Source organism: Oncorhynchus mykiss, chromosome 10, assembly GCF_057628025.1.
Source record: "Oncorhynchus mykiss isolate SJ-2025 chromosome 10, ASM5762802v1, whole genome shotgun sequence".
Lineage (NCBI taxonomy): Eukaryota > Metazoa > Chordata > Actinopteri > Salmoniformes > Salmonidae > Oncorhynchus > Oncorhynchus mykiss.
The window spans coordinates 89,084,924-89,157,012 of NC_143031.1; the positions used below are offsets into that span (position 1 = coordinate 89,084,924).

At 47.4% G+C, this 72,089-nt stretch overlaps 3 protein-coding genes across 21 annotated transcripts in view; all 3 read left to right on the top strand.

The window, feature by feature from the left end:
* Positions 1-3,075: 3,075 nt before the first annotated feature.
* On the top strand, positions 3,076-18,631 carry LOC149980678 (uncharacterized). Its single transcript, XM_090188585.1, has 3 exons — positions 3,076-3,103; positions 16,261-16,310; positions 16,362-18,631. Exons 1-3 carry the CDS (start codon positions 3,076-3,078, stop codon positions 17,607-17,609), a joined length of 1,326 nt encoding a protein of 441 aa, XP_090044711.1. The 3' UTR covers positions 17,610-18,631.
* A 1,320-nt stretch (positions 18,632-19,951) lies between these two features.
* On the top strand, positions 19,952-32,139 carry uchl1 (ubiquitin carboxyl-terminal esterase L1 (ubiquitin thiolesterase)). 3 transcript variants are annotated; one of them, XM_090188463.1, is made up of 9 exons: positions 19,952-20,353; positions 20,491-20,502; positions 22,162-22,290; positions 23,059-23,200; positions 24,568-24,653; positions 28,788-28,835; positions 28,945-29,014; positions 29,437-29,495; positions 31,542-32,139. In XM_090188463.1, the coding sequence occupies exons 1-9, from the start codon at positions 20,321-20,323 to the stop codon at positions 31,623-31,625; spliced, it is 663 nt and encodes a 220-aa protein (XP_090044589.1). In that variant the 5' UTR covers positions 19,952-20,320; the 3' UTR covers positions 31,626-32,139. The 3 variants fall into 3 exon arrangements, 2 of the variants coding, with proteins under 2 accessions (XP_090044589.1, XP_090044590.1); XR_016484007.1 differs by having other exon boundaries at positions 20,118-20,353; positions 24,568-24,717; XM_090188464.1 differs by having other exon boundaries at positions 20,211-20,353; positions 20,491-20,593.
* A 2,417-nt stretch (positions 32,140-34,556) lies between these two features.
* LOC110514204 (LIM and calponin homology domains-containing protein 1) overlaps positions 34,557-72,089 on the top strand; it is an 81,201-nt gene continuing 43,668 nt past the window's right edge. For 4 of the 17 annotated variants that reach the window (XM_090188478.1, XM_090188479.1, XM_090188480.1 and 1 more), the window contains exons 1-12: positions 34,557-35,095; positions 46,588-46,658; positions 46,855-46,924; positions 48,243-48,349; positions 50,930-50,960; positions 51,525-51,635; positions 52,922-53,052; positions 53,386-53,456; positions 54,075-54,264; positions 68,609-68,647; positions 70,686-70,815; positions 71,864-72,024. In XM_090188478.1, coding sequence (XP_090044604.1) covers positions 34,997-35,095; positions 46,588-46,658; positions 46,855-46,924; positions 48,243-48,349; positions 50,930-50,960; positions 51,525-51,635; positions 52,922-53,052; positions 53,386-53,456; positions 54,075-54,264; positions 68,609-68,647; positions 70,686-70,815; positions 71,864-72,024 — 1,211 coding nt within the window. In that variant the 5' untranslated portion in view covers positions 34,557-34,996. Of the gene's footprint in view, positions 35,096-46,587; positions 46,659-46,854; positions 46,925-48,242; positions 48,350-50,929; positions 50,961-51,524; positions 51,636-52,921; positions 53,053-53,385; positions 53,457-54,074; positions 54,265-54,670; positions 54,923-55,380; positions 55,717-56,417; positions 56,682-56,922; positions 57,184-65,667; positions 66,607-67,584; positions 68,092-68,608; positions 68,648-70,685; positions 70,816-71,863; positions 72,025-72,089 lie in introns of those variants that run through there. The other 13 variants (XM_090188465.1, XM_090188467.1, XM_090188468.1 and 10 more) reach the window with 11 other exon arrangements.

Consider the following 72,089-nt stretch of genomic DNA (forward strand, 5'->3'; position numbering starts at 1 on the left):
AGGGACATACTGTATACTGTATGTACAGGGACATGCTGTATACTGTATATACAGGGACATACTGTATACTGTATATACAGGGACATGCTGTATACTGTATATACAGGGACATGCTGTATACTGTATATACAGGGAGATACTGTATACTGTATATACAGGGACATGCTGTATACTGTATATACAGGGAGATACTGTATACTGTATATACAGGGAGATACTGTATACTGTATATACAGGGACATGCTGTATACTGTATATACAGGGACATGCTGTATACTGTATATACAGGGACATGCTGTATACTGTATATACAGGGACATACTGTATACTGTATATACAGGGACATGCTGTATACTGTATATACAGGGACATGCTGTATACTGTATATACAGGGAGATGCTGTATACTGTATATACAGGGACATGCTGTATACTGTATATACAGGGACATGCTGTATACTGTATATACAGGGACATGCTGTATACTGTATATACAGGGACATGCTGTATACTGTATGTACAGGGACATGCTGTATACTGTATGTACAGGGACATGCTGTATACTGTATGTACAGGGACATGCTGTATACTGTATATACAGGGACATGCTGTATACTGTATGTACAGGGACATACTGTATACTGTATATACAGGGACATGCTGTATACTGTATATACAGGGACATACTGTATACTGTATATACAGGGACATGCTGTATACTGTATATACAGGGACATACTGTATACTGTATATACAGGGACATATGTATACTGTATGTACAGGGACATACTGTATACTGTATATACAGGGACATGCTGTATACTGTATATACAGGGACATACTGTATACTGTATATACAGGGACATACTGTATACTGTATATACAGGGACATGCTGTATACTGTATATACAGGGACATGCTGTATACTGTATATACAGGGACATGCTGTATACTGTATATACAGGGACATGCTGTATACTGTATATACAGGGACATGCTGTATACTGTATATACAGGGACATGCTGTATACTGTATATACAGGGACATGCTGTATACTGTATATACAGGGACATGCTGTATACTGTATATACAGGGACATGCTGTATACTGTATGTACAGGGACATGCTGTATACTGTATGTACAGGGACATGCTGTATACTGTATGTACAGGGACATGCTGTATACTGTATGTACAGGGACATGCTGTATACTGTATGTACAGGGACATGCTGTATACTGTATGTACAGGGACATGCTGTATACTGTATGTACAGGGACATACTGTATACTGTATGTACAGGGACATACTGTATACTGTATGTACAGGGACATGCTGTATACTGTATGTACAGGGACATACTGTATACTGTATGTACAGGGACATACTGTATACTGTATGTACAGGGACATACTGTATACTGTATGTACAGGGACATACTGTATACTGTATGTACAGGGACATACTGTATACTGTATATACAGGGACATACTGTATACTGTATATACAGGGACATACTGTATACTGTATATACAGGGACATACTGTATACTGTATATACAGGGACATACTGTATACTGTATATACAGGGACATACTGCATGTATACTGCAGCTAAGAAAGTAGTACTCAGTGTATGTTGTGTTGAAAGCTGTTAGTAGCCCATGTGCCTCACCCTAATCATTTGGTCCCTTCTCCCCTCATAATTTCACCTATTGTTCTGACTTGGTGGTGCACATGTTGCCTATAACCTGTTTTAGAGGAATGTAATGTAATCATTGAATATTGTAAGAGCTTTCATTGTCTGCTTACATGCCCCCTTCATTTATCCTACGGTTCTGACTTGGTGTACAGGGAGAACACTGTAAGAACGGCCCATGTTCTGAATTCTGTCACTGTACATTTCAAAAGTGCTGAGCAAATAGTTATATTGACTACGTCCGTCCTAGCTCGCTCATTAATGTCTTAATCTAAATGACTGATTGTCTCTTATCCGCTTGCCGTCCCCTTATGCCATAGTTTGTACATCTCAATTGTCAGTAGAAACCACATTTGTTTAAGCAAGTCAGTCATATCAGCTATGTTTTTTTAAAGGCAGTAAATGAGGCTGAATGAAGGGTTTGGCTGCCAGGCAAGGATCTGCTGATAGCCAGGTGTAGCAGTGGTAAGGTGTTGGGACTCTGCTGATAGCCAGGTGTAGCAGTGGTAAGGTGTTGGGACTCTGCTGATAGCCAGGTGTAGCAGTGGTAAGGTGTTGGGACTCTGCTGATAGCCAGATGTAGCAGTGGTAAGGTGTTGGGACTCTGCTGATAGCCAGGTGTAGCAGTGGTAAGGTGTTGGGACTCTGCTGATAGCCAGGTGTAGCAGTGGTAAGGTGTTGGGACTCTGCTGATAGCCAGGTGTAGCAGTGGTAAGGTGTTGGGACTCTGCTGATAGCCAGGTGTAACAGTGGTAAGGTGTTGGGACTCTGCTGATAGCCAGGTGTAACAGTGGTAAGGTGCTGGGACTCTGCTGATAGCCAGGTGTAGCAGTAGTAAGGTGTTGGGACTCTGCTGATAGCCAGGTGTAGCAGTAGTAAGGTGTTGGGACTCTGCTGATAGCCAGGTGTAGCAGTAGTAAGGTGTTGGGACTCTGCTGATAGCCAGGTGTAGCAGTGGTAAGGTGTTGGGACTCTGCTGATAGCCAGGTGTAGCAGTGGTAAGGTGTTGGGACTCTGCTGATAGCCAGGTGTAGCAGTGGTAAGGTGTTGGGACTCTGCTGATAGCCAGGTGTAGCAGTGGTAAGGTGTTGGGACCCTGCTGATAGCCAGGTGTAGCAGTGGTAAGGTGTTGGGACTCTGCTGATAGCCAGGTGTAGCAGTGGTAAGGTGTTGGGACTCTGCTGATAGCCAGGTGTAGCAGTGGTAAGGTGTTGGGACTCTGCTGATAGCCAGGTGTAGCAGTGGTAAGGTGTTGGGACTCCTGTTGGGACAGCTTTATGTTGGCTCTAACAGTTTGTGGGCACTGTTTGTCACCGTTATAGTGCAATTAATGTATTGTTTAGTGTTGTGTAGTGGCTTTGCTGGCATGCATCTAAAAAATGTTTGGCATGTTCATCCCACCAAGATGTACGTACTAAAATTGCCACTGCCCCCCCCCCCCTCTCTCTCTCTCTCACACTCTTCCTCTTCCTCTCTCTCTCACACTCTTCCTCATCCTCTCTCTCTCTCTCTCTCTCTCTCTCTCTCTCTCTCTCTCAATTCAATTCAATTCAATTCAAGGGCTTTATTGGCATGGGAAACATGTGTTAACATTGCCAAAGCTCTCTCTCTCTCTCTCTCTCTCTCTCTCTCTCTCTCTCTCTCCCCTCTCTCTCCCCTCTCTCTCTCTCTCCCCCTCCCTCCCTCCCTCCCTCTCTTTCTCTCTCTCCATCCCTCCCCCCCTCCATCCCTCCCTCTCTCTCTCTTTCTCAACACACCATAATACACTAGAGTCTCTGCTAAGAGCATTAGTCATATTGACACAGGGAGTAGAGGGAAGATACATAGTGTCAGGTTCCATCTCTGCTTTCTGCAACAGCTGAAAGTCGGAACATAATGTGGTTTTTCCAACGGCTCAGATCAACGGGGCAGTTTTGCCATAGATGAGTCAAAGAGTTTAATGAAACGCAGACTGTGGGGGAAAATTAACGCTGGATGGCCTTCAACACGTCTGATCTAACATAGTGCATCTCTGTCAAATCCATCATTATTTATATATCGTAACAGGCCCACTGGATGGCCTTCAACACGTCTGATCTAACATAGTGCATCTCTGTCAAATCCATCATTATTTATGTATCGTAACAGGCCCACTGGATGGCCTTCAACACGTCTGATCTAACATAGTGCATCTCTGTCAAATCCATCATTATTTATGTATCGTAACAGGCCCACTGGATGGCCTTCAACACGTCTGATCTAACATAGTGCATCTCTGTCAAATCCATCATTATTTATGTATCGTAACAGGCCCACTGGATGGCCTTCAACACGTCTGATCTAACATAGTACATCTCTGTCAAATCCATCATTATTTATATATCGTAACAGGCCCACTGGATGGCCTTCAACACGTCTGATCTAACATAGTGCATCTCTGTCAAATCCATCATTATTTATGTATCGTAACAGGCCCACTGGATGGCCTTCAACACGTCTGATCTAACATAGTGCATCTCTGTCAAATCCATCATTATTTATATATCGTAACAGGCCTTCAACACGTCTGATCTAACATAGTGCATCTCTGTCAAATCCATCATTATTTATTTTTATTTTTTATTTTTATTTCACCTTTATTTAACCAGGTAGGCTAGTTGAGAACAAGTTCTCATTTGCAACTGCGACCTGGCCAAGATAAGGCATAGCAGTGTGAACAGACAACACAGAGTTACACATGGAGTAAACAATTAACAAGTCAATAACACAGTAGAAAAAAAGGGGAGTCTATATATACATTGTGTGCAAAAGGCATGAGGTAGGCAAATAATTACAATTATGCAGATTAACACTGGAGTGATAAATGATCAGATGGTTATGTACAGGTAGAGATATTGGTGTGCAAAAGAGCAGAAAAATAAAAATAAATAAATAAAAACAGTATGGGGATGAGGTAGGTGAAAATGGGTGGGCTATTTACCAATAGACTATGTACAGCTGCAGCGATCGGTTAGCTGCTCAGATAGCAGATGTTTGAAGTTGGTGAGGGAGATAAAAGTCTCCAACTTCAGCGATTTTTGCAATTCGTTCCAGTCACAGGCAGCAGAGAACTGGAACGAAAGGCGGCCAAATGAGGTGTTGGCTTTAGGGATGATCAGTGAGATACACCTGCTGGAGCGCGTGCTACGGATGGGTGTTGCCATCGTAACCAGTGAACTGAGATAAGGCGGAGCTTTACCTAGCATGGACTTGTAGATGACCTGGAGCCAGTGGGTCTGGCGACGAATATGTAGCGAGGGCCAGCCGACTAGAGCATACAAGTCGCAGTGGTGGGTGGTATAAGGTGCTTTAGTGACAAAACGGATGGCACTGTGATAAACTGCATCCAGTTTGCTGAGTAGAGTGTTGGAAGCAATTTTGTAGATGACGTCGCCGAAGTCGAGGATCGGTAGGATAGTCAGTTTTACTAGGGTAAGTTTGGCGGCGTGAGTGAAGGAGGCTTTGTTGCGGAATAGAAAGCCGACTCTTGATTTGATTTTCGATTGGAGATGTTTGATATGGGTCTGGAAGGAGAGTTTAGAGTCTAGCCAGACACCTAGGTACTTATAGATGTCCACATATTCAAGGTCGGAACCATCCAGGGTGGTGATGCTGGTCAGGCGTGCGGGTGCAGGCAGCGAACGGTTGAAAAGCATGCATTTGGTTTTACTAGCGTTTAAGAGCAGTTGGAGGCCACGGAAGGAGTGCTGTATGGCATTGAAGCTCGTTTGGAGGTTAGATAGCACAGTGTCCAAGGACGGGCCGGAAGTATATAGAATGGTGTCGTCTGCGTAGAGGTGGATCAGGGAATCGCCCGCAGCATGAGAAACATCATTGATATATACAGAGAAAAGAGTCAGCCCGAGAATTGAACCCTGTGGCACCCCCATAGAGACTGCCAGAGGACCGGACAGCATGCCCTCCGATTTGACACACTGAACTCTGTCTGCAAAGTAATTGGTGAACCAGGCAAGGCAGTCATCCGAAAAACCGAGGCTACTGAGTCTGCCGATAAGAATACGGTGATTGACAGAGTCGAAAGCCTTGGCAAGGTCTATGAAGACGGCTGCACAGTACTGTCTTTTATCGATGGCGGTTATGATATCGTTTAGTACCTTGAGCGTGGCTGAGGTACACCCGTGACCGGCTCGGAAACCAGATTGCACAGCGGAGAAGGTACGGTGGGATTCAAGATGGTCATATATCGTAACAGGCCCACTGGATGGCCTTCAACACGTCTGATCTAACATAGTGCCTCTCTGTCAAATCCATCATTATTTATATATCGTAACAGGCCCACTGGATGGCCTTCAACACGTCTGATCTAACATAGTGCATCTCTGTCAAATCCATCATTATTTATGTATCGTAACAGGCCCACTGGATGGCCTTCAACACGTCTGATCTAACATAGTGCATCTCTGTCAAATCCATCATTATTTATGTATCGTAACAGGCCCACTGGATGGCCTTCAACACGTCTGATCTAACATAGTGCATCTCTGTCAAATCCATCATTATTTATATATCGTAACAGGCCCACTGGATGGCCTTCAACACGTCTGATCTAACATAGTGCATCTCTGTCAAATCCATCATTATTTATATATCGTAACAGGCCCACTGGATGGCCTTCAACACGTCTGATCTAACATAGTGCATCTCTGTCAAATCCATCATTATTTATGTATCGTAACAGGCCCACTGGATGGCCTTCAACACGTCTGATCTAACATAGTGCATCTCTGTCAAATCCATCATTATTTATATATCGTAACAGGCCCACTGGATGGCCTTCAACACGTCTGATCTAACATAGTGCATCTCTGTCAAATCCATCATTATTTATATATCGTAACAGGCCCACTGGATGGCCTTCAACACGTCTGATCTAACATAGTGCATCTCTGTCAAATCCATCATTATTTATGTATCGTAACAGGCCCACTGGATGGCCTTCAACACGTCTGATCTAACATAGTGCATCTCTGTCAAATCCATCATTATTTATGTATCGTAACAGGCCCACTGGATGGCCTTCAACACGTCTGATCTAACATAGTGCATCTCTGTCAAATCCATCATTATTTATATATCGTAACAGGCCCACTGGATGGCCTTCAACACGTCTGATCTAACATAGTGCATCTCTGTCAAATCCATCATTATTTATATATCGTAACAGGCCCACTGGATGGCCTTCAACACGTCTGATCTAACATAGTGCATCTCTGTCAAATCCATCATTATTTATGTATCGTAACAGGCCCACTGGATGGCCTTCAACACGTCTGATCTAACATAGTGCATCTCTGTCAAATCCATCATTATTTATATATCGTAACAGGCCCACTGGATGGCCTTCAACACGTCTGATCTAACATAGTGCATCTCTGTCAAATCCATCATTATTTATGTATCGTAACAGGCCCACTGGATGGCCTTCAACACGTCTGATCTAACATAGTGCATCTCTGTCAAATCCATCATTATTTATATATCGTAACAGGCCCACTGGATGGCCTTCAACACGTCTGATCTAACATAGTGCATCTCTGTCAAATCCATCATTATTTATATATCGTAACAGGCCCACTGTGTGGTTATGAAAGTCCCATTTTGATATATTTGGCTGTTTTCACTGCATAACATTTAGAAGCTGTCCCTTTTCAGGTTTAGTAGAAGTTGTCTGCTAAATGCTAACTTCTGGTAGCTCAGCTAGCATGCAGATATCGCTGGTGGCCTAGTCAAAGTTGTTTTGCAGTTGATTGGTGATGATGACACAAACGTGTGTTGGGGTTGACATCCATACAAGACTTATACTCTGATTTTTACCTCAACATAGTGTGAAATACACATGTAAACAGTAGCCTAAATGAAGGATAATTTAGCTGGGGGGTCAATAAAGAAATTGGGGATCTTTCCCCTGTGTGTTTCCATGGCGTTTCTATTGTTTTGGTCGAGTTCCGTTGACCTCTTGACCACATCTATTGTTTATTAAAAACTGGGTTGTTTGAGACCTGAATTCTGATTGGCTGAAAGCCGTGGTATATCAGACCGTATACCACAGGTATGACAAAACATATATTTTTACAGATATTTTTACTGGTAACCAGTTTATAATAACAATAAGGCACCTCGAGGGTTTGTGGGATATGACCCAAACAAAAAACACTGTAATGATTGCAGGTGATGATTGGTTGACGTAGAGCCTCCAACAATGCAGGTGATGATTGGTTGACGTAGAGCCTCCAACAATGCAGGTGATGATTGGTTGACGTAGAGCCTCCAACAATGCATGTGATGATTGGTTGACGATGAGAGCCTCCAACAATGCAGGTGTTGATTGGTTGACGATAGAGCCTCCAACAATGCAGGTGATGATTGGTTGACATAGAGCCTCCAACAATGCAGGTGATGATTGGTTGACGATAGAGCCTCCAACAATGCAGGTGATGATTGGTTGACGATAGAGCCTCCAACAATGCAGGTGATGATTGGTTGACGATAGAGCCTCCAACAATGCAGGTGATGGCTGCAGAATGAAGTTGGTGAAGAGATACATGCTCATCTCTCTATCAGGTCCGTTATAGTGTCTGTGACAACACGGGCAGCACCACTGAGGTGATCTCCGTTGTAGTGCATGTTCCTCTTCACGATTGGCTGATCTGTCCTGATGGCCCGGTTGGACAGGACTCCAACAGGGTCACCAGGAGAGATCAGCCAATGAAGTTGGAAGTCCCACCCAGTTGACTACCAGAGGAGGCTGGTGGAAGCAGCTATAGGAGGACGGGCTCATTGTAATGGATGGAATGTAAAGAAAATGGTGCGGCTTCAAACATCAAATATATGGAAACCAAATGTTTAGACTTTGATTAGAACCTGAAAAGATTTGGCATGGGTCCTCAGATCCTCAAAAAGTTCTACAGCTGCACCATCAAGAGCATCCTGACCGGTTGCATCACTGCCTGGTATGGCAACTGCTCGGCCTCCGACCGCAAGGCGCTGCAGATGGTAGTGCATAAGGTCCAGTATATCACTGGGGCCAAGCTTCCTTCCATCCAGGACCTTTATACCAGGCGGTGTCAGAGGAAGGCCCGAAAAATTGTCAAAGACTCCAGCCACCCTAGTCATAGACTCTTCTCCCTGCTACCGCACGGCAAGCAGTACCGGAGCACCAAGTCTAGGACCAAGAGGCTTCTAAATAGCTTCTACCCCCCCAAGCCATAAGACTCCTGAACATCTAGTCAAATGGCTACCCAGACTATTTGCATTGCCCCTCCCTCTTTTACACTGCTGCTACTCTCTGTTATTTTCTATGCATAGTCACCTTAATAACTCTACCTACAGTACATGTACATGTTACCTAAATTACCTTGTCTAACCGGTGCCCCTGCACATTGACTCTGTACCGGTACCCCCTGTATATAGCCTCCACATTGACTCTGTACCGGTACCCCCTGTATATAGCCTCCACATTGACTCTGTACCGGTACCCCCTGTATATAGTCTCCACATTGACTCTGTACCGGTACCCCCCTGTATATAGCCTCCACATTGACTCTGTACCAGTACCCCCTGTATATAGTCTCCACGTTGACTCTGTACCGTAATACCCTGTATATAGCCTCCACATTGACTCTGTACCGTAATACCCTGTATATAGCCTCCACATTGACTCTGTACCGTAATACCCTGTATATAGCCTCCACATTGACTCTGTACCGTAATACCCTGTATATAGCCTCCACATTGACTCTGTACCGGTACCCCCTGTATATAGCCTCCACATTGACTCTGTACCGTAATACCCTGTATATAGCCTCCACATTGACTCTGTACCGGTACCCCCTGTATATAGCCTCCACATTGACTCTGTACCGTAATACCCTGTATATAGTCTCCACATTGACTCTGTACCGGTACCCCCTGTATATAGCCTCCACATTGACTCTGTACCGGTACCCCCTGTATATAGCCTCCACATTGACTCTGTACCGTAATACCCTGTATATAGCCTCCACATTGACTCTGTACCGTAATACCCTGTATATAGCCTCCACATTGACTCTGTACCGTAATACCCTGTATATAGCCTCCACATTGACTCTGTACCGTAATACCCTGTATATAGCCTCCACATTGACTCTGTACCGTAATACCCTGTATATAGCCTCCACATTGACTCTGTACCGGTACCCCCTGTATATAGCCTCCACATTGACTCTGTACCGTAATACCCTGTATATAGCCTCCACATTGACTCTGTACCGGTACCCCCTGTATATAGCCTCCACATTGACTCTGTACCGTAATACCCTGTATATAGTCTCCACATTGACTCTGTACCGGTACCCCCTGTATATAGCCTCCACATTGACTCTGTACCGGTACCCCCTGTATATAGCCTCCACATTGACTCTGTACCGTAATACCCTGTATATAGCCTCCACATTGACTCTGTACCGTAATACCCTGTATATAGCCTCCACATTGACTCTGTACCGTAATACCCTGTATATAGCCTCCACATTGACTCTGTACCGTAATACCCTGTATATAGCCTCCACATTGACTCTGTACCGTAATACCCTGTATAGAGCCTCCACATTGACTCTGTACCGTAATACCCTGTATATAGCCTCCACATTGACTCTGTACCGTAATACCCTGTATATAGCCTCCACATTGACTCTGTACCGTAATACCCTGTATATAGCCTCCACATTGACTCTGTACCGTAATACCCTGTATATAGCCTCCACATTGACTCTGTACCGTAATACCCTGTATATAGCCTCCACATTGACTCTGTACCGTAATACCCTGTATATAGCCTCCACATTGACTCTGTACCGTAATACCCTGTATATAGCCTCCACATTGACTCTGTACCGTAATACCCTGTATATAGCCTCCACATTGACTCTGTACCGGTACCCCCTGTATATAGCCTCCACATTGACTCTGTACCGGTACCCCCTGTATATAGCCTCCACATTGACTCTGTACCGTAATACCCTGTATATAGCCTCCACATTGACTCTGTACCGGTACCCCCTGTATATAGCCTCCACATTGACTCTGTACCGTAATACCCTGTATATAGCCTCCACATTGACTCTGTACAGTAATACCCTGTATATAGCCTCCACATTGACTCTGTACTGGTACCCCCTGTATATAGCCTCCACATTGACTCTGTACCGTAATACCCTGTATATAGCCTCCACATTGACTCTGTACCGTAATACCCTGTATATAGCCTCCACATTGACTCTGTACCGTAATACCCTGTATATAGCCTCAACATTGACTCTGTACCGTAATACCCTGTATATAGTCTCCACATTGACTCTGTACCGTAATACCCTGTATAGAGCCTCAACATTGACTCTGTACCGTAATACCCTGTATATAGTCTCCACATTGACTCTGTACCGTAATACCCTGTATATAGCCTCCACATTGACTCTGTACCGTAATACCCTGTATATAGCCTCCACATTGACTCTGTACCGTAATACCCTGTATATAGCCTCCACATTGACTCTGTACCGTAATACCCTGTATATAGCCTCCACATTGACTCTGTACCGTAATACCCTGTATATAGCCTCCACATTGACTCTGTACCGTAATACCCTGTATATAGCCTCCACATTGACTCTGTACCGTAATACCCTGTATATAGCCTCCACATTGACTCTGTACCGTAATACCCTGTATATAGCCTCCACATTGACTCTGTACCGTAATACCCTGTATATAGCCTCCACATTGACTCTGTACCGTAATACCCTGTATATAGCCTCCACATTGACTCTGTACCGTAATACCCTGTATAGAGCCTCCACATTGACTCTGTACCGTAATACCCTGTATATAGCCTCCACATTGACTCTGTACCGTAATACCCTGTATATAGCCTCCACATTGACTCTGTACCGTAATACCCTGTATAGAGCCTCCACATTGACTCTGTACCGTAATACCCTGTATATAGCCTCCACATTGACTCTGTACCGTAATACCCTGTATATAGTCTCCACATTGACTCTGTACCGTAATACCCTGTATATAGCCTCCACATTGACTCTGTACCGTAATACCCTGTATATAGCCTCCACATTGACTCTGTACCGTTATACCCTGTATATAGCCTCCACATTGACTCTGTACCGGTACCCCCTGTATATAGCCTCCACATTGACTCTGTACCGTAATACCCTGTATATAGCCTCCACATTGACTCTGTACCGGTACCCCCTGTATATAGCCTCCACATTGACTCTGTACCGTAATACCCTGTATATAGTCTCCACATTGACTCTGTACCGGTACCCCCTGTATATAGCCTCCACATTGACTCTGTACCGGTACCCCCTGTATATAGCCTCCACATTGACTCTGTACCGTAATACCCTGTATATAGCCTCCACATTGACTCTGTACCGTAATACCCTGTATATAGCCTCCACATTGACTCTGTACCGTAATACCCTGTATATAGCCTCCACATTGACTCTGTACCGTAATACCCTGTATATAGCCTCCACATTGACTCTGTACCGTAATACCCTGTATATAGCCTCCACATTGACTCTGTACCGGTACCCCCTGTATATAGCCTCCACATTGACTCTGTACCGTAATGCCCTGTATATAGCCTCCACATTGACTCTGTACCGGTACCCCCTGTATATAGCCTCCACATTGACTCTGTACCGTAATACCCTGTATATAGCCTCCACATTGACTCTGTACCGGTACCCCCTGTATATAGCCTCCACATTGACTCTGTACCGTAATACCCTGTATATAGCCTCCACATTGACTCTGTACCGGTACCCCCTGTATATAGCCTCCACATTGACTCTGTACCGTAATACCCTGTATATAGTCTCCACATTGACTCTGTACCGGTACCCCCTGTATATAGCCTCCACATTGACTCTGTACCGGTACCCCCTGTATATAGCCTCCACATTGACTCTGTACCGTAATACCCTGTATATAGCCTCCACATTGACTCTGTACCGTAATACCCTGTATATAGCCTCCACATTGACTCTGTACCGTAATACCCTGTATATAGCCTCCACATTGACTCTGTACCGTAATACCCTGTATATAGCCTCCACATTGACTCTGTACCGTAATACCCTGTATAGAGCCTCCACATTGACTCTGTACCGTAATACCCTGTATATAGCCTCCACATTGACTCTGTACCGTAATACCCTGTATATAGCCTCCACATTGACTCTGTACCGTAATACCCTGTATATAGCCTCCACATTGACTCTGTACCGTAATACCCTGTATATAGCCTCCACATTGACTCTGTACCGTAATACCCTGTATATAGCCTCCACATTGACTCTGTACCGTAATACCCTGTATATAGCCTCCACATTGACTCTGTACCGTAATACCCTGTATATAGCCTCCACATTGACTCTGTACCGTAATACCCTGTATATAGCCTCCACATTGACTCTGTACCGGTACCCCCTGTATATAGCCTCCACATTGACTCTGTACCGGTACCCCCTGTATATAGCCTCCACATTGACTCTGTACCGTAATACCCTGTATATAGCCTCCACATTGACTCTGTACCGGTACCCCCTGTATATAGCCTCCACATTGACTCTGTACCGTAATACCCTGTATATAGCCTCCACATTGACTCTGTACAGTAATACCCTGTATATAGCCTCCACATTGACTCTGTACTGGTACCCCCTGTATATAGCCTCCACATTGACTCTGTACCGTAATACCCTGTATATAGCCTCCACATTGACTCTGTACCGTAATACCCTGTATATAGCCTCCACATTGACTCTGTACCGTAATACCCTGTATATAGCCTCAACATTGACTCTGTACCGTAATACCCTGTATATAGTCTCCACATTGACTCTGTACCGTAATACCCTGTATAGAGCCTCAACATTGACTCTGTACCGTAATACCCTGTATATAGTCTCCACATTGACTCTGTACCGTAATACCCTGTATATAGCCTCCACATTGACTCTGTACCGTAATACCCTGTATATAGCCTCCACATTGACTCTGTACCGTAATACCCTGTATATAGCCTCCACATTGACTCTGTACCGTAATACCCTGTATATAGCCTCCACATTGACTCTGTACCGTAATACCCTGTATATAGCCTCCACATTGACTCTGTACCGTAATACCCTGTATATAGCCTCCACATTGACTCTGTACCGTAATACCCTGTATATAGCCTCCACATTGACTCTGTACCGTAATACCCTGTATATAGCCTCCACATTGACTCTGTACCGTAATACCCTGTATATAGCCTCCACATTGACTCTGTACCGTAATACCCTGTATATAGCCTCCACATTGACTCTGTACCGTAATACCCTGTATAGAGCCTCCACATTGACTCTGTACCGTAATACCCTGTATATAGCCTCCACATTGACTCTGTACCGTAATACCCTGTATATAGCCTCCACATTGACTCTGTACCGTAATACCCTGTATAGAGCCTCCACATTGACTCTGTACCGTAATACCCTGTATATAGCCTCCACATTGACTCTGTACCGTAATACCCTGTATATAGTCTCCACATTGACTCTGTACCGTAATACCCTGTATATAGCCTCCACATTGACTCTGTACCGTAATACCCTGTATATAGCCTCCACATTGACTCTGTACCGTTATACCCTGTATATAGCCTCCACATTGACTCTGTACCGGTACCCCCTGTATATAGCCTCCACATTGACTCTGTACCGTAATACCCTGTATATAGCCTCCACATTGACTCTGTACCGGTACCCCCTGTATATAGCCTCCACATTGACTCTGTACCGTAATACCCTGTATATAGTCTCCACATTGACTCTGTACCGGTACCCCCTGTATATAGCCTCCACATTGACTCTGTACCGGTACCCCCTGTATATAGCCTCCACATTGACTCTGTACCGTAATACCCTGTATATAGCCTCCACATTGACTCTGTACCGTAATACCCTGTATATAGCCTCCACATTGACTCTGTACCGTAATACCCTGTATATAGCCTCCACATTGACTCTGTACCGTAATACCCTGTATATAGCCTCCACATTGACTCTGTACCGTAATACCCTGTATATAGCCTCCACATTGACTCTGTACCGGTACCCCCTGTATATAGCCTCCACATTGACTCTGTACCGTAATACCCTGTATATAGCCTCCACATTGACTCTGTACCGGTACCCCCTGTATATAGCCTCCACATTGACTCTGTACCGTAATACCCTGTATATAGTCTCCACATTGACTCTGTACCGGTACCCCCTGTATATAGCCTCCACATTGACTCTGTACCGGTACCCCCTGTATATAGCCTCCACATTGACTCTGTACCGTAATACCCTGTATATAGCCTCCACATTGACTCTGTACCGTAATACCCTGTATATAGCCTCCACATTGACTCTGTACCGTAATACCCTGTATATAGCCTCCACATTGACTCTGTACCGTAATACCCTGTATATAGCCTCCACATTGACTCTGTACCGTAATACCCTGTATAGAGCCTCCACATTGACTCTGTACCGTAATACCCTGTATATAGCCTCCACATTGACTCTGTACCGTAATACCCTGTATATAGCCTCCACATTGACTCTGTACCGTAATACCCTGTATATAGCCTCCACATTGACTCTGTACCGTAATACCCTGTATATAGCCTCCACATTGACTCTGTACCGTAATACCCTGTATATAGCCTCCACATTGACTCTGTACCGTAATACCCTGTATATAGCCTCCACATTGACTCTGTACCGTAATACCCTGTATATAGCCTCCACATTGACTCTGTACCGTAATACCCTGTATATAGCCTCCACATTGACTCTGTACCGTAATACCCTGTATAGAGCCTCCACATTGACTCTGTACCGTAATACCCTGTATATAGCCTCCACATTGACTCTGTACCGTAATACCCTGTATATAGCCTCCACATTGACTCTGTACCGTAATACCCTGTATATAGTCTCCACATTGACTCTGTACCGTAATACCCTGTATAGAGCCTCCACATTGACTCTGTACCGTAATACCCTGTATAGAGCCTCCACATTGACTCTGTACCGTAATACCCTGTATAGAGCCTCCACATTGACTCTGTACCGTAATACCCTGTATATAGCCTCCACATTGACTCTGTACCGTAATACCCTGTATATAGTCTCCACATTGTTATTTTACTGCTGCTCTTTATTGACTTGTTTCTTTTATTTCTTATTCATATTTTTTAACCTGCATATTGTTTATTATTACATTATCTACAGACCTGTTGGTTAAGGGCTGGTCAGTCTGCATTTCACTGTGAGGTCAACACCTGTTGGTTAAGGGCTGGTCAGTCAGCATTTCACTGTGAGGTCAACACCTGTTGGTTAAGGGCTGGTCAGTCAGCATTTCACTGTGAGGTCTACACCTGTTGGTTAAGGGCTGGTCAGTCAGCATTTCACTGTGAGGTCTACAGACCTGTTGGTTAAGGGCTGGTCAGTCTGCATTTCACTGTGAGGTCTACAACACCTGTTGGTTAAGGGCTGGTCAGTCAGCATTTCACTGTGAGGTCTACACCTGTTGGTTAAGGGCTGGTCAGTCTGCATTTCACTGTGAGGTCTACACCTGTTGGTTAAGGGCTGGTCAGTCTGCATTTCACTGTGAGGTCTACACCTGTTGGTTAAGGGCTGGTCAGTCTGCATTTCACTGTGAGGTCTACACCTGTTGGTTAAGGGCTGGTCAGTCAGCATTTCACTGTGAGGTCAACACCTGTTGGTTAAGGGCTGGTCAGTCAGCATTTCACTGTGAGGTCTACACCTGTTGGTTAAGGGCTGGTCAGTCAGCATTTCACTGTGAGGTCAACACCTGTTGGTTAAGGGCTGGTCAGTCAGCATTTCACTGTGAGGTCAACACCTGTTGGTTAAGGGCTGGTCAGTCAGCATTTCACTGTGAGGTCTACACCTGTTGGTTAAGGGCTGGTCAGTCTGCATTTCACTGTGAGGTCTACACCTGTTGGTTAAGGGCTGGTCAGTCAGCATTTCACTGTGAGGTCTACACCTGTTGGTTAAGGGCTGGTCAGTCAGCATTTCACTGTGAGGTCTACACCTGTTGGTTAAGGGCTGGTCAGTCAGCATTTCACTGTGAGGTCTACACCTGTTGGTTAAGGGCTGGTCAGTCAGCATTTCACTGTGAGGTCTACACCTGTTGGTTAAGGGCTGGTCAGTCAGCATTTCACTGTGAGGTCTACACCTGTTGGTTAAGGGCTGGTCAGTCAGCATTTCACTGTGAGGTCTACACCTGTTGGTTAAGGGCTGGTCAGTCAGCATTTCACTGTGAGGTCTACACCTGTTGGTTAAGGGCTTGTCAGTCAGCATTTCACTGTGAGGTCTACACCTGTTGGTTAAGGGCTGGTCAGTCTGCATTTCACTGTGAGGTCTACACCTGTTGGTTAAGGGCTGGTCAGTCTGCATTTCACTGTGAGGTCTACACCTGTTGGTTAAGGGCTGGTCAGTCAGCATTTCACTGTGAGGTCTACACCTGTTGGTTAAGGGCTGGTCAGTCAGCATTTCACTGTGAGGTCTACACCTGTTGGTTAAGGGCTGGTCAGTCAGCATTTCACTGTGAGGTCTACACCTGTTGGTTAAGGGCTGGTCAGTCAGCATTTCACTGTGAGGTCTACACCTGTTGGTTAAGGGCTGGTCAGTCAGCATTTCACTGTGAGGTCTACACCTGTTGGTTAAGGGCTGGTCAGTCAGCATTTCACTGTGAGGTCTACACCTGTTGGTTAAGGGCTTGTAAAGTCAGCATTTCACTGTGAGGTCTACACCTGTTGGTTAAGGGCTGGTCAGTCAGCATTTCACTGTGAGGTCAACACCTGTTGGTTAAGGGCTGGTCAGTCAGCATTTCACTGTGAGGTCAACACCTGTTGGTTAAGGGCTGGTCAGTCAGCATTTCACTGTGAGGTCTACACCTGTTGGTTAAGGGCTGGTCAGTCAGCATTTCACTGTGAGGTCTACACCTGTTGGTTAAGGGCTGGTCAGTCAGCATTTCACTGTGAGGTCTACACCTGTTGGTTAAGGGCTGGTCAGTCAGCATTTCACTGTGAGGTCAACACCTGTTGGTTAAGGGCTGGTCAGTCAGCATTTCACTGTGAGGTCTACACCTGTTGGTTAAGGGCTGGTCAGTCAGCATTTCACTGTGAGGTCTACACCTGTTGGTTAAGGGCTGGTCAGTCAGCATTTCACTGTGAGGTCTACACCTGTTGGTTAAGGGCTGGTCAGTCAGCATTTCACTGTGAGGTCTACACCTGTTGGTTAAGGGCTGGTCAGTCAGCATTTCACTGTGAGGTCTACACCTGTTGGTTAAGGGCTGGTCAGTCAGCATTTCACTGTGAGGTCTACACCTGTTGGTTAAGGGCTGGTCAGTCAGCATTTCACTGTGAGGTCTACACCTGTTGGTTAAGGGCTGGTCAGTCAGCATTTCACTGTGAGGTCTACACCTGTTGGTTAAGGGCTGGTCAGTCAGCATTTCACTGTGAGGTCTACACCTGTTGGTTAAGGGCTGGTCAGTCAGCATTTCACTGTGAGGTCTACACCTGTTGGTTAAGGGCTGGTCAGTCAGCATTTCACTGTGAGGTCAACACCTGTTGGTTAATGGCTGGTCAGTCAGCATTTCACTGAAAGGTCTACAACACCTGTTGTATTCGGCGCATGTGACTAATACAATTTGATTTGATTTGTTTGACTCCGTTCCATTAATTCCATTTCAGTCATTACAATGAGCCCGTCTTCCTATAGCTCCTCCCACCAGCCTCCTCTATTGGCTACATTTAAATGGGGGAAGCCCTGAATGGGGCTGCCCATGCTAATACAACCTTTTGGGCCGCTAGAGGCTTCTATCATTCTCTATGGTAAAGAGCAACTACAACATTTTGGGCCGCTAGAGGCTTCTATCATTCTCTATGGTAAAGAGCAACTACAACATTTTGGGCCACTAGAGGCTTCTATCATTCTCTATGGTAAAGAGCAACTACAACCTTTTGGGCCACTAGAGACTTCTATCATTCTCTATGGTAAAGAGCAACTACAACATTTTGGGCCGCTAGAGGCTTCTATCATTCTCTATGGTAAAGAGCAACTACAAAATTTTGGGCCGCTAGAGGCTTCTATCATTCTCTATGGTAAAGAGCAACTACAACATTTTGGGCCACTAGAGGCTTCTATCATTCTCTATGGTAAAGAGCAACTACAACCTTTTGGGCCACTAGAGACTTCTATCATTCTCTATGGTAAAGAGCAACTACAACATTTTGGGCCGCTAGAGGCTTCTATCATTCTCTATGGTAAAGAGCAACTACAACATTTTGGGCCGCTAGAGGCTTCTATCATTCTCTATGGTAAAGAGCAACTACAAAATTTTGGGCCGCTAGAGGCTTCTATCATTCTCTATGGTAAAGAGCAACTACAACATTTTGGGCCACTAGAGGCTTCTATCATTCTCTATGGTAAAGAGCAACTACAACCTTTTGGGCCACTAGAGACTTCTATCATTCTCTATGGTAAAGAGCAACTACAACATTTTGGGCCGCTAGAGGCTTCTATCATTCTCTATGGTAAAGAGCAACTACAACATTTTGGGCCGCTAGAGGCTTCTATCATTCTCTATGGTAAAGAGCAACTACAACATTTTGGGCCGCTAGAGGCTTCTATCATTCTCTATGGTAAAGAGCAACTACAACCTTTTGGGCCACTAGAGACTTCTATCATTCTCTATGGTAAAGAGCAACTACAACATTTTGGGCCGCTAGAGGCTTCTATCATTCTCTATGATAAAGAGTAACTACAACATTTTGCAGTTGTGTGCAGTCAAAACATCATGACTTTCGATCACATGATTTTTTTAAAGTTCAGTGAACGCTGTGTTCGAGAGGATCAAAAAACGCAATGTATCATGGGTATCATTGGGACTGACTGATCTACAAATAACGAGTCATCATTTATGATTCAAGGTGATTTGTAGATCAGTCCGTCGGCAGTCGGGTTGGTGCTCTCGAACACGGCCATGATGTAGGCACAAGTCAGGTCCATTTCTATCCCCCCTAACGCAACATACGAAAGACTTGACCATCTGACAAAGGTGATCTGCTCGAACGCGCCCATTACCCACCAGACTCTCTGCTGTGCTACTGAAGCGTCCACTGTTGTGTCGGGTTTGGACCAGTCCACCTTGTAGACTGCTCGTTAAAACTACACAGAACACCTCACACACATCTCTCTCTCACCTCACCTCCAATACTTCACTGTAATATGTATTGTCTTGTTTACAGACGAGGCGAGGCTACGGGAGGATCTATTGGCTTTTTCTCCGGTTCTCGTCCACCCCCGCCGAACGGCACAATGGAATATGACTGGCAGCATATGAAGCGGGTGGACGGTCGCGGTGTGATCATATCGCCCAAATCAGCAGCTGGTTGCGACAGAGCAGATTTGACAACATACCGATATACGGGACCGAACCTTACCGAACAGGATGGAGTGGCAACCAATGGAGATCAACCCGGAGGTAGAGAACCATCTTAATAAATGTGGTTTTAATACGTATATCATAAGACTGAGACTTAAATTACGCAGCTGCTCGGTTCTAACGGTCTCTCACTGTCTAAATAATGTATATTTTCTCTTTGTCTGTCTGTGTTTCAGATGCTGAACAAGGTGTGTATTTAATATCGCTGAGTGATAACCGATATGATGACAGTTGTGTATATGACGTTACAACCAGACAGCAGGACATTATAACCAACAGGTGGGTTATTATGGACCTAGCTCGGTCTGGAGTTAGAAATACTAGTTAGGATCAGATTATCATCTGAACGGCAGCGCGACAGAGGTACACGAGATGAACCTGCCGTTAGAATCGAGCCTCTCCCTTGTAGTCTACCGTCCGTCTCCCCGGTAGCATCTCTGCCACGCTGCGCCTGGTGCCCCACCCGGTGTCTAGGATACAGGGTGTGGTCTGATGGAAGGATGGAGAGAGAGAGAGAGCGACTAAAGATCAACTTGTCTCTGGCTCTGATTTGAAGTTCATCGCTATTCATTTGGGACAGACTGCCGTGCGGTAATAAAGTCCTGATAAAGACGTTAGATCAGCGGAGATATGCGTAACGTTAGTGATTATAATATTATTGATGTGAGGCCTGTTCCGCCGAGTCATCATGGACATTTTAGTGTCCATTACTGTGTAGAGTTTCAATTCGGGCTCACCAAACCATCTCCGAGTTCTACCCTCTCTACCTGACGGACATTTAACTGCTCTGTAAATCACATTTTATTGGTCACATACTCATTTTAGCAGTTATTGCCGGTGTCGCGAAATGCTTGTGTTCCTAGCTCCAACAGTGCCGTAATATCTAACAATTCACCCAGCTAAAAGTAAAATAATGGCATTAATAAATATAACAATATTAGGATGAGCAATGTCGGGTGGCATCGACTAAAATACAGTAGAATAGAATACGGTATATACATATGAAATAAGCAAAGCATTATGTAAACATTATTAAAGTGACCAGTGATTCCATTAATATAGGACAGCAGCCTCTAAGGTACAGGGTTGAGTAACAGGGTGGTTGATGGCTATCTAAGTCTGATGGCCTTGATAGAAGCGGGTTTTCAGTCTCTCGGTCCCAGCTTTGATGCAGCTGTACTGACCTCACCTTCTGGATGATACCAGGGTGAACAGGCTGTGGCTCTGGTGGTTGTTGTCCTTGATCTTTTTGGCCTTCCTGTGACATCGGGTGGTGTAGGTGTCCTGGAGGGCAGGTAGTTTGCCCCCGGTGATGCGTTGGGCACCACCCTCTAGAGAGCCCTGCAGTTTCCGTACCAGGTGGTGATACAGCCCGACAGGATGCTCTCAATTGTGCATCTGTAAAATTTAGGGTTTTAGGGGGCCATGCCAAATTTCTTCATCCTTCACCACAGTGTGGTGCCTTCTTCACCACACTGTCTGTGAGGGTGAACCATTTCAGATTGTCAGTGATGTGTACGCAGAGGAACTTGATAGTTTAGGCTTACGTTCTACTGTATATATACACAGAGTATAGTGTTGTCATTGACTGGGTGAGTTCCAGATACACTGTCTAGATGGTCTGGTTGTTCTAGTCTAGCCTGTTGGTGTTGAGCTGTGTCCTGGTTGTTCTAGTCTAGCCTGTTGGTGTTGAGCTGTGTTCTGGTTGTTCTAGTCTAGCCTGCTGGTGTTGAGCTGTGTTCTGGTTGTTCTAGTCTAGCCTGTTGGTGTTGAGCTGTGTTCTAGATGGTCTCTAGAGACTGATAGGAAACTTTCCTGTTAATGTTCTGTTTGACTGTGTGTTGCAGGTGCTCAGTGGACTGGGGGTGTGTGGTAGCTGGGGCTTCGTGGATGTTTTGGGGCTGGAGGATGAGGGAGTGTCTTCAGTACCTTCTCCCAGCTGCGCCCTCATGCTGCTCTTCCCCCTGACACAACAGGTAACCAATGATCTAGCAGCATCTTTATTACGTTGGAAATATGTAGCGCAGTGATGTGGAGCAAACTCTGTTCTGGGAACCCCAAGGTGATGCACATTCAGTTTGTTTTGCTCTAGTAGCTTGATTTGATTATTTGAATCTCCTGTGTAGTTCTAGGGCAAAACCCAGAATGTGCAACCCCTGGGTTCCCAGGACACTAAACTTCAGCCCTGGGTTCCCAGGACACTAAACTTCAGCCCTGGGTTCCCAGGACACTAAACTTCAGCCCTGGGTTCCCAGGACACTAAACTTCAGCCCTGGGTTCCCAGGACACTAAACTTCAGCCCTGGGTTCCCAGGACACTAAACTTCAGCCCTGGGTTCCCAGGACACTAAACTTCAGCCCTGGGTTCCCAGGACACTAAACTTCAGCCCTGGGTTCCCAGGACACTAAACTTCAGCCCTGGGTTCCCAGGACACTAAACTTCAGCCCTGGGTTCCCAGGACACTAAACTTCAGCCCTGGGTTCCCAGGACACTAAACTTCAGCCCTGGGTTCCCAGGACACTAAACTTCAGCCCTGGGTTCCCAGGACACTAAACTTCAGCCCTGGGGTCCCAGGACACTAAACTTCAGCCCTGGGGTCCCAGGACACTAAACTTCAGCCCTGGGGTCCCAGGACACTAAACCTCAGCCCTGGGGTCCCAGGACACTAAACCTCAGCCCTGGGGTCCCAGGACTGTTTGAGAGACTCTGATGTAGCATGATGATGATAACGGCGTGTGTTTCAGCACGAGTCGTTCCGGCAGCAGCAGGCTGGGAAGGTGTCGGGAGGTACTGACCTCTACTTCCTGAAACAGACTGTGGTCAACTCCTGTGGCACCGTGGCTCTGCTGCACGCAGTCGCCAACAACCCCACCCACATAGAGTATGGTGAGTAGAAACTGGTCCTTCATGGAGCCAAGATGGAGGGGTGATGCCGAATACCCATACTTGCGTTCGTAATAGTAGGCTGATTGGGTATGGTGAGTAGAAACTGGTCCTGCATGGAGCCAAGATGGAGGGGGGGATGTTCGTAATAGTAGGCTGATTGGGTATCGTGAGTAGAAACTGGTCCTGCATGGAGCCAAGATGGAGGGGGGATGTTCGTAATAGTAGGCTGATTGGGTATGTGAAAATAGAATGTTTATAGTATGTGATATTTAGAACATGTAGTGATGTCATAGACAGGATGCTTTACAGCTAATGTAATTAACTTCCTCTTGAGGAAGAGACTGGTCTTCATCTAGTAGAATTCACTTCCTCTATTGAGGAAGAGACTGGTCTTCATCTAGTAGAATTCACTGAACTCTATTGAGGAAGAGACTGGTCTTTATCTAATAGAATTCACTTCCTCAATTGAGGAAGAGACTGGTCTTCATCTAGTAGAATTCACTGAACTCTATTGAGGAAGAGACTGGTCTTTATCTAGTAGAATTCACTTCCTCTATTGAGGAAGAGACTAGTCTTTTCATAATCAGATCCGAGGACTGACTATCAACCAACACAATTGCTGATTAGATGAAGCCTTCTCAGTGTGGATGAGGGTAGGATGTTGATGTGTTGCTTACTGAATATATTTATACTAAACACTACATTCTAAATATTATGTAGTTTTACAAAGTAGTAGGGAAAGACAGATTTCAGACAGGACCAGTGTGTAGTTTTAGTTAGTAGTAGGGAAGACAGACCAGTGTGTAGTTTTAGTTAGTAGGGAAGCCAGATTCAGACAGGACCAGGGTGTAGTTTTAGTTAGTAGGGAAGCCAGATTCAGACAGGACCAGTGTGTAGTTTTAGTCAGTAGTAGGGAAGCCAGATTCAGACAGGACCAGTGTGTAGTTTTAGTTAGTAGTAGGGAAGCCAGATTCAGACAGGACCAGTGTGTAGTTGTAGTTAGTAGTAGGGAAGCCAGATTCAGACAGGACCAGTGTGTAGTTAGTAGTAGGGAAGCCAGATTCAGACAGGACCAGTGTGTAGTTAGTAGTAGGGAAGCCAGATTCAGACAGGACCAGTGTGTAGTTAGTAGTAGGGAAGCCAGATTCAGACAGGACCAGTGTGTAGTTAGTAGTAGGGAAGCCAGATTCAGACAGGACCAGTGTGTAGTTTTAGTTAGTAGGGAAGCCAGATTCAGACAGGACCAGTGTGTAGTTTTAGTTAGTAGTAGGGAAGCCAGATTCAGACAGGACCAGGGTGTAGTTTTAGTTAGTAGGGAAGCCAGATTCAGACACGACCAGTGTGTAACAGCTCTGTCTCTGTGCCAGATGGTGACTCTGCTCTGAAGAAGTTTCTAGATGAGACGGCTAACATGACCCCCGCCCAGCGAGCCACACACCTGGAGAACAACCAGGTAACCCACACATTCACAGTGATCGACACACACACACACACACACACACCTGGAGAACAACCAGGTAACCCACACATTCACAGTGATAGACACACACACACACACACCTTGGCTATGTCCCAATTACCACTCCTTCCTCCCAAAGTGTGTACTTGTTTTAAGGTGGGAACTCCCTCTAGCCAAAGCTTCCTCCACTAATCCTAGATCTGTAGTGAACGAGTCCATACTTCAGGAGAAGGTAGATATTATTGGGGGACACCTCACGTCTGGCCTCGTGGCGAACCAGGCTTCCTTAACTGGAAATATAATCCTAGATCTGTAGTGAACGAGTCCATACTTCAGGAGAAGGTAGATATTATTGGGGGACACCTCACGTCTGGCCTCGTGGCGAACCAGGCATCCTTAACTGGAAACCTGGGAAGATCCATGTCAGAAATCCACTAGAGAGGGGTTGGAAGCCGGTGTAAATCAAGTCACGCCTCACAACACATCAAACCAATCAAATACCTTGCTTGGGAGGAGCTCCGATGGTGTTCACCAGGTTAGTGCCGTAGGAGCTACCGTGACGACTAACATGTCAACAGAACAGGCACTGTGACTAAACATTTAGACTGTTCACAGCTACCGTGATGACTAACATGTCATCGTGCACAGACTTTTTCACAGCGTTTCTGTTATTTCAAGATGAGCTGCAGCAAGAAGGAGAAATGGTTTACAATGCAACATGTTTTGGTGTTTCTGGAGTGATGTTTGTCTGAAGGCTAACATGAGGGACAGGAAGTAGCTAGACACATGAGGGACAGGAAGTAGCTAGACACATGAGGGACAGGAAGTAGCTAGACACATGAGGGACAGGAAGTAGCTAGACACATGAGGGACAGGAAGTAGCTAGACACATGAGGGACAGGAAGTAGCTAGACACATGAGGGACAGGAAGTAGCTAGACTGATGTTCGCTGAGCAGGTGTCCACATCCTGTTGGGCCTGTAGTGTAGGTAGACCCTACACATATAACCCATGGTGGGCCTGTAGTGTAGGTAGACCCTACACATATAACCCATGGTGGGCCTGTAGTGTAGGTAGACCCTACACATATAACCCATGGTGGGCCTGTAGTGTAGGTAGACCCTACACATATAACCCATCGTGGGCTTGTAGTGTAGGTAGGCCCTACACACATAACCCATGGCATATAGGATGTACCCTTAGTCTCTTGGGACATTCATTGGGACCTCTCTCCATCTGCAAAGAGGAAACAGGCTGAATATGATGTTTATTATCTCTGTCCTCAAAGCTTTCCATATCAGAGGACAGAACATCACAAACAGGCTGAATATGATGTTTATTATCTCTGTCCTCAAAGCTTTCCATATCAGAGGACAGAACATCACAAACAGGCTGAATATGTTGTTTCTTATCTCTGTCAGTTTTCCCCTCAATGGAAAGATTCCCCAGTTCCAGTCCATAATGTCCTCCGTCAATATGTCTTCTCCCGTAGCCCGTCTTCTCCCGTAGCCCGTCTTCTCCCGTAGCCCGTCTTCTCCCATAGCCTGTCCTCTAGTTTTCTAAAACTCTCCTTTTCGTCCTCCAGGGTTCAGTCCCAGTCCCAGACTTGTTTTTGTTTAATTATTTTCCAAACTGTAATTTAACCATACGGAGTAAACTGAAGTTGAACCCTAACCAGGTGCACTATGCAGAAATCGCTCCGACGTCTCCTGGTTGCTAAAATTCTAATAGTTTGTCTAATTTAAGTTTATGTGCAAAAACGAGCAAGTATTGTGTAGAGAATCACCTTCTAAACTGCTGTGAAACGTCTTTTCAACCCAAAGTATTTTATTTCCAGCTGTTTGACGCTGGCGTACAAAACCCAAAGTAAAACTGGGGGAAACAACTTAAGAACGGGAAGCGTAGAAATCACACGCATAGAACAGATGTACCGCTTCTTAGACTGGCTTTCAATGACGATGGCAGATATGTAACTAATTTCTATGTGAATTTGGTCCGATTGCCCAAAATGTTACATATTACAACTTTAACTAAAACTTCAGTTTAAAAACTTCTACAGGATCAGTGGGCCCCCCGTGGGACGGTTGAGCTAACGTAGGCTAATGCGCCTAGCACGCGGTTGTAAGTAACAAGAATTTCCCAGGACATATCTGATATTGGCAGAAAGCTTAAATTCTTGTTAACTGCACTGTCCAATGTACAGTAGATATTACAGTGAAATAATACCATGCTATTGTTTGGAGAGAGCACAGTTATGAACTTAAATGTATCAATAAACCAATTGGGCACTCTTGATGATGCAACATTTTTAACAGAAATGCAATGGTTCATTGGATCAGTCTAAAATGTTGCACATCCACTGCTGCCCAAAATCTAAATTGCGCCTGGGCTGGTATAATGCATTATGGCCTTTCTCTTGCATTTCAAAGATGATGGTACAAAAAAACATGTTTTTCTATGTATTATCTTTTACCAGATCTAATGTGTTATTCTCCTACATTCATTTCACTTTTCCACAAACGTCAGGGTTTCCTTTCAAATGGTATCAATAATATGCATATTATTGCTTCAGGGCCTGAGCTACAGGCAGTTAGAGTTTTGGGCAGAAATTGAAGAAGGGGGCGGATCCTTAAGAGGTTTTTAAGCATCGACGTTTGACCGCTAAGACGCGGTACTTCATGGCGATATGAGAACTGCAAGTCATGGTGTAATTCTGTTGCTGAAGTTGCGCCACGGGTTGGCAGTTTGTTTGGATGTTGGCCCACAGGGTTTTGGAATCTTGCCGCTGGACAAACCAAACCGTTCTTGCAAGTCGAGCTCACATCAGACATGAAGCTGCAGTTCTCATCTCGGCCACTAGAGGAGAGCAGAGCTGCTGGGTTCTGAGATGCATGGCTTCACAGATCAATATCGTGTTGTAATGTATAGGAGTACATGCATTATATGGGTTAATATGTGTAGATGTTTAATATGTAGATATGTGTTTAGTGTTGGTGTAGATATACTTATGAATATGCTTTAATGTTCACTGAGTTTACAAAACATTAAGAACAGCTCTTTCCATTACAGATTGATCAAGTGAAAGCTATGATCCCTTATTGACGTCACTTGTTAAATCCACTTCAGTCAGTCTCGATGAAAGGGAGGAGACTGGTTAAAGAAGGATTTTTAAGCCTTGAGACATGGATTGTGTATGTGTACCATTGAGGGTGAATGGGCAAGACACTGTTGAAGTGCCTTTGAACGGGGTATGGCAGTAGGTGCCGGGGCAGCGGTTCGTGTCAAGAACTGCAGCGCTGCTGTGTTTCACGACAGTTTCATGTGTATCAATGGTTTTTAACCGAACGGTTGCTGGATCGAATCCCTGAGTTGACAAGGTAAAAATCTGTCGTTCTGCCCCTGAACAAGGCAGTTAACCCACTGTTCCCCTGAACAAGGCAGTTAACCCACTGTTCCCCTGAACAAGGCAGTTAACCCACTGTTCCCCTGAACAAGGCAGTTAACCCACTGTTCCCCTGAACAAGGCAGTTAACCCACTGTTCCCCTGAACAAGGCAGGTTAACCCACTGTTCCCCTGAACAAGGCAGGTTAACCCACTGTTCCCCTGAACAAGGCAGGTTAACCCACTGTTCCCCTGAACAAGGCAGGTTAACCCACTGTTCCCCTGAACAAGGCAGTTAACCCACTGTTCCCCAGTAGGCTGTCATTGTAAATAAGAATTTGTTCTTAACAGACCTGTCTAGTTAAATATGAAAAAACTGTGGGACCTTATCGGCAGGTGTGGGCCTTTCCTACTCCTGCTTAAATAATTGAATTTACCACAGATGGACTCCAAGTTGTAGAAACATTTTAAGGATGATCAATGGAAACCATATACACCTGAGCTCCACTTCTAGTCTGATAGCAAAGGGTCTGAATACTGGTGTAAATAAGCTTTTTGCTTTGTCAATATCGGCCATTGTGTGCAGATTAATGACGGGGGGAAAAACCAATTTAATCCGTTTTAGAATGTAACAAAGTGTGGAAAAAGTCTAGGGGTCTGAATTCTTTCCGCATGCACTATGTTTAATGTAAATACCTGTATGTCTCCATATTTGTGTAAATGTGTATATATTGTTGTCTCTTGCAGGCCATCAGAGAGGCTCATGATGAAGTGGCAGCACAGGGCCAGTGCAGGGTGAGAACACAATGCAACATAAGGACCTCCTCAGATGTTACTTATATATAATTTTATACTCTCCCTCCCTCTCTTTCTAACCCTCTTTCTCTCCAACCCTCTATTTCAGGTGGAGGCAGATAACGTGAACTTCCATTTTATCACCTTTGTCAATGTGAAAGGACAGCTTTATGAGCTGGGTGAGTGTGGCTGAGTCCCGGTGTTCCGCCCCTTCTCCCCGGTGTTCCGCCCCTTCTCCCCGGTGTTCCGCCCCTTCTCCCCGGTGTTCCGCCCCTTCTCCCCGGTGTTCCGCCCCTTCTCCCCGGTGTTCCGCCCCTTCTCCCCGGTGTTCCGCCCCTTCTCCCCGGTGTTCCGCCCCTTCTCCCCGGTGTTCCGCCCCTTCTCCCCGGTGTTCCGCCCCTTCTCCCCGGTGTTCCGCCCCTTCTCCCCGGTGTTCCGCCCCTTCTCCCCGGTGTTCCGCCCCTTCTCCCCGGTGGTTCCGCCCCTTCTCCCCGGTGTTTCCGCCCCTTCTCCCCGGTGTTTCCGCCCCCTCTCCCCGGTGTTTCCGCCCCGTCTCCCCAGGTGTGTATTTACACTCTCTCTCTGTGATTCTGTTGTGTAGATGGTAGGATGGAGGGACCGGTGAACCATGGAACCACCAAGGATGACTCCTTCATCAAGGTACGTTCCTCTTCCATTCATCTAATCCCAGTAGATGTGTTAAACCTTCGGTTCATCTAATCCCAGTAGATGTGTCAAACCTTCGGTTCATCTAATCCCAGTAGATGTGTCAAACCTTCGGTTCATCTAATCCCAGTAGATGTGTCAAACCTTCCATTCATCTAATCCCAGTAGATGTGTCAAACCTTCCATTCATATAATCCCAGCCGACGTGTCAAACTGTGTAAAGGCAGATTTTATTCCCTACGAAGAATCACCCTACAGAGCAGCACAGTGTTTTTCCTCACAAAAGTAGCGGCTCCCCGACGGCCGGGACGCTCCGCGTCGTCCCTCCCCGACAGCCGGGACGCTCCGCGTCGTCCCTCCCCGACAGCCGGGACGCTCCGCGTCGTCCCTCCCCGACAGCCGGGACGCTCCGCGTCGTCCCTCCCCGACAGCCGGGACGCTCCGCGTCGTCCCTCCCCGACAGCCGGAAGGCGCCGTCCCTCCCCGACAGCCGGGACGCTCCGCGTCGTCCCTCCCCGACAGCCGGGACGCTCCGCGTCGTCCCTCCCCGACAGCCGGAAGGCGCCGTCCCTCCCCGACAGCCGGGACGCTCCGCGTCGTCCCTCCCCGACAGCCGGAACGCGTCGTGTTTCCCCGACAGCCGCCCCTCCCCGACAGCCGGGACGCTCCGCGTCGCCCCTCCCCGACAGCCGGGACGCTCCGCGTCGCCCCTCCCCGACAGCCGGGACGCTCCGCGTCGTCCCTCCCCGACAGCCGGGACGCTCCGCGTCGCCCCTCCCGTGGGGACAGGGAGGAGGCAGCGACGCTTGTTTGGTTCCTTGATCTGATCTATAAACTAGGCATGACAGTGGCCTATTTTGTATTGATAAGCAAATGGGTATCATCTCAACAAATGTTCAAACAATAAAAACCAAACAATGGAACCTTAGACTCCTCCCAGAAATGTGTTTTGGGTTAAATGGGTTAAACAGCTGCAATGTGCTTTTCTCTGCGACCAAAACATGACTTCCTATTGCTAGCTGATGTGGGAGTGCATACCTCCTATTGCTAGCTGTTGTGGGAGTGCATACCTCCTATTGCTAGCTGTTGTGGGAGTGCATACCTCCTATTGCTAGCTGATGTGGGAGTGCATACCTTCTATTGCTAGCTGATGTGGGAGTGCATACCTCCTATTGCTAGCTGTTGTGGGAGTGCATACCTCCTATTGCTAGCTGTTGTGGGAGTGCATACCTCCTATTGCTAGCTGATGTGGGAGTGCATACCTCCTATTGCTAGCTGATGTGGGAGTGCATACCTTCTATTGCTAGCTGATGTGGGAGTGCATACCTCCTATTGCTAGCTGTTGTGGGAGTGCATACCTCCTATTGCTAGCTGATGTGGGAGTGCATACCTCCTATTGCTAGCTGATGTGGGAGTGCATACCTTCTATTGCTAGCTGATGTGGGAGTGCATACGTTCAAGCTGTATGTTTGAACTGGGATAATGTTGTAGTTTACACGGGCAAGTATTAGAATATTTGCCAGGGCATATTTTAATTATTAATCTGACTATTTCACATAGATCTGGGAAGCTAAAAGGCTAGCTAGCTTGCTGTGTTTAGCCATACTGGAGATGTGAGAAGCTAAAAGGCTAGCTAGCTTGCTGTGTTTAGCCATACTGGAGATGTGAGAAGCTAAAGGGCTAGCTAGCAGGCCTGTAGCGCTATGCAGGTGAAGCTTGTAGAAAGAGTCAGGAATATGTAGTGTGGAGAGGATGTGTTCATTAGGATAACGTCTCCCGTCATAATATAATGTTGATGCCTGGCCGACATCTAAACAACGTAGAATGGAGTATATAGACATTCTACATCTGTCAGACCGTCTTGCCATTGAGCTCACTGCATCGTCCCAGTGTATTCTGTTTAACCAGAGGGTTGTGCTAGCTGGGCTGTTCGTCTAGCGTTTCGCCACACCCACAATAACATCTGCTAAATATTGTATTAATTTAGCAGAGGCTCCAGAGCCACGGTTAGTGCGTAATCTCTCTCCTCTCTCTCCCCAGGATGCAGCCAGGGTGTGTCGGGGTTTTGTGGAGAGAGCAGAGGGAGAGGTCCGCTTCTCTGCTGTGGCCCTCTGTCATACCTAGAGACCCTGGAGAGGGACACACACACACACACACACACACACACACACACACAGGTGAACCATGGTGTATACACACACCCGGTATGTACTGGAAACATAGTTTGCACTCTCCCCACACACACACACACACTGCAGCACACATGCGTAGATGTTAGTTTGCACAAGCCTGGTGTCACGTTGATGTCACTACTGCTGTACTTTCTGTCTGCTGTACTGTGTTATTTATTTTTCTAAGTCAGATCACCACTGAGAAAGTAGTGCACTTACATGGGGGAGTAGGGAGCCGTTTGATCTGCAGCCTGTGAGATGTTCCTGTTTTCCTGCCGTCTGACTCCTCAGCTCTGTTTCTAACCGCTGTTACGTCAGACTACGATGTTAGGATGGCGTTAGGATGACGTTGTTACTGTTAGGATGACGTTGTTACTGTGTTAGGATGACACTGCAACAACGTTGGCTGTGCTTTGCCTTTCTGCATCTTCCTGTGCTGCTGACTGCCAATAAACAACCAAACTACACACTTCTCCACTCCTCTGTGATGTAAAGTCATTCACTTCTGTAATTACTATACTTGAGTAGCTTTTCAGAGTAAAATGTTGAAGTACCTTCTACTTTAGGAGGGTATTTCAGTTCTCTTTCCATCCTGATCATTTCAAATGTTTGATTTTACTTAAAGTAGTATCCTTACTTTAATATTTTAATATTTGACTTCTTTCACTTCACTACATTCCTAGAAAAATGTGTACATTTTCCCTGACAGACTGAAGTCATTACATGTTGAATGCCTAGCAGGACAGACAAAGTGTCCAATTCACTTTCTTGTCAAGAGAACATCCCTGGTCATCCCTACTGTCTCTGATCTGGAGGACTCACTAAACCATGAACATCCCTGGTCATCCCTACTGCCTCTGATCTGGAGGACTCACTAAACAGAGAACATTCCTGGTCCTCCCTACTGCCTCTGATCTGGAGGACTCACTAAACAGAGAACATCCCTGGTCATCCCTACTGCCTCTGATCTGGAGGACTCACTAAACAGAGAACATCCCTGGTCATCCCTACTGCCTCTGATCTGGAGGACTCACTAAACAGAGAACATCCCTGGTCATCCCTACTGCCTCTGATCTGGAGGACTCACTAAACAGAGAACATCCCTGGTCATCCCTACTGCCTCTGATCTGGAGGACTCACTAAACAGAGAACATCCCTGGTCATCCCTACTGCCTCTGATCTGGAGGACTCACTAAACAGAGAACATCCCTGGTCATCCCTACTGCCTCTGATCTGGAGGACTCACTAAACAGAGAACATCCCTGGTCATCCCTACTGCCTCTGATCTGACAGACTCACTAAACCATGAACATCTCTGGTCTTCCCTACTGCCTCTGATCTGGAGAACTGGGGGGGCAGTTATCCCCTAGTAGGGGGGGGGGCAGTTATCCCCTAGTAGGGGGGGGGGCAGTTTCCCCTAGTAGGGGGGTGGGCAGTTTCCCCTAGTAGGGGGGTGGGCAGTTTCCCCTAGTGGGGGGGTGGGCAGTTATCCCCTAGTGGGGGGGTGGGCAGTTATCCCCTAGTGGGGGGGTGGGCAGTTATCCCCTAGTGGGGGGGTGGGCAGTTATCCCCTAGTGGGGGGGTGGGCAGTTATCCCCTAGTGGGGGGGTGGGCAGTTATCCCCTAGTGGGGGGGTGGGCAGTTATCCCCTAGTGGGGGGGTGGGCAGTTATCCCCTAGTGGGGGGGTGGGCAGTTATCCCCTAGTGGGGGGGGGGGCAGTTATCCCCTAGTGGGGGGGGGGGCAGTTATCCCCTAGTGGGGGGGGGGGCAGTTATCCCCTAGTGGGGGGGGGGGCAGTTATCCCCTAGTAGGGGGGGGGGCAGTTATCCCCTAGTAGGGGGGGGGGGGCAGTTATCCCCTAGTAGGGGGGGGGGGCAGTTATCCCCTAGTGGGGGGGGGGGCAGTTATCCCCTAGTGGGGGGGGGGGCAGTTATCCCCTAGTGGGGGGGGGGGCAGTTATCCCCTAGTGGGGGGGTGGGCAGTTATCCCCTAGTGGGGGGGTGGGCAGTTATCCCCTAGTAGGGGGGGGGGGCAGTTATCCCCTAGTGGGGGGGGGGGCAGTTATCCCCTAGTAGGGGGGGGGGGGCAGTTATCCCCTAGTGGGGGGGGGGGGCAGTTATCCCCTAGTGGGGGGGTGGGCAGTTATCCCCTAGTGGGGGGGGGGGGGGTGGGCAGTTATCCCCTAGTAGGGGGGTGGGCAGTTTCCCCAAACACTCATCGATCATATTACTACTTACATCAAATTCTTGACATTTTTCTCTCAAAACAGGTGAATTGTTTATCGTAAAGCTTTTGTACTTCTATATTGAACATTTATAACCCCAGTGGAATAGATCTACAACTTCTTCAAAATGTGATCAATTTACCACAACTGTTTTGTTGAAATATCTCCAAGTTGGGATAAATAATTTGGTGACATCTTGTGGTGTTAACGTGAATTACGGGGGAGATTTACCCCCGGGGGGGCAGTTACTCCTAGAACCCTACTATGTTTTGACCCTTTAGAACATTATTTTTAAACAAATCTAAATTGAATTAAAAATAAATTTTGTCTCTAAAAAAACTTCCATGGACATTATTAAATATGTAAATCATGTTAAGTAGCCTAATAATGAATCCATGTATTGATGTGAAAACAGATTTGTATTTATATGACTTAATCTGTTTGTAAAAATCAATTAAAAAAACTTGTTGAGAAAAAAATTCATGAAATAACAGAAGTCCAAAGTTATCGCTGTGGTCGTCGGACGGAATTTGTCCAGATCAGAGCTTGGAGCGCGTCGCCGTGGTTACAGACGCGGTGCGGCAGCGCGTCGCCGTGCTTACAGACGCGGTGAATCAACGCGACCTTTCTACTTCTCTGGCGCTCGGTGGCAGCAGCGTCACGTTGTCTCGCCAGCTGACCGGAATTATAACGCCACCGTTTGTAAAATACACACACCGCCCCAACCTCCCCCCCCTCCAACATTCTTCTATCCTCCCCGTCCTGCGGGCACCAGGACCGGCTGCTTGGCGTCTGTCTCGCGCCTGGCCGGTTGGAGGTTATTTTTAGTGTCCGGTTGGTTTCTTGTTGCAGTGTGGGGAGTCACGATATATCATTTCCCTCTACAGCCCAACCGGGAGACGCTCACGCCGAGTTACGGAGAATCCTGGTAGAATAACGGATATAACAGATACAGGCCCTCCGTGAGCCTTAACCGGTGGAATAACAAGCCCAGCTGTCCGGTAGGAATTAAGGGACGACATTGCCGAGCTTTTCTTAACGGAGAAAGGATATTTAAACCCCACGAACGCACCATAGCCTACTGAAGCCGTTATCAGAGATGGCCAGCACCGGGACTGAGCGCGAGGAACCTCACGTTCCCCTGGACAAACTGAGACATCCCGAGCCTGCATTCAGAGAGGCGCAGAAGTGGATCGAGGTGAGATGTCTGTGTATATAAACAGGGGTTATTACCGGGGTTATAAATGTTATATTACAGTAGGGGGTTATAAATATTATATTACAGTAGGGGTTATAAATGTTATATTACAGTAGGGGGTTATAAATGTTATATTACAGTAGGGGGTTCTGGAGACCGGGGTTATAAATGTTATATTACAGTAGGGGGTTATAAATGTTATATTACAGTAGGGGGTTCTAGAGACCGGGGTTATAAATGTTATATTACAGTAGGGGGTTCTAGAGACCGGGGTTATAAATGTTATATTACAGTAGGGGGTTATAAATGTTATATTACAGTAGGGGGTTCTAGAGACCGGGGTTATAAATGTTATATTACAGTAGGGGGTTATAAATGTTATATTACAGTAGGGGGTTATAAATGTTATATTACAGTAGGGGGTTCTAGAGACCGGGGTTATAAATGTTATATTACAGTAGGGGGTTCTAGACACCGGGGTTAAAAATGTTATATTGCTGTAGGAGGTTCTTGACTTTAGACCTGGGACTGAGGGGATAGCCTATAAATGTTATATTACAGTAGGGGGTTCTGGACTGGAGACCTGGGACTGAGGGGATAGCCTATAAATGTTATATTGCTGTAGGGGGTTCTCGACTGGAGACCTGGGACTGAGGGGATAGCCTATAAATGTTATATTGCTGTAGGGGGTTCTGGACTGGAGACCTGGGACTGAGGGGATAGCCTATAAATGTTATATTGCTGTAGGGGGTTCTGGACTGGAGACCTGGGACTGAGGGGATAGCCTATAAATGTTATATTGCTGTAGGGGGTTCTGGACTGAGACCTGGGACTGAGGGGATAGCCTATAAATGTTATATTGCTGTAGGGGGTTCTGGACTGGAGACCTGGGACTGAGGGGATAGCCTATAAATGTACTGCCCTGTCACCTGTTGTCTCGCAGGGTGTCCGGTTACAACTTGACTAGAAGGCTCAATGTGGGACATTACTGCTGCGTGATGAAGTGTGTGTGTGTTTGAGTGAAACTAAGAGAATATTATCTAGTAAGGGATGGAACTTACTAGAATAGTATCTCTCCGTTCCTCTCGGTGGCCATGTTTGGTTTGTCTGAAGACACCTGGAGAGAGAAACCCGTTCCCCCTGAGCGCATGCACCAGAACCCCGCCTCCCGCAGGCGAGAGCCAGGAGATTCCGGATGGTAGCCATGGCAGTGAAAATGTGGACTAGTATTCACGCACATGGCTCTCTCTGTGATGTTTACAATCAATCATGTCGTTTCAGGGACTTCTGTGTGTGTCGGGGGGGGGGTCTTGTTATTATGAGTAGATCTACATGGTAACCTGTTTTCCACCATCTGATTGGTGGACAGCGACTGAGTGAAATCTGATTTGTGGACAGCGACTGAGTGAAGTCAGCTAGTTCAACACTTCCTGTCTCAACCAGAGATCATGAGGATGATGATGGTATCTTTGGTATCTTGTCAATCACCACCTTCACACACACACACACACACCTCAGCCAAATACATTTAAACTCTGTTTTTCCCAATTCCTGACATTTAGTCCAAGTAAACAATATATTTTCTTAGGTCAGTTAGGATCACCACTTTATTTTAAGAATGTGAAATGTCAGAATAATAGTAGAGATAATTATTTATTTCAGCTTTTATTTCTTTCATCACATTCCCAGTGGGTCAGAAGTTTACATACACTCAATTAGTATTTGGTAGCATTGCCTTTAAATTTTTTTAACTTGGGTCAAATGTTTCGGGTAGCTTTCCACAAGCTTCCCACAATAAGTTGGGTGAATTTTGGCCCATTCCTCCTGACAGAGCAGGTGTAACTGAGTCAGATTTGTAGGCCTTCTTGCTCGCACACGCTTTTTCAGTTCTGCCCACACATTTTCTATGGGATTGAGGTCAGGGCTTTGTGATGGCCACTCAAATACCTTGACTTTGTTGTCTTTAAGCCATTTTGCCACAACTTTGGAAGTATGCTTGGGGTCATTGTCCATTTGGGCCTTCGAAATTAGGCTCAAGGTTCTAAACGACATCATAACCGCCATCGATAAGAGACATGACCAGCATCACCACCCTGGATGGTTCCGACCTTGAATATGTGGACATCTATAAGTACCTAGGTGTCTGGCTAGACTCTAAACTCTCCTTCCAGACCCATATCAAACATCTCCAATCGAAAATCAAATCAAGAGTCGGCTTTCTATTCCGCAACAAAGCCTCCTTCACTCACGCCGCCAAACTTACCCTAGTAAAACTGACTATCCTACCGATCCTCGACTTCGGCGATGTCATCTACAAAATTGCTTCCAACACTCTACTCAGCAAACTGGATGCAGTTTATCACAGTGCCATCCGTTTTGTCACTAAAGCACCTTATACCACCCACCACTGCGACTTGTATGCTCTAGTCGGCTGGCCCTCGCTACATATTCGTCGCCAGACCCACTGGCTCCAGGTCATCTACAAGTCCATGCTAGGTAAAGCTCCGCCTTATCTCAGTTCACTGGTTACGATGGCAACACCCATCCATAGCACGCGCTCCAGCAGGTGTATCTCACTGATCATCCCTAAAGCCAACACCTCATTTGGCCGCCTTTCGTTCCAGTTCTCTGCTGCCTGTGACTGGAACGAATTGCAAAAATCGCTGAAGTTGGAGACTTTTTTATCTCCCTCACCAACTTCAAACATCTGCTATCTGAGCAGCTAACCGATCGCTGCAGCTGTACATAGTCTATTGGTAAATAGCCCACCCATTTTCACCTACCTCATCCCCATACTGTTTTTATTTATTTATTTTTCTGCTCTTTTGCACACCAATATCTCTACCTGTACATAACCATCTGATCATTTATCACTCCAGTGTTAATCTGCATAATTGTAATTATTTGCCTACCTTCTCATGCCTTTTGCACACAATGTATATATAGACTCCCCTTTTTTTCTACTGTGTTATTGACTTGTTAATTGTTTACTCCATGTGTAACTCTGTGTTGTCTGTTCACACTGCTATGCCTTATCTTGGCCAGGTCGCAGTTGCAAATGAGAACTTGTTCTCAACTAGCCTACCTGGTTAAATAAAGGTGAAATAAAAAAATTAAAAATTAAAAAAAACATTACTGTGCAGCCGTATTCATCGACCTGGCCAAGGCTTTCGACTCTGTCAATCACAACATTCTTATTGGCAGACTCGACAGCCTTGGTTTCTCAAATGATTGCCTCGCCTGGTTTACCAACTACTTCTCTGATAGAGTTCAGTGTGTCAAATCGGAGGGCCTGTTGTCTGGACCCCTGACAGTCTCTATGGGTGTGCCACAGGGTTCAATTCTCGGTCCGACTCTCTTTTCTATATACATCAATGATGTTGCTCTTGCTGCTGGTGATTCTCTGATCCACCTCTACGCAGACGACACCATTCTGTTTACTTCTGGCCCCTCCTTAGACACTGTGTTAACTAACCTCCAGACAAGCTTCAATGCCATACAACTCTCCTTCCGTGGCCTCCAACTGCTCTTAAACGCAAGTAAAACTAAATGCATGCTTTTCAACCGATCGCTGCCCGCACCTGCTCGCCCGTCCAGCATCACTACTCTGGACGGCTCTGACTTAGAATACGTGGACAACTACAAATACCTGGGTGTCTGGTTAGACTGTAAACTCTCCTTCCAGACTCACATTAAGCATCTCCAATCCAAAATTAAAACTAGAATCGGCTTCCTATATCGCAACAAAGCATCCTTCACTCATGCTGCCAAACATACCCTCGTAAAACTGACCATCCTACCGATCCTCGACTTCGGTGATGTCATCTATAAAATATCCTCCAACACTCTACTCAGCAAACTGGATGCAGTCTATTACAGTGCCATCCGTTTTGTCACCAAAGTCCCATATACTACTCACCACTGCGACCTGTACGCTCTCGTTGGTTGGTCCTCGCTTCATACTCGTCGTCAAACCCACTGGCTACAGGTTATCTACAAGTCTCTGCTAGGTAAAGACCCGCCTTATCTCAGTTCACTGGTCACCATAGCAGCACCCACTCGTAGCACGCGCTCCAGCAGGTATATCTCACTGGTCACCCCCAAAGCCAATTCCTCCTTTGGTCGTCTTTCCTTCCAGTTCTCTGCTGCCCATGACTGGAACGAATTGCAAAAATCTCTGAAGCTGGAGACTCACATCTCCCTCACTAGCTTTAAGCACCAGCTGTCAGAGCATTTTACAGATCACTGCACCTGTACATAGCCCATCTGTAAACAGCCCATCTATCTACCTACCTCATCCCCATACTGTATTTATTTATTTATTTAGCTCCTTTTAACCCCAGTATCTCTACCTGCACATTCATCTTCTGCCGATCTACCATTCCAGTGTTTAATTGTTATGTTGTAATTACTTCGCCACCATGGCCTATTTATTTCCTTAACTTACCTCATTTGCACTCACTGTATATAGACTTTTTGTTTTCTTTTGTTCTACTGTATTATTGACTGTATGTTTTGTTTATTCCATGTGTAACTCTGTGTTGTTGTTTGTGTCGAATTGCTACGCTTTATCTTGGCCAGGTCGCAGTTGCAAATGAGAACTTGTTCTCAACTAGCCTACCTGGTTAAATAAAGGTGTTCTCAACTAGCCTACCTGGTTAGATAAAGGTGTTCTCAACTAGTCTACCTGGTTAAATAAAGGTGTTCTCAACTAGCCTACCTGGTTAAATAAAGGTGTTCTCAACTAGCCTACCTGGTTAAATAAAGGTGAAATAATAATAATATAATAATTTTTTAATGCGACCAAGCTTTAACTTCCTGACTGATGTCTTGAGATGTTGCTACATCATTTTCCTACCTCATGCCATCTATTTTGTGAAGTGCACCAGTCCCTCCTGCAGCAAAGCACCTCCACAACATGATGCTGCTACCCCCACAACATGATGCTGGCACCCCCGTGTTTCACGTTTGGGATGGTGTTCTTCAGCTTGCAAGCCTCCCCCTATTTCCTCCAAACATAACGATGGTCATTATGGCCAAACAGTTCTATTTTTGATTCATCAGACCAGAGGACATTTCTCCAAAAAGTACGATCTTCGTCCCCATGTGCAGTTGCAAACCGTAGTCTGGCTTTTTTATGGCGGTTTTGGAGCAGTGGCTTCTTCCTGTTTCCTCCAGCATCTTCACAAGGTCCTTTGCTGTTGTTCTGGGATTGATTTGCACTTTTCGCACCAAAGTACGTTCCTCTCTAGGAGACAGAACACGTCTCCTTCCTGAGCGGTATGACGGCTGTGCTGTCCCATGGTGTTTATACTTGCGTACTATTGTTTGTACAGATGAACGTGGTTCCTTCAGGCGTTTGGAAATTGCTCCCAAGGATGAACCAGACTTGTCGAGGTCTACAATTTATTTTCTGAGGTCTTGGTTGATTTATTTTGATTGTCCCATGATGTCAAGCAAAGAGGCACTGAGTTTTAAGGCCTTTAAATACATCCACAGGTACACCTCCAATTGACTCAAATTATGTCAATTAGCCTATCGGAAGCTTCTAAAGGCATGAAATCATTTTCTGGAATTTTCCATGCTGTTTATTAAAGGCAGAGTAAACTTAGTGTATGTAAACTTCTGACCCACTGGAATTGTGACACAGTGAATTATAATCTGTCTGTAAACAATTGTTGGAAAAATGACTTGTGTCATGCACAAGTAGATGTCCTAACCGACTTGCCAAAACTATAGTTTGTTAACAAGAAAAATGAGTTTTAATGACTCCAAACTAAGTGAATGTAAACTTCTGACTTCAACTGTAGGTAGCACACAGGAGGACATTTATCTCTGTTGAGATCATTTCCTTTTTAATTTATAGCCAGAGGTAAAATTTTCCTATTTTGACTAATTTAATAGAGTGGGTTAGGTCTGCTCAATACCAAATTAGCATACCCCCTGAGTCTCTTCCCTGTTTCACACCTGGTAGTGTGGTGGATGGGACTACCAGCTCTCTGTAACCTAGAGGACAACCAGTGGGTCCCTCTCCTCTATACCACCCACCTGGTAGTGTGGTGGATGGGACTACCAGCTCTCTGTAACCTAGAGGGTAACCAGTGGGTCCATCTCCTCTATACCACCCACCTGGTAGTTTGGTGGATGGGACTACCAGCTCTCTGTAACCTAGAGGACAACCAGTGGGTCCATCTCCTCTATACCACCCACCTGGTAGTTTGGTGGATGGGACTACCAGCTCTCTGTAACCTAGAGGACAACCAGTGGGTCCATCTCCTCTATACCACCCACCTGCTAGTTTGGTGGATGGGACTACCAGCTCTCTGTAACCTAGAGGGCAACCAGTGGGTCCATCTCCTCTATACCTGGTAGTGTGGTGGATGGGACTACCAGCTCTCTGTAACCTAGAGGACAACCAGTGGGTCCATCTCCTCTATACCACCCACCTGCTAGTTTGGTGGATGGGACTACCAGCTCTCTGTAACCTAGAGGACAACCAGTGGGTCCATCTCCTCTATACCATGTTTCTTGTAGGATGACAATGTCTATATTTCTGATTTCTTTGGTGAAGTCCAGGTTCCTGCTCATTAGGCCAAAGACAGATGACCTCAGATCTGGTATATTCCAGGATCAGATAGTATGTGCGTCTGTCTTTCTCTCCCTTTCTCTCTCTCTCATCTATCTCTCTCTCTCCACCTGTCTCTCTCAATCTGTCTCTCTTTCTGTCTCTCTCTTCTTAATTCTCTAGTTATTTATGACTGGTAAGGCTGCCTCTCTTTCGTGCGTGTGTGTGTCTGTCTGTGTGTGTGTGACATTGGTGTCCAAGGAAACATAACAGCAGTAGCCTTTCAGGTTAGTTTGTCTCCTCGAGGCCCCGCCCCCTGCATGGCACAGCGGCCACATAGAAATGTGTGTTCTAGAACAGATATACCTCTGACGTGTGTTCTAGAACAGAGATACCTCTGACGTGTGTGTGTGTGTGTGTGTGTGTGTGCGTGCGTGTTTTTTACATGCCAGATGTCACAGCTGTCCTTGCAGGGATTAATTGCTTCAGATGTCCAACTGCAATATCTCTGTGGGTGTGTGTATGTGTGTAATCTGGAGAGTTAGATGCAGAGAGAGTCCGTACAATAATTATACATTTGATTAATATAGATTATAGAAAATGATTATATGAAATAATGTTTGATTGGGCCTCCCTCGTCGCGCCGCGGACTAAGGCACCGCATCGCAGTGTTCAGGCGTCACTACAGATCCAGTTGGTAGACTGGGTTAATAACCTGATGTTGAGTTAGTAGAATAGTGTCTATCGTTGGATGTTGAGTCAGTAGAATAGTGTCTATCGTTGGTAGACTGGGCCTGCCATCATTCACTATGAACTGGACTGTGTGTTTACAGGCAGTAGGGCCTGCCATCATTCACTATGAACTGGACTGTGTGTTTACAGGGAGTAGGGCCTGCCATCATTCACTATGAACTGGACTGTGTGTTTACAGGCAGTAGGGCCTGCCATTATTCACTATGAACTGGACTGTGTGTTTACAGGGAGTAGGGCCTGCCATCATTCACTATGAACTGGACTGTGTGTTTACAGGCAGTAGGGCCTGTCATCATTCACTATGAACTGGACTGTGTGTTTACAGGCAGTAGGGCCTGCCATCATTCACTATGAACTGGACTGTGTGTTTACAGGCAGTAGGGCCTGCCATCATTCACTATGAACTGGACTGTGTGTTTACAGGCAGTAACAACAGCGTGACTTCAGATCATTAGAACACATTCACCAAAAGACACAAAATACACCTGAATAGATTTCTGTAAATATTTAAAAACACAACGGGAGTCCTCATACATTAGGGAACTTTACAGTCCTATTGATTAAACAACCATGAAAAGGCAGGCTCTCGCTCCCTCAGTTATACACATCAACAACAACCAGATCAACAACTTATGCTAGCCAGAACAAGATGAACTCATATCTAACAAAGGAACATTAGGTAAACCCTCTCAAACTTTTCCAGCTAGTTGGCTGTCAAAATTGGACTGATAAACGACGGAGCTTACCCACCAATGCATGCTTGTCCCAACCCACGCTTTGACAACTGAATGGGAACTTGCCTGCCCTCACATTCGATCGATGCCAAATACATTTGATTGACAACTAAGGGTGCGTTCATAATTGCCTCCAGTGTGTCAGAATGCGATCTGGGTCGTTTGTAAATTCAGAGCGTTTCGCTGTCTCAGTGTTCTGTTATGGATGGTTGAGTCAACTACAACAATGTCTCAGTGTTCTGTTATGGAAGGTTGAGTCAACTACAACAATGTCTCAGTGTTCTGTTATGGAAGGTTGTGTCAACTACAACAATGTCTCAGTGTTCTGTTATGGAAGGTTGAGTCAACTACAACAATGTCTCAGTGTTCTGTTATGGAAGGTTGAGTCAACTACAACAATGTCTCAGTGTTCTGTTATGGATGGTTGAGTCAACTACAACAATGTATCAGTGTTCTGTTATGGAAGGTTGTGTCAACTACAACAATGTCTCAGTGTTCTGTTATGGAAGGTTGAGTCAACTACAACAATGTCTCAGTGTTCTGTTATGGAAGGTTGAGTCAACTACAACAATGTCTCAGTGTTCTGTTATGGAAGGTTGAGTCAACTACAACAATGTCTCAGTGTTCTGTTATGGAAGGTTGAGTCAACTACAACAATGTCTCAGTGTTCTGTTATGGAAGGTTGAGTCAACTACAACAATGTCTCAGTGTTCTGTTATGGAAGGTTGAGTCAACTACAACAATGTCTCAGTGTTCTGTTATGGAAGGTTGTGTCAACTACAACAATGTCTCAGTGTTCTGTTATGGAAGGTTGAGTCAACTACAACAATGTCTCAGTGTTCTGTTATGGAAGGTTGTGTCAACTACAACAATGTCTCAGTGTTCTGTTATGGAAGGTTGAGTCAACTACAACAATGTCTCAGTGTTCTGTTATGGAAGGTTGAGTCGACTACAACAATGTCTCAGTGTTCTGTTATGGAAGGTTGTGTCAACTACAACAATGTCTCAGTGTTCTGTTATGGAAGGTTGAGTCAACTACAACAATGTCTCAGTGTTCTGTTATGGAAGGTTGAGTCAACTACAACAATGTCTCAGTGTTCTGTTATGGAAGGTTGTGTCAACTACAACAATGTCTCAGTGTTCTGTTATGGAAGGTTGTGTCAACTACAACAATGTCTCAGTGTTCTGTTATGGAAGGTTGTGTCAACTACAACAATGTCTCAGTGTTCTGTTATGGAAGGTTGAGCCAACTACAACAATGTCTCAGTGTTCTGTTATGGAAGGTTGTGTCAACTACAACAATGTCTCAGTGTTCTGTTATGGAAGGTTGAGTCAACTACAACAATGTCTCAGTGTTCTGTTATGGAAGGTTGAGTCAACTACAACAATGTCTTATTCTACGTCATGGATTTTTGGCTCAAATAGAACATATTTTTAAAACCCCTTTACGAAGTTGGTTTTGTAGCATGAACTGGGAATGTGATATTTTTGACTGATATTATGATTGTCTATTTGTTTCATGTCTGCCAAGTAGTTAAAACACTTTCCCTTCCACTCTACATTATTACTGTAATGATGCTCTTATTACATATGTGTTAAATGTTGTTACTTCTGTCAATTCACTTGTTTCATATGTTGTTAATGTTGTTACCAATTTGAATAAATGTATTTGATGTACAAATGTATTGTTTTTCTGACATTTAGATTTCAGGAAGAATTTCCCTGAAATTTCCCTGTAAATGTACAGAATTTCCCTGTAAATTTACAGCATTATACTGGCAACAGAGTTGGCAGCTTTTACAGTAAGGAAATATTACTGTAAAATACATGATAAATTGGGTGGTTGGAGCCCTGAATGCTGATTGACTGAAAGCCGTGGTATACCACGGTTTGACAAAACATATTTTTACTTTTCTAATTACGTTGGTAACCAGTTTATAATAGCAATAAGGCACCTCGGGCGTTTGTGGTATATGGCCAATATACCACGGTTAACGGCTGTATCAAGGCAGTCCACGTTGCGTCGTGCCCAAGAACAGCCCTAAGCCATATTCCACATCCCCTCGTGCCTTATTGCTTAATTATAGCATCAATACTGTTAAGCAAATGTACAGTGTTATGCCGGCAACTCTGGTGCCAGTATAATGCTGTACATTTACAGAGAAAAGACAGGGTAGATCCTGGCTAAACCCTTTTAAAACCTGGTTAGAACCTCTTTATAACCTGGTTAGAACCTTTTTATTAACCTGGTTAGAACCTCTTTATAACCTGGTTTGAACCTCTTTATTAACCTGGTTTGAACCTCTTTATTAACCTGGTTAGAACCTCTTTATAACCTGGTTAGAACCTATTTATAACCTGGTTAGAACCTCTTTATAACCTGGTTTGAACCTCTTTAGAACCTGTTTAGAACCTGGCTAGAACCTCTTTATAACCTGGTTAGAACCTCTTTAGAACCTTGTTTGAACCTCTTTAGAACCTGGTTAGAACCTCTTTAGAACCTGGTTTGAACCTCTTTAGAATCTTAGAACCTGGCTAGAACCTCTTTATAACCTGGTTAGAACCTCTTTATAACCTGGTTAGAACCTCTTTATTAACCTGGTTAGAACCTCTTTATTAACCTGGTTAGAACCTCTTTATAACCTGGTTTGAACCTCTTTAGAACCTTTTTAGAACCTGGCTAGAACCTCTTTATAACCTGGTTAGAACCTCTTTATAACCTTGTTTGAACCTCTTTAGAACCTGGCTAGAACCTCTTTAGTACCTCTAAGCTGGTTAGAACCTCTTTATAACCTGGTTAGAACCTCGCTAGAACCTCGCTAGAACCTCTTTAGAACCTCTTTATAACCTGGTTAGAACCTCTTTATAACCTGGTTAGAACCTCTTTACAACCTGGTTAGAACCATTTTTAACCTGGTTAGAACCTTTTTTAACCTGGTTAGAACCTCTTTAGAACCTTGTTTGAACCTCTTTAGAACCTTTTTAGAACCCTTTTAGAACCTGGCTAGAACCTCTTTATAACCTGGTTAGAACCTCTTTATAAGCTTGTTTGAACCTCTTTAGAACCTTTTAGAACCTGTCTAGAACCTATTTAGTACCTCTTTTAAGCTGGTTAGAACATCTTTATAACCTGGTTAGAACCTCTTTATAAGCTGGTTAGAACCTTGCTAGAACCTGGTTAGAACCTTGCTAGAACCTGGTTAGAACCTCTTTATAACCTGGTTAGAACCTCTTTATAACCTGGTTAGAACCTCTTTATAACCTTGTTTGAACCTTTTTAGAACCTGGCTAGAACCTGGCTAGAACCTCTTTAGAACCTGTCTAGAACCTGGCTAGAACCTCTTTAGAAACTCTTTAGAACCTGGCTAGAACCTCTTTAGAACCTTGTTATAACCTGGTTAGAACCTCTATAGAACCGTGATGATGTGTGTTCTCCCCAGGAGGTGACGGGAAAAAGTTTCGGTGAGAAGGACTTCCGGAGCGGCCTGGAGAACGGGATCCTGCTCTGCGAGTGAGTCTGTGACCTCACTTCCGCCTTTGAAATCCCCACAATCCTCTGCTGTTCCACTGTCTCTCATTAAACACACACACACACACACACACACACACACACACACACACACACACACACACACACACACACACACACACACACACACACATACATACTGAGTGTAGTGTAGTATTTGTCTGTGTGTCTCTTCCAGGTTACTGTGTTCCATCAGACCAGGTTTGGTCCAGAAGATCAACAGACTACCCTCGCCCATCGCTGGACTGGTCAGTACCACTAAATGAAATGGGTTAGAAACTCCTTTCTACATCAGCTGATGTCACAAAGTGCTGGACAGAAACCCAGCCTAAAATCCCAAACAGCAAGCAATGCAGGTGTAGAAGCCTCTAGGGGGAGCCGATGTCTCAAAGGGCTGGACAGAAACCCAGCCTAAAACCCCCAAACAGCAAGCAATGCAGGTGTAGAAGCCTCTAGGGGGAGCCGATGTCTCAAAGGGCTGGACAGAAACCCAGCCTAAAACCCCAAACAGCAAGCAATGCAGGTGTAGAAGCACGGAGGCTAGGAAAAACTCCCTAGAAAGGCAGGAACCTAAGAACAAACCTAGATAGGAACCAGGCTCTGAAGAGTGGCCAGTCTTCTGGTACTATACTAATGTTACCTAACCAATAACTAGGCTGTACTGGGTAGAGAGGAACCAGGCTCTGAAGAGTGGCCAGTCTTCTGGTACTATACTAATGTTACCTAACCAATAACTAGGCTGTACTGGGTAGAGAGGAACCAGGCTCTGAAGAGTGGCCAGTCTTCTGGTACTATACTAATGAACCAGGCTACTGCACCAATACTACACTAATGCTACACTACTACTGCACTACTACTGCACTAATACTGCACTAATACTACACTAATACTGCACTAATACTACACAAATACTACACTGATATTGCGCTAATGCTACACTAGACTACACTACTACTGCACTAATGCTGCACTACTACTGCACTACTACTGCACTAATACTGCACTAATACTGCACTAATACTGCACTAATACTACACAAATACTACACTAATACTGCACTAATGCTGCACTACTACTGCACTAATACTGCACTAATACTGCACTAATACGGCACTAATACCGCGCTAATACTACACTAGTACTACACTGATACCACACAAATACAACACTACTACTACACTAATACCCCACTAATACTACACTAGTACTACACCAATACCACACTAATACTACACTACTACTACACTAATACCCCACTAATACTACACTAATACTACACCAATACTGCACTAATACTACACTAATACTATGCTAATGCTGCACTAATACTGCACTAATATTGCATTAATATTGCACTAATAGTGTTGCCTATGCCCATTGCTGGGCTGGTCAGTATTATACTACTATATTATTACAATACTACTGCTATACTGCTACACTACTACTGCAATGCTACTAATAAACTAAACCTCTACTCTCTTTCCCTCTCTCCCTCCTCCCTCCCCCTCCCTCCCCATTCCTCTCCCTCCTCCCCCTCATTCCTCTCCCTCCTCCCCCCATCCCCAGGATAACCTGTCAGTGTTCCTCAGAGGCTGTGAGGAGTTGGGTCTGAAAGGTTCCCAGCTGTTTAATCCGGGAGACCTTCAGGACACCTCCATACAAGCCAACCTCAGGTTAGAGAGAGAGAGAAACGTGTGTGCGTGCGTGCGTATATATAAATATATACAGTATATAACTAGGCCCCTATCAAGGCCTGAACTGTCCTCCAGAAATCCCCCAGAAACCCCTCCTCTCCCTATCAAGGCCTGAACTGTCCCTCAGAAACCCTTCCTCTCCCTATCAAGGCCTGAACTGTCCTCCAGAAATCCCTCAGAAACCCCTCCTCTCCCTATCAAGGCCTGAACTGTCCTCCAGAAATCCCCCAGAAACCCTTCCTCTCCCTATCAAGGCCTGAACTATCCTCCAGAAACCCTCCTCTCCCTATCAAGGCCTGAACTGTCCCTCAGAAACCCTTCCTCTCCCTATCAAGGCCTGAACTATCCTCCAGAAACCCTCCTCTCCCTATCAAGGTCTGAACTGTCCCTCAGAAACCCCTCCTCTCCCTATCAAGGCCTGAACTGTCCTCCAGAAATCCCTCAGAAACCCCTCCTCTCCCTATCAAGAACTGAACTCTCTGTCGAGAGCTTTGGTCACATGAGCTGGTTCCAGGGCAGCCTGAGCTTTCAGCCAGTCGAAACATACAAGTCAACGTGATTCACATGACTGTGGTCAACTCCAACCCAGCTAACAGCCTTCGTCTCAAAGACATGATGAAACCACATGACTGTGGTCAACTCCAACCCAGCTAACAGCCTTCGTCTCAAAGACATGATGAAACCACATGACTGTGGTCAACTCCAACCCAGCTAACAGCCTTCGTCTCAAAGACATGATGAAACCACATGACTGTGGTCAACTCCAACCCAGCTAACAGCCTTTGTCTCAAAGACATGATGAAACCACGTGACTGTGGTCAACTCCAACCCAGCTAACAGCCTTCGTCTCAAAGACATGGTGAAACCACATGACTGTGGCCAACTAACAACCTTCGTCAACTCGTTCTAGTCATCTTACTTACAACCAGTTAGCGAAGCTAAACACGGATAATGATTCCGCTTCCGGTGAGGCACGGTGTCCGTTGTCCCTCAGTAGGTGAGGCACGGTGTCCGTTGTCCCTCAGTAGGTGAGGCACGGTGTCCGTTGTCCCTCAGTAGGTGAGGCACGGTGTCCGTTGGCCCTCAGTAGGTAAGTCACGGTGTCCGTTGTCCCTCAGTAGGTGAGGCACGGTGTCCGTTGTCCCTCAGTAGGTGAGGCAAGGTGTCCGTTGGCCCTCAGTAGGTGAGGCAAGGTGTCCGTTGGCCCTCAGTAGGTGAGGCACGGTGTCCGTTGTCCCTCAGTAGGTGAGGCACGGTGTCCGTTGGCCCTCAGTAGGTGAGGCACGGTGTCCGTTGGCCCTCAGTAGGTGAGACACGGTGTCCGGTGGCCCTCAGTAGGTGAGGCAAGGTGTCCGTTGGCCCTCAGTAGGTGAGGCACGGTGTCCGTTGTCCCTCAGTAGGTGAGGCACGGTGTCCGTTGGCGTGCAAACTCCCCATACATTTGTTGTACCGAGTTGACAGACTGAAAGTGACCTCTCCTCTCCTTTTCTCTTCAGTTAGCGAAGCTAAACACGGATAATGATTCCGCTTCCGGTGAGGCACGGTGTCCGTTGTCCCTCAGTAGGTGAGGCACGGTGTCCGTTGTCCCTCAGTAGGTGAGGCACGGTGTCCGTTGTCCCTCAGTAGATGAGGCACGGTGTCCGTTGGCCCTCAGTAGGTGAGGCACGGTGTCCGTTGTCCCTCAGTAGGTGAGGCACGGTGTCCGTTGTCCCTTAGTAGGTGAGGCACGGTGTCCGTTGTCCCTCAGTAGGTGAGGCACGGTGTCCGTTGTCCCTTAGTAGGTGAGGCACGGTGTCCGTTGTCCCTTAGTAGATGAGGCACGGTGTCCGTTGGCCCTCAGTAGGTGAGGCACGGTGTCCGTTGTCCCTCAGTAGGTGAGGCACGGTGTCCGTTGTCCCTTAGTAGGTGAGGCACGGTGTCCGTTGTCCCTCAGTAGGTGAGGCACGGTGTCCGTTGTCCCTCAGTAGGTGAGGCACGGTGTCCGTTGTCCCTCAGTAGGTGAGGCACGGTGTCCGTTGTCCCTCAGTAGGTGAGGCAAGGTGTCCGTTGGCCCTCAGTAGGTGAGGCACGGTGTCCGTTGTCCCTCAGTAGGTGAGGCACGGTGTCCGTTGTCCCTCAGTAGGTGAGGCACGGTGTCCGTTGGCCCTCAGTAGGTAAGTCACGGTGTCCGTTGTCCCTCAGTAGGTGAGGCACGGTGTCCGTTGTCCCTCAGTAGGTGAGGCAAGGTGTCCGTTGGCCCTCAGTAGGTGAGGCAAGGTGTCCGTTGGCCCTCAGTAGGTGAGGCACGGTGTCCGTTGTCCCTCAGTAGGTGAGGCACGGTGTCCGTTGGCCCTCAGTAGGTGAGGCACGGTGTCCGTTGGCCCTCAGTAGGTGAGACACGGTGTCCGGTGGCCCTCAGTAGGTGAGGCAAGGTGTCCGTTGGCCCTCAGTAGGTGAGGCACGGTGTCCGTTGTCCCTCAGTAGGTGAGGCACGGTGTCCGTTGGCGTGCAAACTCCCCATACATTTGTTGTACCGAGTTGACAGACTGAAAGTGACCTCTCCTCTCCTTTTCTCTTCAGGGACTCAGAATGCAGTAGAAAACTGAAGAATGTAAGTATTCAATTTAAGGGCTTTATTGGCATGCGAAACATATGTGAACATTACCAAAGCAAGTGAAATAGATTATAAACAAAAATAAAATGAACAGTAAACATTACACTCACAAAAGCTCCAAAAGAATAAAGACATTTTAAATGTCATATCATGTCTGTATACAGTGTTGTAACGATGTGCAAATAGTTAAAGTAAAAAAGGGAAAATAAATAAACATCAATATGGGTTGTATTTACAATGGTGTTTGTTCTTCACTGGTTGACCTTTTCTCATGGCAACAGGTCACAAATCTTGCTACTGTGATGTCACACTGTAGAATTTCACCCAGTAGATATGGGAGTTTATCAAAATTGGATTTGTTTTCTAATTCCTTGTGGGTCTGTGTAATCTGAGGGAAATATGTGTCTCTAATATGGTCATACATTTGGCATGAGGATAGGAAGTGCAGCTCAGTTTCCACCTCATTTTGTGGAAGGTGTGCACATAGCCTGTCTTCTCTTGAGAGCCATGTCTGCCTCTCTCTCTCTCTCTGACAACATCCCCCCCCCCCCCCCCATTTAGGTATTGATTACAATATTCTGGCTGGGGAAGGCATCCAGTGTGTGTCCCTCCTATGACGGCCCTGTCCTAAACCTTAGAGAGTTTGAGGGACTGCGATCACACATGAGAACGGTAAGACTACACACACACACATGCATGTACCACACACACACACGCGCGCGCACACGCACACGCACACGCACACACACACACTCTGGAATGCCACAGATACAGGAATACTATGAACACACAACAGGTATACACCTCTCTCTGTTTCTCTCTCTCTCTCTCTCTCTGTTTCTCTCTCTGTTTCTCTCTCTCGCTCTGGCTGAATCCCAAATAATCCACTTGCCCCCTCCATATGTGTCCCAAAGCTGAGGGAGCAAATATTATGAAGCGTCTAGGAGCAACAACGGCTCGTCCGTGAAGTGGTAGACCACATAAGCTCACAGAACGGGAAGCGCATGTGGCGTAAAAAATCATCTGTCCTCAGTTACAGCACTCACTGCTGAGTTCCAAACTGCCTCTGGAAGCAACGTCAGAGCAAGATCTGGGTTTCCATGGCAGCCGCACACAGGCCTAAAACCCTCATGCGCAATGCCAAGCGTCGGCTGGAGTGGTGTAAAGCTCGCCGCCGTTGGACTCTGGAGCAGTGGAAACGCTTTCTCTCGCTTCAACATCTGGCAGTCCAACGGACGGATCTGGGTTTGGCGGATGCCAGGAAAAACGCTACCTGCCCCAATGCATAGTGCCAACTGTAACGTTTGGTGGAGGAGGAATAATGGTCTGGGGCTGTTTTTCATGGTTCAGGCCCCTCAGGTCCAGTGAAGGGAAATCTTAACGCTACAGCATACAATGACATTCTAGATGATTCTGTTCTCCCAACTTTGTGGTAACAGTTTGGGGAAGGCCCTTTCCTGTTTCAGGATGACAATGCCCCCATTTATTTGTGTTTATTTTATTGAACCTTTATTTAACTCGGCAAGTCAGTTATGAACAAATTCTTATTTACAATGACGGCCTACCGGGGAACAGTGGGTTAACTGCCTTGTTCAGGGGCAGAACGACAGATTTGTACCTTGTCAGCTCAGGGATTCAGTCTAGCAACCTTTTGGTTACTGGCCCAACACTCTAACCACTAGGCTACCTGCCTCCCCTTTCTCTCTCTCTCTCTGTTTCTCTCTCTCTCTGTTTCTCTCTGTTTCTCTCTCTCTCCCTGTTTCTCTTTCTCTCTCTCTCTCTGTTTCTCTCTCTCTCTGTTTCTCTCTCTCTCTCTGTTTCTCTCTCTCTCTGTTTCTCTCTCTCTCTCTCTGTCTGTATCTTTCTCTCTCTGTCTTACATTACTGCAACATTACCCCCTAAGGTGTGTGTGTGTCTGTGTCTGTGTGTGTGTGTGCCTCTGTGGTGTGTGTGTGTAGCTGAGTGAGGACAGGTCTGGGTCAGACAGTGTAAGGCCAGGTGTGAGGGACAGTGGTTACGACTGCTGGGACTCAGAGCGGAGTCAGTCTCTCTCTCCCCGACAACACACACGGGACAACTCCCTGGACAGGTGACACACACCACACAGACACACACAGACAAACACACCACACAGACACACACAGACAAACACACCACACAGACACACACAGACAAACACACCACACAGACACACACGCCGTTATTAAAGTGAGACTGAAACTCAGATAATGTTCTTTATTACTCTGAGACACAGCTGAAACTCAGATAATGTTCTTTATTACTCTGAGACAGAGCTGAAACTCAGATAATGTTCTTTATTACTCTGAGACAGAGCTGAAACTCAGATAATGTTCTTTATTACTCTGAGACACAGCTGAAACTCAGATAATGTCCTTTAAATAAAGTTTGATTTGATTGACAGCCTGGATTCTTTTGGCTCGCGCTCCCAGACTAGCCCCTCCCCCGATGTCATCATCCATGGCAACAGTGATGGTAAGGTTCCTACGAAGACACACCCACACACACACACACACCACACCACACACACCACACACACCACACACACAACAGTGATGGTAAGGTTCCTATGATGGCAGACACAGTTTTTATGTTACTGCTAGATCCTTTAATGACGCTCTCTCTCTCTCCCTCTTTCCCTCTCTCTCTCCCTCTTTCCCTCTCGTCTCTCTCTTTCCCTCTCGTCTCTTCCCCTCTCTCTCTCCCTCCCTCTCGTCTCTCTCTCTCTCCCTCTCGTCTTTCTCTCCCTCCCTCTCGTCTCTCCCTCCCTCCCTCTCGTCTCTCTCTCCCTCCCTCTTGTCTCTCTCTCCCTCCCTCTCGTCTCTCTCTCCCTCCCTCTCGTTTCCCTCTCTCTCGTTTCCCTCCCTCTCGTTTCCCTCCCTCTCGTCTCTCCCTCCCTCTCGTTTCCCTCCCTCTCGTCTCTCCCTCCCTCGCGTCTCCCTCCCTCCCTCTCGTCTCTCCCTCCCTCTCGTCTCTCCCTCCCTCTCGTCTCTCTCTCCCTCCCTCCCTCTCGTCTCTCTCTCCCTCCCTCCCTCTCGTCTCCCTCCCTCTCGTCTCTCCCTCCCTCTCGTCTCCCTCTATCCCCTCCATCAGTTGACTCAGACGGCGATGCCCCCAACAGGAAGGCAGATGTCCGTCGTGATGACATGTTAGCTCGTCGTACGTCGGCCGGTGAATCACGGACCTTTGTTCCCTTTAACCAGTTCCTGCCCAATCGGAACGTCTCTGCCTACGTTCCCACCGCCAGACGCAGATCACGGCCCCAGGATGGAGAGCACGGCAGGTACACACATACACACACACACACAGGTAAGTACACATACACACACACAGGTACACATACACACACAGACACACACACACAAGGGGACGTACACAGACACACATGCTCTTATTAAAGATCCCTCCCCTTCCCCTTCCCCTCCCTCCTTCCCTCCTTCCCTTCCCTCCTTCCCCTCCCTCCTTCCCCTCCCTCCTTCCCCTCCCTCCTTCCCTCCTTCCCTTCCCTGCTTCCCCTCCCTCCTTCCCCTCTCTCCCTCCCCTCCTTCCCTCCCTCGCTCCCTTCCCTCCTGCTCCTTACACCCTAACTCCCTCCCTCCTCCCTCCTTCCCCTCCCTCCTACACTCCCTCTCTCCCGCCCTTCCCTTCCCCTCTCTCCCTTCCCTTCCACTCCCTCCTTCTCCTCCCAGTCTCCCTCAGCCCATCTTAGAGGAGGGAGGAGGGGGGGAGGGGGGAGGTCCCTTTAAGAGACCACCAGGGCCCCGCTCCAGAAACTACAAGACAGTCACATGGGCCCCAGATGGGGAGGAGCCTAAAGAGGAAGAGGGGGGTCTTGGGCAGGAAGAGGAAGTGTTGAAATGGGAAGTAGAAGAACATCGGCGGCTGCAGAGGCTGGAGAAGGCGGGGATTAAAGTTATGCCCGCTGTGATTCGCTACGGCAGGTCAGCAGGCATGTGGCGCGTCGGCCTATGGCGTGTGGCCTAAGCTGTGACATCGCTGTGGTCGGCCTATGGCGTGTGGTCTTTAACTAGAACTATCTGTTACTGGAATGGATGGTCTTTAACTAGAACTAACTGTTACTGGAATGGATGGTCTTTAACTAGAACTAACTGTTACTGGAATGGATGGTCTTTAACTAGAACTCTCTGTTACTGGAATGGATGGTCTTTAACTAGAACTAACTGTTACTGGAATGGATGGTCTTTAACTAGAACTAACTGTTACTGGAATGGATGTAGGATGATGTGTGGAGCTGAATAGAATTGCTGTGTTTGAGCTGTGTGTGTGTGTACGTGTGTAATGCTGTGTGTGTGTGTGTTGGACGGACACTAACAGCACGGACTTCGCACAGCATGGCATCATGGGAGTTGTAACGTTGCTATGCCAACCCCGTCTCCAGACCGGCGCCCCGTCTGGAGCAGCAGGAAGTTAAGTCACCATCCCCTGACATCATCCTGCGTCGCCATAATGACTTCCTGACCAACCAGAAGGCTGCGTGGGACTCTGACTCTGAGGGTGAGGCAGAGGGTGAAGAGGCGGGAGGAGGGGTGAGGAGGGTTCCTGACGTCCGTAGAGATGACCTGGCCTCCCGACGCGCCCCACGCCCCCCCACTGCTCCCAGAGCGTACCAGTACGTCCCCCCACCTGCCTGCAGTCTACGGGACAGAGAACTCTGGGAGGACATCAGACGAGCCTCACACACTGCTCTGATGGACAGGATGGAGCTGGAGACAAGGTTAGGGAGGGGAAGGGGAGGAGGAGTAGCAGGGAGAGAGGGAGGTAGGGGAGGGAGAGAGGAAGAGAGGAGGGAGGGAGAGAGAGGAAGGGGAGGGAGGGAGGGACAGAGAGAGAGAGGGAGGGAGGGAGGGAGGAAGGGGAGGGAGGGACAGAGAGAGAGAGGGAGGGAGGAAGGGGAGGGAGGGACAGAGAGAGAGAGAGAGCGAGGGAGGGAGGAAGGGGAGGGAGGGACAGAGAGAGAGAGAGAGAGAGAGAGAGGGAGGGAGGAAGGGGAGGGAGGGACAGAGAGAGAGAGGGGACGGAGGGACCAAGGTGGGAAGGAGTAGAGGGAGGGATGGATGGAGGAAAAGAGAGGGGGAGAGGGGGGAAGCAGGTAAGGAGAGAGAGAGGGAGGGGGAGGGAGGGGAGAGAGAGACGGAGAGAGAGAGGGAGAGAGAGAGGGCGAGAGAGAGAGGAGGGAGTGAAGGGGGGAGAGAGAGTGGGGGATAGAGAGTGGAATTCCTTTCATACTGTTTCTCCTTTCTTACTTTGACTTCCTGTTTATGACATCAGACTCCTTCCTTCCTGTTCTCTCTCCTCATTGGCTGTTGTTGTGGTCATGTGAATGTGCGTTCCAATGCCGTGTTTTCTGCGCACCCTGTGTGTTTGTGTTTCTGCGTGTGTGTTGTTGCTGCTGCGTATTCCTCTGTGATTGGTTAGTGCGAAAGAGGCAGTGTGTGACATCATCACACGCAGAGACAACCCCTTCCTTAGCCCAGCCTCCCAGCGAGAGGAAGAGGAGGAGGAGGAGGGTAGAGGTGTTAAGGTCCCATTACCCAATAAGACGAAAGATGACCTCGCTAGAAGGAGGGGACATAATAGGTCACGCCCATCTCACAGAGACGGACCAATGAGCTTCGTCCATGCCTCCATCACCCAGTCAGATCTGGAGAAATGGGAGAGACTCAAGATGTCTGAACCCAGGTGTCTAACACACAAACACACACACACACACACACATTCACGCACGCACACACACACACACACACACACACACACACACACACACACACACACACACACACACACACACACACACACACATGGATGGGGTCAGGAGAGTTTTTAGCTTAGCAACCGTAACCAGGAAAACCTTGCTGTTTGCTGAGAGAGAAAAAAGTCCTAGTGTGTGTGTGTGTGTGTGTGTGTGTGTGTGTGTGTGTAGTGAGTCTAGCCCCTCCCCTGTGTGTCAAGCATGTCTGGAGAAAGGTTCCGGAACCCCTGACATCATCTCTATGGCGACGGGGTCAATGCGAGGTTGTTCTAAGGTTGTGACCTTTGGCGGCGTGACAGAGCTGGAGGAACAGCCAATCAGCTCTTCCCGGGAAGGGGAGGAGTCTCAGTTGTTACGGCGACTGCTGGCCAAGGCAACCGTTGCCATGCCGATCATCGCGCTGGGCTCCCAGCTCTCCGAGCAGCAGGATAGGTACGAACGACCCTGAACAGGACATGCTGCATCCGGCCTGATCTGGTTTGAACTGGTCTGATCTGGTCTGAACTGGTGTGATCTTGTTCTGGGCTTGGCTGAACTGGGTTGAACCAGACTACTTACAAAGTAACATGTTTGCTACAAACGGAAGCCTGGTTTAACTCACCTTAGGTTAGAACCAACCAGGCTACAATCAGACTAGAACCAGACTAGAACCAGACTAGAACCAAACTAGTACCAGACTAGTACCAGACTAGTACCAGACTAGTACCAGACTAGAACCAGACCAGAACCAAATCAAAATCAAATCAAATCAAATGTATTTATAAAGCCCTTCGTACATCAGCTGATATCTCAAAGTGCTGTACAGAAACCCAGCCTAAAACCCCAAACAGCAAGCAAATGCAGGTGTAGAAGCACGGTGGCTAGGAAAAACTCCCTAGAAAGGCCAAAACCTAGGAAGAAACCTAGAGAGGAACCAGGCTATGTGGGGTGGCCAGTCCTCTTCTGGCTGTGCCGGGTGGAGATTATAACAGAACATGGCCAAGATGTTCAAATGTTCATAAATGACCAGCATGGTCCAATAATAATAAGGCAGAACAGTTGAAACTGGAGCAGCAGCACGGCCAGGTGGACTGGGGACAGCAAGGAGTCATCGTGTCAGGTAGTCCTGAGGCATGGTCCTAGGGCTCAGGTCCTCCGAGAGAGAGAAAAAAAGAGAAAATTAGAGAGAGCACACTTAAATTCACACAGGACACCGAATAGGACAGGAGAAGTACTCCAGATATAACAAACTGACCCTAGCCCACCGACACATAAACTACAGCAGCATAAATACTGGAGGCTGAGACAGGAAGGGCAGGAGACACTGTGGCCTCATCCGAGGACACCCCCGGACAGGGCCAAACAGGAAGGATATAACCCCACCCACTTTGCCAAAGCACAGCCCCCACACCACTAGAGTGATATCTTCAGCCACCAACTTGCCATCATGAGACAAGGCCGAGTATAGCCCACAAAGATCTCCACCACGGCACAACCCTAGGGGGGGCGCCAACCCAGACAGGAAGATCACATCAGTGACTCAACCCACTCAAGTGACGCACCCCTCCTAGGGACGGTATGAAAGAGCCCTAGTAAGCCAGTGACTCAGCCCCTGTAATAGGGTTAGAGGCAGAGAATCCCAGTGGAAAGAGGGGAACCGGCCAGGCAGAGACAGCAAGGGCGGTTCGTTGCTCCAGAGCCTTTCCGTTCACCTTCCCACTCCTGGGCCAGACTACACTCAATTATATGACCCACTGAAGAGATGAGTCTTCAGTAAAGACTTAAAGGTTGAGGCCCAAGTTTGCGTCTCTTACATGGGTAGGCAGATCATTCCATAAAAATGGAGCTCTATAGGAGAAAGCCCTGCCTCCAGCTGTTTGCTTAGAAATTCTAGGGACAATTAGGAGGCCTGCGTCTTGTGACCGTAGCGTACGGAGACTTATTTTTTGGTTCTAGTCAGGATTCTAGCAGCCGTATTTAGCACTAACTGAAGTTTATTTAGTGCTTTATCCGGGTAGCCGGAAAGTAGAGCTTTGCAGTAGTCTAACCTAGAAGTGACAAAAGCATGGATTAATTTTTCTGCATCATTTTTGGACAGAAAGTTTCTGATTTTTGCAATGTTACGTAGATGGAAAAAAGCTGTCCTTGAAATGGTCTTGATATGTTCTTCAAAAGAGAGATCAGGGTCCAGAGTAACGCCGAGGTCCTTCACAGTTTTATTTGAGACGACTGTACAACCATTAAGGTTAATTGTCAGATTCAACAGAAGATCTCTTTGTTTCTTGGGACCTAGAACAAGCATCTCTGTTTTGTCCGAGTTTAAAAGTAGAAAGTTTGCAGCCATCCACGTCCTTATGTCTGAAACACATGTTTCTAGCGAGGGCAATTTTGGGGCTTCACCATGTTTCATTGAAATGTACAGCTGTGTGTCATCCGCATAGCAGTGAAAGTTAATATTATGTTTTGGAATGACATCCCCAAGAGGTAAAATATATAGTGAAAACAATAGTGGTCCTAAAATGGAACCTTGAGGAACACCGAAATTTACAGTTGATTTGTCAGAGGACAAACCATTCACAGAGACAAACTGATATCTTTCCGACAGATAAGATCTAAACCAGGCCAGAACTTGTCCGTGTAGACCAATTTGGGTTTCCAATCTCTCCAAAAGAATGTGGTGATCAATGGTATCAAAAGCAGCACTAAGGTCTAGGAGCACGAGGACAGATGCAGAGCCTCGGTCTGATGCCATTAAAAGGTAATTTACCACCTTCACAAGTGCAGTCTCAGTGCTATGATGGGGTCTAAAACCAGACTGAAGCATTTCGTATACATTGTTTGTCTTCAGGAAGGCAGTGAGCCTTTTCCCAAAAATTTGAGAGGAATGGAAGATTTGATATAGGCCGATAGTTTTTTATATTTTCTGGGTCAAGGTTTGGCTTTTTCAAGAGAGGCTTTATAACCAGACTAGTACCAGACTAGAACCAGACTAGGCTAGAACCAGACTAGAACCAGACTCGAAGAGTACCAGACTAGTACCAGACTAGAACCAGACTAGGCTAGAACCAGACTAGAACCAGACTAGAACAGAACCAGACTAGAACCAGACTAGAACAGAACCAGACTAGAACAGAACCAGGCTAGAACCAGACTAGAACCAGCCTAGAACAGAACCAGGCTAGATCCAATGGGATCCATTTGGCCCAGGCTAGATCCAGGGCCAAATAGGTCGTTGTGGGTAGTGGTGGGTTGTAATGCTGGACTGTGCTGCTTGCTCTGTTCTGCTAGGCCTGGGTGTGTCTGGCTGTGGCGCTGGACTGGACTGGCCCTGGCTACATCAGTGGGTACTCTGGTACTCTTTTTAAAAATGTTGTCGAATCTGGTAGAACTGGTGCCTGTAACATTGTCCCCTGGTAGAACTGGTGCCTGTAACATTGTCCCCTGTAACATTGTCCCCTGGTAGAACTGGTGCCTGTAACATTGTCCCCTGGTAGAACTGATGCCAGTAACATTGTCCACTGTAACATTGTCCACTGTAACATTGTCCACTGTAACATTGTCCACTGTAACACAACACATACATTTGATTTGATTTTTGTAACATTGTCCCCTGGTAGAACTGGTGCCAGTAACATTGTCTCCTGGTAGAACTGGTGCCTGTAACATTGTCCCCAGTAACATTGTATCCTGGTAGAACTGGTGCCTGTAACATTGTCCCCTGTAACATTGTCCCCTGGTAGAACTGGTGCCTGTAACATTGTCTCCTGGTAGAACTGGTGCCTGTAACATTGTCTCCTGGTAGAACTGGTGCCTGTAACATTGTCCCCTGGTAGAACTGGTGCCTGTAACATTGTCCCCTGGTAGAACTGCTGCCTGTAACATTGTCCCCTGGTAGAACTGGTGCCTGTAACATTGTCCCCTGGTAGAACTGGTGCCTGTAACATTGTCTCCTGGTAGAACTGGTGCCTGTAACATTGTCCCCTGGTAGAACTGCTGCCTGTAACATTGTCCTCTGGTAGAACTGGTGCCTGTAACATTGTCCCCTGGTAGAACTGGTGCCTGTAACATTGTCCCCTGGTAGAACTGGTGCCTGTAACATTGTCCTCTGGTAGAACTGGTGCCTGTAACATTGTCCCCTGGTAGAACTGGTGCCTGTAACATTGTCCCCTGGTAGAACTGGTGCCTGTAACATTGTCCCCTGTAACATTGTCCCCTGGTAGAACGAGCCCGTGATTTGGTCTCCAATTGTTTTCTGCGGCATCACGTAGGAATAACCTTCCTACTAAAGTCATTACCATTGGTTTAGACTGTGTAATTGCCTACTGAGATGGTAGGCTATTCAATAAATACGTTGTTTTATCTAACATATCCAAGCAGAAATGACTCAAGATGAATTGATGTGCAACCTAATCCAGTGATCCAGTCATGTATTTGTATTTACTATGGACCCCATTAGTTCCTGCCAAGGCAGCAGCTACTCTTCCTGGGGTTTATTAAGGATCCCCATTAGTTCCTGCCAAGGCAGCAGCTACTCTTCCTGGGGTTTATCATGGATCCCCATTAGTTCCTGCCAAGGCAGCAGCTACTCTTCCTGGGGTTTATCATGGATCCCCATTAGTTTCTGCCAAGGCAGCAGCTACTCTTCCTGGGGTTTATTATGGATCCCCATTAGTTCCTGCCAAGGCAGCAGCTACTCTTCCTGGGGTTTATTATGGATCCCCATTAGTTCCTGCCAAGGCAGCAGCTACTCTTCCTGGGGTTTATTATGGATCCCCATTAGTTCCTGCCAAGGCAGCAGCTACTCTTCCTGGGGTTTATTATGGATCCCCATTAGTTCCTGCCAAGGCAGCAGCTACTCTTCCCGGGGTTTATTATGGATCCCCAATAGTTCCTGCCAAGGCAGCAGCTACTCTTCCTGGGGTTTATTATGGATCCCCATTAGTTCCTGCCACGGCAGCAGCTACTCTTCCTGGGGTTTATCATGGATCCCCATTAGTTCCTGCCAAGGCAGCAGCTACTCTTCCTGGGGTTTATTATGGATCCCCATTAGTTCCTGCCAAGGCAGCAGCTACTCTTCCTGGGGTTTATTATGGATCCCCATTAGTTCCTGCCAAGGCAGCAGCTACTCTTCCTGGGGTTTATTATGGATCCCCATTAGTTCCTTCCAAGGCAGCAGCTACTCTTCCCGGGGTTTATTATGGATCCCCAATAGTTCCTGCCACGGCAGCAGATACTCTTCATGGGGTTTATTATGGATCCCCATTAGTTCCTACCACGGCAGCAGCTACTCTTCCTGGGATTTATCATGGATCCCCATTAGTTCCTGCCAAGGCAGCAGCTACTCTTCCTGGGGTTTATTATGGATCCCCATTAGTTCCTGCCAAGGCAGCAGCTACTCTTCCTGGGGTTTATTATGGATCCCCATTAGTTCCTACCAAGGCAGCAGCTACTCTTCCTGGGGGTTTATTATGGATCCCCATTAGTTCCTGCCAAGGCAGCAGCTACTCTTCCTGGGGTTTATTATGGATCCCCATTAGTTCCTGCCAAGGCAGGAGCTACTCTTCCTGGGGTTTATTATGGATCCCCATTAGTTCCTGCCAAGGCAGCAGCTACTCTACCTGGGGTTTATTATGGATCCCCATTAGTTCCTGCCAAGGCAGCAGCTACTCTTCCTGGGGGTTTAATATGGATCCCCATTAGTTCCTGCCAAGGCAGCAGCTACTCTTCCTGGGGTTTATTATGGATCCCCATTAGTTCCTGCCAAGGCAGCAGCTACTCTTCCTGGGGTTTATTATGGAACCCCATTAGTTCCTGCCAAGGCAGCAGCTACTCTTCCTGGGGTTTATTATGGATCCCCATTAGTTCCTTCCAAGGCAGCAGCTACTCTTCCCGGGGTTTATTATGGATCCCCAATAGTTCCTGCCACGGCAGCAGATACTCTTCATGGGGTTTATTATGGATCCCCATTAGTTCCTGCCACGGCAGCAGCTACTCTTCCTGGGGTTTATCATGGATCCCCATTAGTTCCTGCCAAGGCAGCAGCTACTCTTCCTGGGGGTTTATTATGGATCCCCATTAGTTCCTGCCAAGGCAGCAGCTACTCTTCCTGGGGTTTATTATGGATCCCCATTAGTTCCTACCAAGGCAGCAGCTACTCTTCCTGGGGGTTTATTATGGATGCCCATTAGTTCCTGCCAAGGCAGCAGCTACTCTACCTGGGGTTTATTATGGATCCCCATTAGTTCCTGCCAAGGCAGCAGCTACTCTTCCTGGGGGTTTAATATGGATCCCCATTAGTTCCTGCCAAGGCAGCAGCTACTCTTCCTGGGGTTTATTATGGATCCCCATTAGTTCCTGCCAAGGCAGCAGCTACTCTACCTGGGGTTTATTATGGATCCCCATTAGTTCCTGCCAAGGCAGCAGCTACTCTTCCTGGGGGTTTAATATGGATCCCCATTAGTTCCTGCCACGGCAGCAGCTACTCTTCCTGGGGTTTATTATGGATCCCCCATTAGTTCCTTTCAAGGCAGCAGCCACTCTTCCTGGGGGTTTATTATGGATCCCCATTAGTTCCTTTCAAGGCAGCAGCTACTCTTCCTGGGGTTTATTATGGATCCCCATTAGTTCCTACCAAGGCAGCAGCTACTCTTCCTGGGGTTTATTATGGATCCCCATTAGTTCCTTTCAAGGCAGCAGCTACTCTTCCTGGGGTTTATTATGGATCCCCATTAGTTCCTGCCAAGGCAGCAGCTACTCTTCCTGGGGTTTATTATGGATCCCCATTAGTTCCTGCCACGGCAGCAGCTACTCTTCCTGGGGTTTATTATCGATCCCCATTAGTTCCTGCCAAGGCAGCAGCTACTCTTCCTGGGGTTTATTATGGATCCCCATTAGTTCCTACCAAGGCAGCAGCTACTCTTCATGGGGTTTATTATGGATCCCCATTAGTTCCTTTCAAGGCAGCAGCTACTCTTCCTGGGGTTTATTATGGATCCCCATTAGTTCCTTTCAAGGCAGCAGCTACTCTTCCTGTGGTTTATTATGGATCCCCATTAGTTCCTTTCAAGGCAGCAGCTACTCTTCCTGGGGTTTATTATGGATCCCCATTAGTTCCTTTCAAAGCAGCAGCTACTCTTCCTGGGGTTTATTATGGATCCCCATTAGTTCCTGCCAAGGCAGCAGCTACTCTTCCTGGGGTTTATTATGGATCCCCATTAGTTCCTACCAAGGCAGCAGCTACTCTTCATGGGGTTTATTATGGATCCCCATTAGTTCCTTTCAAGGCAGCAGCTACTCTTCCTGGGGTTTATTATGGATCCCCATTAGTTCCTACCAAGGCAGCAGCTACTCTTCCAGGGGTTTATTATGGATCCCCATTAGTTCCTGCCAAGGCAGCAGCTACTCTTCCTGGGGTTTATCATGGATCCCCATTAGTTCCTACCAAGGCAGCAGCTACTCTTCCTGGGGTTTATTATGGATCCCCATTAGTTCCTGCCAGGGCAGCAGCTACTCTTCCTGGGGTTTATTATGGATCCCCATTAGTTCCTGCCAAGGCAGCAGCTACTCTTCCTGGGGGTTTAATATGGATCCCCATTAGTTCCTACCAAGGCAGCAGCTACTCTTCATGGGGTTTATTATGGATCCCCATTAGTTCCTGCCAAGGCAGCAGCTACTCTTCCTGGGGGTTTAATATGGATCCCCATTAGTTCCTACCAAGGCAGCAGCTACTCTTCCTGGGGTTTATTATGGATCCCCATTAGTTCCTGCCAATGCAGCAGCTACTCTTCCTGGGGTTTATTATGGATCCCCATTAGTTCCTGCCAAGGCTGCAGCTACTCTTCCTGGGGTTTATTATGGATCCCCATTAGTTCCTTCCAAGGCAGCAGCTACTCTTCCTGGGGTTTATTATGGATCCCCATTAGTTCCTGTCAAGGCAGCAGCTACTCTTCCTGGGGTTTATTATGGATCCCCATTAGTTCCTTTCAAGGCAGCAGCTACTCTTCCTGGGGGTTTATTATGGATCCCCATTAGTTCCTGTCAAGGCAGCAGCTACTCTTCCTGGGGTTTATTATGGATCCCCATTAGTTCCTGCCAAGGCAGCAGCTACTCTTCCTGGGGTTTATTATGGATCCCCATTAGTTCCTGCCAAGGCAGCAGCTACTCTTCCTGGGGTTTATTATGGATCCCCATTAGTTCCTTCCAAGGCAGCAGCTACTCTTCCTGGGGTTTATTATGGATCCCCATTAGTTCCTGTCAAGGCAGCAGCTACTCTTCCTGGGGTTTATTATGGATCCCCATTAGTTCCTTTCAAGGCAGCAGCTACTCTTCCTGGGGCTTTATTATGGATCCCCATTAGTTCCTGTCAAGGCAGCAGCTACTCTTCCTGGTGTTTATTATGGATCCCCATTAGTTCCTGCCAAGGCAGCAGCTACTCTTCCTGGGGTTTATTGATGATGCTTTTACTGATTAGACATAAAAGAAAATAGTTCATACATGAGGGCTTTGTTATCCAACTGATCTTGTGTCATTTCTGCCGTCCTGTGAACCCCGTTCATTGCTGCTTACAGCTATATTCATTATTATCATAAGTCACTAGCTCTATGAGTAGCTGTGTGTGAAGCTACATGTGTTCTGTGTTTTATCTTAATTGCTGCACAGGAAGTTGCCATAGAGAGATGGAAAGGCATTATACATTTCTCTCTTCCATCTCTCCCTTTCTCTCTCTTTCTCCCTTTCGCTCTCTCTATCTTCCTCTCTCTCTCTCTCTCTCTCTCTCTCTCTCTCTCTCTCTCTCTCTCTATCGAGCGCTCTCTCTCCCTTTGTTTCTCTCTCTCTCTCTCTGTCTGTGTGTGTGTCAGAAGGGGATTGTTGTGTTCTTCCTGCTGCTATGGTTACAAAAGTTACACTACCTCTTCTCCCCCCTTGATGACCTCACAGCCATATGGGCGGAGTCGACACCACACATACCCCGCCTCCCAACCCTGGCCCCTCCCCCCTGAGCCCAGAGTCTCCTCCCACCCTGTTGGAGCTAGAAGCCCGTCTGGCGCAGTACGAGAGGAGAGTGAGAGAGGAGGAGGAGGATGGAGGGAGAGATGAAAGGAAGGTTCCGGACCTTCAGAAGGATGACATGATGGCCAGGAAGACAGGCGCGTTCCCCAGGACCCACAACACCACGACAACAACATTCAACCGCTTCCTACCACTGCCGGGTTCCAAACGCCCAGCACAGGAAGTAGTTACAGACAGGAAGATACAGCAATCCAGGGTCTCCATGGACATGCCTCAACAGCACCCCAACGTGGCAATGGTCGTCAGGCCGCCCGTTCCCAGCCATTGTAACTATGATGATGATGATGAGGAGGAGGAAGAGTGCCCTGTACCAGACCTGGAGAAGGATGATATGTTGGCTCGTAGGACCGGGGCATACCAACACAGCGCGGGGAGAACTGGACGCTCCTTTAACCTGTTCCTGCCTGTCCCTGGAGCGGCCCAACAGAAGAACACCCCCTCTGGTGGACCCAACCAACTCTACAAGAACACCCCCGCTGGTGGACCCAACCAACTCTACAAGAACACCCCCGCTGGTGGACCCAACCAACTCTACCAGAACACCCCCTCTGGTGGACCCAACCAACTCTACCAGAACACCCCCTCTGGTGGACCCAACCAACTCTACAAGAACACCCCCTCTGGTGGACCCAACCAACTCTACCAGAACACCCCCTCTGGTGGACCCAACCAACTCTACCAGAACACCCCCTCTGGTGGACCCAACCAACTCTACCAGAACACCCCCTCTGGTGGACCCAACCAACTCTACAAGAACACCCCCTCTGGTGGACCCAACCAACTCTACAGACACAAACAGCAACCCAGGTACAGACAGGACAACAGACTGACACACTGATGATGCTTGGAGACTTGGTGCTTTGCTTACCCACTAACGTGTGTGTGTGTGTGTGTGTGTGTGTGTGTGTGTGCGTGCGTGCGTGCGTCCGTCCGTCCGTCCGTCCGTCCGTCTAACAGTTACTGTCTGTCTGGTCTGATGTATCACAACTAAAACATCTGTCTGGTGGTGCTCTGACATCATGGTCTGGGTTTGACTACTACTGTCTGGTGGTGCTCTGACATCATGGTCTGGGTTTGACTACTACTGTCTGGTGGTGCTCTGACATCATGGTCTGGGTTTGACTACTACTGTCTGGTGGTGCTCTGACATCATGGTCTGGGTTTGACTACTACTGTCTGGTGGTGCTCTGACATCATGGTCTGCGTTTGACTACTACTGTCTGGTGGTGCTCTGACATCATGGTCTGGGTTTGACTACTACTGTCTGGTGGTGCTCTGACATCATGGTCTGCGTTTGACTACTACTGTCTGGTGGTGCTCTGACATCATGGTCTGGGTTTGACTACTACTGTCTGGTGGTGCTCTGACATCATGGTCTGGGTTTGACTACTACTGTCTGGTGGTGCTCTGACATCATGGTCTGGGTTTGACTACTACTGTCTGGTGGTGCTCTGACATCATGGTCTGGGTTTGACTACTACTGTCTGGTGGTGCTCTGACATCATGGTCTGGGTTTGACTACTACTGTCTGGTGGTGCTCTGACATCATGGTCTGGGTTTGACTACTACTGTCTGGTGCTATGGTTTGGATAGCTCCGTGCTCTGTATCTGTGATTGCTTGGTTTGGTCTGGTCTGTGATCACTTGGTTTTGTCTGTGTCTGTGATTGCTTGGTTTGGTCTGTGTCTGTGATCGTTTGGTTTGGTCTGTGTCTGTAATCGCTTGGTTTCATCTGGTCTGTGTTGAACTGTCCCCACTTGATGATGTCACTGGCCGTCTTTCTCAGCAGTGGCGTTTCCACAGCAACAGGAACTGAAGCCCCAACCAGGAAGTGTCTCGAGGACAACCCCTATCTCTCCTCCCCCTCTTCTCCCTCCACCCTACTCTCCTCCCACACCCTCACTCCTCCTCCCACCCCTCCTCTCCCCCAGCTTAGTGGGAGGGAAAAAAGGAGGGAGGAGGGGATGGAGAGAGGGAAGGAGAGAGGGAAGGAGAGAGAGATGGAGAGAGGGAAAGAGAGAGAGATGGAGAGAGGAGAGGAGACAGAGATGGAGAGAGAGAAGGAGAGAGGGAAGGAGAGAGAGATGGAGAGAGGAGAGGAGACAGAGATGGAGAGAGAGGAGAGAGGGAAGGAGATAGAGAAGGAGATACAGATGGAGACAGAGATGAAGGAGAGACGGAAGGAGATAGAGATTGAGAGAGGAGAGGAGACAGAGATGGAGAGAGGGAAGAAGGTGGGAGAGTCTAAGAGAAGACCGTTCTGGGTGGAAGACAATGATCTGCCTCCAATGATGTGAGATCACACACACACACACACACACACACACACACACACACACACACACACACACACACACACACACACACACACACACACACACACACACACACACACCCACACACACACCCCCACACACACACACACACCCACACCCCCACACACACCCACACCCACACCCACACCCCCACACCCACATACACACACCCACGCACACCCACGCACACACCCGCACACACCCGCGCACACCCACACACACACACCCACACACACACCCACACATACACCCATACCCCCCCCCCCCCACACACACACACACATGTTGTTTCTGTTATATTACATCAGATCTGTCATGTTGTTACTAACTCTCTCTCTCTCTCCACCCTGTCTCTCTCCCCCCCTCTCTCTGTCTCTCTTTCCCCTCTCTCTCTCTCTCTCGCACTCTCGCACTCCCTCTCTCTTTCCCCCTCTCGCACTCTCTCTCTCTTTCCCCCCTCTCAATCTCTCGCTCTCCACCTCTCTTTCTCTGCAGGTTGAGCAGGAGAGTGTCTAAGATGTCTGAGGAGTTGGAGTAAGTCTCTCTCTGTCTAAGATGTCTGAGGAGTACACACTCTCTCTCTCTCCTACCCTTCCTACCCTACCTACCCTACCCTACCTACCCTACCCTACTCTACCCTACCTACCCTACCCTACCCTACTCTACTCTACCCTACCCTACTCTACTCTACCCTGCCCTACCTACCCTACCCTACTCTACCTACCTACCCTGCCCTACCTACCCTACCCTACTCTACCTACCTACCCTGCCCTACCTACCTACCCTACTCTACCCTACCTACCCTGCCCTAGCTACCCTACCTACCCTGCCCTAGCTACCCTACCCTACTCTACCCTACCCTACCTACCCTGCCCTACCTACCTACCCCACCCTACCCTACTCTACCCTACCTACCCTGACCTACCTACCCTACCCTGCCCTACCTACCTACCTACCCTACTCTACCCTACCTACCCTACCTACCTACCCTACATACAGTACCTACCCTACCCTACCTACCCTACCTACCCTACCCACCCTACCTACCCTACCCTACCTACCCTACCCTACTCTACCCTACCTACCTACCTACCCTACATACAGTACCTACCCTACCTACCTACCCTACCTACCTACCTACCTACCCATCTTCCCTACCCTACCTACCTACCTACCCAACCTACCTTGCCCTACCTACCTACCCTACCCTACCTACCCTACATACAGTACCTACCCTACCTACCCTACATACCAACCCTACCTCCATTCATACCTACCTAGCTACCCAACCTACCCTACCTCCATTCATACCTACCTAGCTACCCTAACCTACCCAACCCTACCCAACATACCCTACTCTACCTACCTACCCTATCCTGCCTACTCTACCCTACCTACCTACCTACCTACCTACCTACCTACCCACCCTACCCTACCCTACCCTACCTATACTACCCTACCTTACCTACCCTACTGAACCTTACCTTACCTACCCTACCCAACCCCACCCTACCCAACCCACCCTACCCTACACAACCTACTCTACCCGACCCTACCCAACTCTACCCAACTCTACCCTACCCTACCTACCTACCCTACATACAGTACCTACCCTACCCTACCCTACCTACCCTACCTACCCTACTCTACCCTACCTACCCTGCCCTACCTACCTACCTACCTACCTACCTACCCTACATACAGTACCTACCCTACCTACCTACCCTACCTACCTACCTACCCATCTTCCCTACCCTACCTACCTACCTACCTACCCTACCCTACCCTACCTACCCTACATACAGTACCTACCCTACCCTACCCTACCTACCTACCCTACTCCACCCTACTCCACCCTACCTGCCCTACCTACCTACCTACCTACCTACCCAACCTACCTTGCCCTACCTACCTACCCTACCCTACCTACCCTACATACAGTACCTACCCTACCTACCCTACATACCAACCCTACCTCCATTCATACCTACCTAGCTACCCAACCTACCCTACCTCCATTCATACCTACCTAGCTACCCTAACCTACCCAACCCTACCCAACATACCCTACTCTACCTACCTACCCTATCCTGCCTACTCTACCCTACCTACCTACCTACCTACCTACCTACCTACCTACCTACCCACCCTACCCTACCCTACCCTACCCTACCTATACTACCCTACCTTACCTACCCTACTGAACCTTACCTTACCTACCCTACCCAACCCCACCCTACCCAACCCACCCTACCCTACACAACCTACTCTACCCGACCCTACCCAACTCTACCCAACTCTACCCTACCCTACCCTGCCTACCTACCCACCTACCCTACCCTACCCTACCCAACCTACCCTACCCACCTACCCTACCCAACCCTACCCAACCTACCCTACCATACCCTACCCTGCCTACCTACCCACCTACCCTACCCAACCCTACCCAACCTACCCTACCCTACCCTGCCTACCCTTCCTCCATATGCATTCAACCAAAACAGCAAACAGCTAATGGCAGCTCCTCTCTGACATCACTCTGATTTCCTGTTTCCGGTTCCCTGCTGTCTAGGAGCATAAGTATAATTAACATGCACAGCGAGGAAGAGGGGGCGGGACTACTTCAGCCTCTCGGCCAATCACGATATGACGGCATGCAGGAACAGTACACCAATCACCAGGAGGAGGAGGAATGGCAAGACGTAAGACAGACGGACGGACAGAATCTCCTCTCTCCTTTCCTCCCTCTAGGCACAGACAGACATCCCTCCTCTCCTCATCCACTCTCCACTCATCCCTCTCTCCTCTCCTCACCCACTCTCCTCTCTCCACTCCTCTTCCCACTCTCCTCTCATCCCTCTCCTCATCCACTCTCCTCTCATCCCTCTCTCCTCACCCACTCTCCTCTCTCCACTCCTCTTCCCGCTCTCCTCTCATCCCTCTCTCCTCTCTCCTCTCTCCTCCCCTCTCCACTCCTCTTCCCTCTCTCCTCTCATCCCTCTCTCCTCTCCTCATCCACTCTCCTCTCATCCCTCTCTCCTCTCTCCTCTCTCCTCCCCTCTCCTCTCATCCCTCTCTCCTCTCTCCTCCCCTCTCCTCTCATCCCTCTCTCCTCTCATCTCCTCTCCTCCCCTCTCCTCTCATCCCTCTCTCCTCTCTCCACTCCTCTTCCCGTTCCCCTCTCATCCCTCTCTCTCCTCCCCTCTCCTCTCCTCTCCTCTCCTCCCCTCTCCTCTCATCCCTCTCTCCTCTCTCCTCCCCTCTCCTCTCATCCCTCTCCCCTCTCCTCATCCACTCTCCTCTCATCCCTCTCTCCTCACCCACGCTCCTCTCTCCACTCCTCTTCCCTCTCTCCTCTCATCCCTCTCTCCTCTCTCCTCCGCTCTCCTCCCCTCTTCTCTCATCCCTCTCTCCTCTCTCCTCCGCTCTCCTCCCCTCTCCTCTCATCCCTCTCTCCTCTCCTCATCCACTCTCCTCTCATCCCTCTCTCCTCTCTCCTCTCTCCTCCCCTCTCCTCTCATCCCCCTCTCCTCTCTCCTCCCCTCTCCTCTCATCCCTCTCTCCTCTCTCCTCCCCTCTCCTCTCATCCCTCTCTCCTCTCTCCTCCCCTCTCCTCTCATCCCTCTCTCCTCTCTCCTCCCCTCTCCTCTCATCCCCCTCTCCTCTCTCCTCCCCTCTCCTCTCATCCCCCTCTCCTCTCTCCTCCCCTCTCCTCTCATCCCCCTCTCCTCCCTCCTCCCCGCCCTCTAGGACCTAGCCCGGTGGAAGAGTCGTCGCCGCAGTGCTTCTCAGGATCTGATCAGGAAAGAGGAGGAGAGGAAGCGGATGGAGAGGATGATGAAGGAGGAGGAGGGAGGCCACACCCAGAAGAAGAAGAACATCAAGACGTACAGAGAGATCGTAGAGGACAAGTACGGAGAGAGGAAGGAGGAGAAGGAGAGGGAGGGAAAGAGAGGAAAGGGAGGAGGAGGAGAGG

Coding starts and splice junctions, on each gene's coding strand:
- LOC149980678 (XM_090188585.1), top strand. CDS start 3,076: ATGTTTGGCATGTTCATCCCACCAAGAT. Junction 3,104..16,260: donor CATGTTCATCCCACCAAGAT/GTACGTACTAAA, acceptor TTTCACTGTGAG/GTCTACAGACCTGTTGGTTA. Junction 16,311..16,361: donor AGTCTGCATTTCACTGTGAG/GTCTACAACACC, acceptor TTTCACTGTGAG/GTCTACACCTGTTGGTTAAG.
- uchl1 (XM_090188463.1), top strand. CDS start 20,321: ATGGAGTGGCAACCAATGGAGATCAACCCGGAG. Junction 28,836..28,944: donor CAGCACAGGGCCAGTGCAGG/GTGAGAACACAA, acceptor CCTCTATTTCAG/GTGGAGGCAGATAACGTGAA. Junction 29,496..31,541: donor AGGATGACTCCTTCATCAAG/GTACGTTCCTCT, acceptor CTCTCTCCCCAG/GATGCAGCCAGGGTGTGTCG.